This window comes from Anomaloglossus baeobatrachus, chromosome 9 (assembly GCF_048569485.1).
Source record: "Anomaloglossus baeobatrachus isolate aAnoBae1 chromosome 9, aAnoBae1.hap1, whole genome shotgun sequence".
NCBI lineage: Eukaryota > Metazoa > Chordata > Amphibia > Anura > Aromobatidae > Anomaloglossus > Anomaloglossus baeobatrachus.
In genome coordinates, this window is record NC_134361.1 from 59,847,076 (window position 1) to 59,919,164 (window position 72,089).

Here is a 72,089-nt window from a genome sequence, read left to right on the forward strand (position 1 = left end):
CGTGACACTTCCAGCCAGTCAAAAGTTCCGGGTACAAAATGGGGATCGGACTGAAGACGTCAGAGGATGAGTATAAAACAGGGGGCAGTGGGATTAGAGTAAAAGCAAACAAATGCTGGATTGGCGCACTAAATAAACATAACGTTGGTCATGTAATGGAGGCTTCTATAAAAATTTTGCCTAATCTTTTCTTGTCTCATCTTTCATATTTTCTGCTGTTTCAAGTTTGCAGATGATTTATTTATATCATCTATTCATGTTTTATGGTGGATAAATATAAAATAATGCTTCCATGCAAGCGACAGATGTAGCAGATCTTTTTTCCCTAATACGGCTGCTGTATGTCCATAGCTCCTCTGACTTTTGCTGAGTTAGCATCTGTCAGCTTAGTAATAAATGCAGTTACCAGAGAAACAGGTCTAAGTCTGGAATAACTTTTGCTCAGAAGTTAGATTTCCTTCGCTCTCGCTGTCCAAGAACAGTGATTTCTCTTTTCTGCAGGAAGTGCTCACACTGAGTTTGGGCTTTATAAGACACAATTTAAAGAAAACTCAGAAAGGACTAAAGTTCTCTAAACTTCACTGTCAGGACTTTTTGGTGTTAGGCAAGAAGCCAGATCTTTAGATCAGTTCTATAAAGTGTCTGTTGTTTGCTCTGGTGCACACACCTGCAAAGCTACACCGAGCAACCGGAGACTCCACAGGTGTAATATACCATGTATGCCGTACCTGCTCCCAAAATATCAAGAATTAGGACCTGTTCACCCTGCATTAGCCCTGCTTTCTGGGTTTTCACCTGAATCCCTCCAAAAATAGGAATCCGATGAACACCCAGTGTATCATAGACTGCAAAAACAGCATTCATATGATTTGTGTGTTTTTTGCCTCAAAAGGGTTAATCTTTTCAGATGTGCCCATAATGTGATTTGCTACCTTTCTGTGCCTGTCTGAAAACACAGACACTTTCCGAAAAAAAAGCTCAGAATTCATTTGAACTCATTGCATGGGAGTTCCCGTTTTATGGGTATTCAGGAAGAAAAGGGCTTTAGCGCCAGTATCAAATGCAGCCTATTCTTGGTGTAGATAGAGATAGAAATTCACAAAAAAAAGGACAAAAATTAAAAAAAAAATCACAGAAAAAGGCATACTTTTCTAACCAACACCAGGTCACAATATCAAAGCCCTACAGGATGCAGCTGTAACGCTGGGGCAAGGGAATACCCGGCGTGCGATGCAACACAGAGGGAAAACCAATGAAGATGTAAAGGAAGGCTCTGGCAATAGGGAGAGGTGATAGTGGTCACAACCTTACATTCACGTGTGGCTGATTCCTGGACTCCCTAACGTTCTTCCCCCAGCATGCCATCACGTGCCTAGACCCTTGCTGACCCTGAACTAAAGGCCCCATTACACGCAGCGACGTATCTAATGATATATCGCCGGGGTCACGGATTCCGTGCATCGTTAGCGACGTCGTTGTGTGTGACACCAACGAGCGGCCGTTAACGATGGAAAATACTCACCATATCGGCCATCGTTGACACGTCGTTCATTTTCAAAAAATTATTGATTGCTGAGGTCGCAGGTTGTTGTCGTTCCCGAGGCTGCTCACATCGCTATGTGTGACACCTCGGGAACAACGAACTACAGCTTACCTGCGGCCGCCGGCAATGAGGAAGGAAGGAGGTGGGCGGGATGTTACGGCGGCTCATCTCCGCCCCTCCGCTTCTATTGGGCGGCCACTTAGTGATGCCGCTGTGACGCTGCACAAACCGCCCCCTTAGAAAGGAGGCGGTTCGCCGGCCACAGCGACGTCACTAGGCAGGTAAGTCCGTGTGACGGCTCCAAACGATATAGTGCGCCACGGGCAGCGATTTGCCCATGATGCACAAACGAAGGGGGCAGGTACTTTCACCAGCGATATCGCTAGCGATATCGCTGCGTGTAAAGCCCCCTTAACTCTGACTAGTGTGTTAGCCAGCAGGGCACTAGTCCCTCTACTACAATAAAACAGCACAAGGAGTGAAAGAGAAACAGGTGGGGAAAGACACAACGAAAAGCACTCCTTGGTTTCTTCAGCAGTAAACTTCACAACTGCAACTGAAACGACACCACAGCTATGCAGAGACGAGCTCCTGCAATGTGGTCAGTATAAAGAATATCTGTCTCCAACATGGAGAAAAGCCAGGAGTGGGTATATATAGCAGCAGGGCGTAATGACAAAATGCAACATCTGTGATGAAGGCTAAAGCGGGCTTTACACGCTACGACATCGCTAGCAATTGCTAGCGATATCAAGCGTGTAAGCACCCGCCCCTGTCGTGGATGCGATATCGTGTGATCGCTGCCGCAGCGAACATTATCGCTACGGCAGCGTCACACACACTTACCTGGTCGTCGTCGTCGCTGTGACTGCCGAACAATCCCTCCCTCAAGGGGGAGGGACGTTCGGCATCACAGCGACGTCACCGCGACGTCACTAAGTGTCCAGCCAATCAAAACGGAGGGGCGGAGATGAGCAGGACGTAACATCCCGCCCACCTCCTTCCTTCCGCATTGTGGCCGGCGGCAGGTAAGGAGACTTTCCTCGCACCTGCAGTGTCACGCACAGTGATGTGTGCTGCCGCAAGAGCGACGAACCACATCGAAAATCAACCATTACCGATTTTTGGTTTTGGGACGACCTCTCCATGGTGAACGATTTTCACCATTTTTGAGGTCGCTTAAGGTCGCTGGTAAGTATCACACGCTGCGAAATCGTTAGTGACGCCGGATGTGCGTCACTAACAACGTGACCCCGACGATAAAACATTAACGATATCGTAGCGTGTAAAGCCTCCTTAAGAGTAATCTCAGCCAGCAGAGCTAAGTCCTAGTGAGTATGTGGGTGTGCGATCTGATGTGTGTGGGTGTGTGATCTGATGTGTGTGGGTGTGCGATGTGATGTGTGTGGGTGTGCGATATGTATAGAATCAGCATGATAGTGCCAGTATAGCACTGGCTTTAGGTTATATCAGGTTGATTCTATACATACCTTTAGCTGTCAGCTAGGATGTATAGGTTTTGAAACACAAGCAAGTAAAGTTTGTAAAATGAGCAGGTTTTTGAATAGCAGCAGCTGTCTCATCCAACAGAAAAATATTGTTGCTTCCTGGTATCAGCTATGGTGGCTGAGGCCCCGGCCCTTCTGGTCACATGGGTATGACATCAGCATAGGTCCTTTTAATCACTTAGTAAAATGATTCTATATTAGAATTAGCATAAATAACAAGAAGAGGACGGACAGGCAGGGGGGCGGGAATCACTATGAATGCCCACCCCAGCTATCAGCTGATCGGCAGCTGCTGCCACTCAAAAAGCTGCACATTTTACAAACTTTACTTGCTTGTGTTTCAAACCTATACATCCTAGCTGACAACTAAAGGTATGTAAAGAATCAGCCTGATAGTGCCGTATAGCACTGGCTTTAGGTTATATCAGGCTGATTCTATACATACCGTTAGTTGTCAGCTAGGATGTATAAGTTTTGAAACACAAGCAAGTAAAGTTTGCAAATGAGCAGCTTTTGGAGTAGCAGCAGCTGCCGATCAGCTAATAGCTGGGGTGGGTACTCATTGTGATTCCTGCCCCCTGCCTATCTGTCCTCCCCCTATTATTTATGCTAATTCTATTATAGAATCATTTTACTAAGTGACTAGAAGGACTTGTGCTGATGTCATACCCATGTGACCAGAAGGGGGGGAGCAATGTACTGTATATCTATATATGTATTTTTCCCATGTCTGCCATGATGGGTTTGATTCTTGTATCCAAACAGCTGTTGGTGCAGTTTTGCAGCTGAAGAGCCTCTTCTTGCCAACTCCAGCGGCCAAGGTTGATACACAGTACATATATCTGCGGTCCAGACAAATCGTGCTCCTTTCCAAGCGACAACACGTTATACAGACTGGATAATAGAGGAGGGCGCTGGAGCATTTGCCAGATCCACGCTTGGTGATTGCATAGAGATTTAGTTCCTTGAAACATTTGCCTTGCGCAGCACCCACATAAGGCTCCCCGGGAGGGAGGAGGACATTGGAGCCGTCCTCAATATGAGATCTATAAATTGAGGTGGAATGCCTGTGTCTGTTTCATTAAATATCTGCTCGGGCAGAGTTCATTGTTTAGTCAAGTCCTGAGTAATATCTCTCTGGCAGACGTCCTACACAGCGTGGCTCCTATTTATGTGCTACTTGCCAAATGGAATGTTTGGCCAACTTTCCACAAGTGTTCATTTACAGCAGTGGACGTGGGATTTCATTTCTTTTAATGTGAGCAATTAATACTATAAGTTTACCCTTTATTTATTTCTAATATTTTTTTATTTTAACTACACAGAGATTGGGGTGGGTGACAACAAATTGTTAAAAGCGTACAGGCTATTTTTTTGTTTTGGTGGGTTTTTTTGTTTACTTTTTCTAGTGACTACTCAGAGGTGACATGCCAACTTTAGGATTACCCAAGATATATGTTATGATGGGGCAGATTAAGGAGCTATTCTCGTCCAGGATCTTCAGGAGCGCACCGCTCCTTTGCCAGCCTGCTTGCCAGGTGGCATAATCTTCTGAAGATTGATGGTTGGAGCTGGTGGCAGAACTGCACCAGAAGACAGATAAAGGGCCCTGTGCAAGGACAATATAAGGGCCCCCTGCAGTCTAATAGTTCATCATAATGCACAACTCCATGTGCTATGAAAGTAGAGGTGGGCGCCTTTAGGGTATATGCCTACAATCAGTGTCCGCAGCGTTTTGGATGCAGCGTGTTTTCCCTGCGTCCAAAACATTGCGTTGTACAGTACAAGCATAGTGTATGGATTTATAGAAATCCATGCCTACTGTGCTTCTTTTTTACAGTGCATACTCATACTGACCAGCATAGTCGCTTTCCGAGCCTCAGTATATCTGTGACGCCCCAGGACTATCAGGTCGTCACAGGGTATTGCGCAAACTGTCCTTCTGCGTGGTATTCCAAGTCCCTCATGGTTCTGGGTCCCTAGCTAAATGGTGTTGCCTCCAACAGCAAATCAAATCCTAGATACACCCTTCACCACACCCACCAGACACACCAGTGGACGGCTTGAGTGGAATAGAGTCGCCCACCTGGGGGGTCAGGAGAGGGAGGGGAGGAGTGTAGTGAGTAGAGAGAGAGCGAGTGAGAGGAGGTCAGGAGCGGTGGCTCCTAGAGAAGCTGTCTAGGTTGCACATAGTGGTCTGGGCCTAGACTAGTCGGACACCGGTCACAGGGGATTGTGGCGAGGTGCCTTGACCTGTCGAGGAGGAGAGCCGGCAGCCGAGCACTATCACCGGTCTGGGACCGAAGGCCCGACAAGGTACACGGACCCTAGGGAGTAGCTTCAGGCAACCCGACAATTCACCTGAGGAGAACGGAGCCTTCATGATCCGTTCCCACCCGCTCCAGAATCGGGGCATTAGCGCAACGAGGGGGATAGGACTTTCCAATCCAAAACGGTCCAGAAAATCCCAAGCGTGAGCCCTGAGAGCAAGCTTCCACACTTAGCCATAGTGGGGAGCGGGGCCCAGCAAGTTCCACACTACTGGGCCACCACGTTGAAGTCAAACTTAGTGCCAGGAGGCAGGTCACGGATCACCAGGCAACACTATTGGGGACGGGACCTGGACAAGCTCCCCTCAGCAGCAGCGGCATCCAGAGAGTTGGTTTACCCGGTTGTCAGTGTCCACTTATTGACTGAGTGAGTACGAAAGTGACCCCTGCATCCCACGGCATTCCCCCCTCACCGAGTCCCGGGGCATTCCCCTACTCGTGGAGGGCTACGACACCTTGCTGCCCCACTCCATCACCCCGGGTACTCTCAACGGCAGCGACTGTACTCCCAAATTACCGTACACCACAGGTGGCGTCACAAACTATATATCAACTACCCTGTAAATACCCCCTTTCATTTGAGTTGCCGCGCGACCCCAGGTCCGGAGACCCTCGAGCCACAGCGAACCCGGATACGAGCAGCTCGGCTGCTCCCACGGGGGCGGCACATGTCAAATTATGCTGCGAAGCCGCAAGTGTTCTCGGCAGGAGAACACAGCGAAAATCTGATGCACCCAGAATCCTGATCTTGGGCACGAACGCTACGTTCTCCTGCAGTGAACACTCGTGTCCGGATCATGGGCACGTACCCTTATCCTTTGCATCTTTATGTGGCTGCACTGGTTGCACCAATCGTATTTCCACCCTTGGCAAGAAGAGCCGCCTTTACCCCTGCAGCATTGGGGAAGCACAATGCCAATGAAGCAGGACAGATCCAGAGATCCGGACAGCTTCAGAGCAGCAGTATCAAGTGTAGGTTCCTTCCCTAGAAAACCTTCCACTTTTGGTAGACCGTAGAGGAGGCCAGTAACCTGGGCAATGAGCCGCATGTAAGACAAATAACAATTCCTCCTTTTTTGAGACCATAGCCTGATTCCAGATCAGAGGATTACATGTCTGTCCTATTAAAGCAGCACTCCAGCGGTTTATTCTTTTAGCGCTTGAGTGATGCTTTTAATCTAAGTCCCCTATACTTATACTCAATCTTCATCTTTTACCGACAACGCTCCTGTCTCGTGGCGCCATCTTGTGACCGCAAGTTCGACTGTCCGGAACTTGCACCTTTACGCCCCCTCAACTAGTTTTTTGGGGACTTTACCTGCTTCTGATTAACAACACTCACTTTCTGAGTGAGTGCTGCTTGAACTCAGTCCGCGAAACATGTGCTTGTGCACTGACACTGCTAGTGCCTGAGCCCAGCTGAAGTGTCAGTGAGCACACAGTGTGGATGAGCCCACGTGTTAGTGCATTCACACTGACACTGCCAATGCCTGAGCCCGAGCCCAGCCATAGTGTCAGTGTGAACACACTGTGGACGAGCCCGCATGTTTGTGCATTCAGAGTGACACTGCCAATGCCTGAGCCCAGCCGCAGTGTCAGTGTGCACACCGTGTGGTCGGTTGTGTTCTCTTAATTGTATCCTCTCTGTCGACGCCGCTTGCTACAATTCCAGTGTATCTGTGGCGCCCCTGAGGCTTCAGTCGCCACAGGGTACTGAACCTCACTTAAGGTGCAGTATTCATCTCGGGTAAGGAGGGGGTTAATCACTGGTGTTTCCACATTCCACCTTACATACAGTTTAGGTGCCTTCTCACTGGGGACTGGACTAGGCTAGGCTGGGGGTGGCCATCACGAAGCATGGGATTTTCCCGGTCACTAGGACAACCACCTGGGGGGCGGGCACCATTTGGGGTAGAAGTAGGAGCAATCTGGACACTAGTGATGGGCAGTCCGGCTCTTTTTGGTGATCCGGTTCCCATGGCTCCGCTCACCAAAAAGAGTCGGATCTTTCAGATCGTTCACGGCTCCTTATTAAATATGTGTTCACCGCAGGTTAACACATATTTAAGATTATAGTAATGCCGTAAAACACCCGCGGCTAAGCCCTGCCCACTTACAAGTGCCCAATTAGATTGTTGAATAGGCGGAGTTTAGCCGCGGGTGGGTGGGGTTTCAGCGGCGAAAAGAGCCGTTTAGAGATTTTAGTGTTTCATACTGGTGATCCGGCTCCTATCGGTCACAGCTGGGAGCTGGATCTTTGTGTCGGATCGTTCAGGACCAACACATCACCACTGGACACAATCTTCAGTCAAGTCGGGACTTCAGTTCTGATGACACAATACCATTTTCTTCTCCTTTTTCTACACGGGGCCAAAGGCTTGGAGCAGGAAGCTCAGCACGGGTTCCTCACTTCTGAAGGGGCATCCCTTAGGAAAGGACACTTTCAAATACCGGTGGCTACCTCAAACTTACCCGGGATTGGCTAGAGCCCAACACGACGGAGACCGGCACCTTCTGGGCAACCCATGGACAATGAGTAAAGACCTGTAACCGCAACTACTGTGTCCGTCCCCTTCATTGCCGTCGCCCCGCGCTTCAGCGCTAACGGCCACTACTACCTCCATCATCCTCCCTGGGGCCTAGCTTCACCTATGAGAAGCTGAACTATCCTAGCTGCAATATCACCTGCCCCAGAGGACAGCGACCGCAGCGGCGGCTAATACCTGGCCGCGTACCGCAGGTGGCGTCACGAGACAACTCTCAACATCCTCCACCACCCATCCTCATCCCCTTTTATTGTACACCTTGGGGCCACCCGTGATATCCTGGACAGAACATCACTGGTCCGGCGACGAATACATTTAACCCCTGCCCCATGGGTGCTACATATCAGCTTAGCAAGCGGCAGTCGCAGAGAGAAGAATATGACCGCCCATGAAAAGATACAGTGCTAGTATGATTTCTTTAGGGACTAAGTCCCTGATAACACTGTACAGCTAATTTCTCATGCATTTTGGGGGTGACAGACTTAAAAACACTGTAATCAGATGTCTATAAAGCCTTGACGAGGTTAACATGTAACCAGACAGTTGGTAAGGGGAAGCTACAGAACGCCGGGCGTAGCTCCACAATGACATCTGCAGGCAGAGCTGCTCACCAAACCTTTTCTTTTCTCCTCTTGTTACTATACACATTCACAGAAGGAAGGAAACAGCAGGGGCTGCAGGTGCAGCCGGGCTCCCAGCGCTCAGGGGCTGCAAGTCCCCGCTCTCGGACTCATGGCTTTGTTTCAGATGTTTTTTATTTTTTTTAAGAAATGCTGAGGGCTACAAAGAAGATTAACGGCAGCCATTGTTATGCAATGAAGTAGAACTGATACATTTTAGATTTATAGTTCCTAAATATTTTGTTTAAATGTAAAATTGGTGATTTATTCAGGAAAAAATAATGGCATATTTTTCATCCATATTATATTCTGTATTTTTTTTTTCACTGTTCTAGAATTTTTCATTTTTTACTTTAACAATTAAGAAAATTAATAAAGTGGCCAAAAACAGTTTCCTTATATACAGCATTCTAACATGCTGTATATAAGAGCCCAGGCTGCTGTGAGAACAAAAACACTTTATAATACTCACCTAACGGTCGTGCGGTGCGCCATATGGGCGTCTACGTTCTCCGGTGCCGGCGCCGCCTCTTTTGGCCATCTTCGTCCTCTTTCTGAAGCCTGGGTGCATGACGGGTCTACGTTATATACACTCGCCAGTCCCGCGCAGGCGCACTACAATACTTTGATCTGAAGACCATAAAAACTTAATGTAAGGGGGTACTAACAATTATTGACCAAAAGAAAAAAAACCCTTAAAAATACATTTTATTAATTCCAATTTAAAACAATCCCCAGACAAACACACATAAACAGGACAGACAATCCCAAATTTGCCAAGGTCCAGTGGGACCCCTCTGTAAACCTAACAGATAGGAGCAGGCAAATAAGTGGGGGAAGTCAGAATGTCCCCATTGAACAATCAGTTAATGCTGTACCTTGATTATTCCAATGTTGTGAAGGAGTACCAGAGAAGGTAATAATGGTGCAACCAGGGTATGGCCCAGATTCCCTATAGTGGCCCTGCCTAACCGCGGAGGTTGGCACCCTAAACCTGGACGCTATGGCGCCCCCGCTCACCGATGACTCACCCTTCTTTCCCTCTGCTGATCTAATGTGCAGCTGATCTGGGAAAGGGGGAGTGTGGGGAGGTTGCACCAACAAGCTACTCAATCAAATGAGGACTCAAACACACATATCAATGATACAGTAAATATTCCGTCTTTTAGAGTGTTAAAGTGGACCAGATCAACAAAAGGGATCACTTTCAATAATAAAGTACCAAATTTGGATCCTAGGTGCTTAAAAATTCCACTTGCATAAAGTTATAATTGTCCAACAAATCTCTAGTTAGACAGATAGATACGGTGAAGTACATCAATGCCTCATTAGTATGTTACATACAACTTCTGTGTACCACCACTAATTCACAAGATGGATATAGTCCCCATGCTGACAATCAACAAAAAGATATAGGACTCTTTAAATAAGGTCACCAAAAAAGACCGTTTGGTCACAGAGCAGTCCTCTCTATAAGCTATTGGGGACCATCCAACAAGATATTTCGTGAGAAGGTGGGCACTTCACAGAAGGCAAGACATATAATAAACTTTCACAGAAGGCACATTAATATATACACCTCACAAGAGTGCAGTGGGGCACAGCTAGAATTAATCAGGTCCAGGTAACCATGCTAAAATTCATCAGATATAAACATAGTACTTAGCTTATCCTTGAAGTCCTATGAATGGTGTAAATACACCAGGGTCCAAATTGACACCTCAAAACCTTGCCCAACGCGTTTCCCCCCAATCAAGAGTCACATCGGGGTTCATCAGGGGCTCCCTATTAGGGTAAATAGCACTGGCTGCAGTCAGCCAAGTGTGCAACTTGGTATCCGTCACCGTCGTTCCAGGATATGTACAGGGCGTCAGTGTTTAAAAATGGCGCCAGACGCCACCCATCAACAGTGATCCCGGATGTGAAGTTACGCCCCCACCGTCATAGGCAGGGACGTAGGTGAGGACAATTATTTTTAAGGGTTTTTTTCTTTTGGTCAATACTTTGATCTGCCCTGCTCAGAACCTGAATGCCGGCGAGTGTGGATGACGTCGGACCAGACATGTATCGCGGCTAGAGATGAAGGAGGACAAAGATGGCCGAAAGAGGCGGTGCTGGCCCCGGAAAACGGAGACGCCCATATGGCCAACCGCGAGACCGTTAGGTAAGTATTATAACGAGTTTTTTATGTTCTACACAGCAGCCTGGGCTCTTATATACAGCATGTTAGAATTCTGTATATAACAGCCCACTGGTGGTGGCCGCCGCTTACAGGCCAAAAAAGTGGTGACAGGTTCCCTTTAAGATTGGGTCTTACAGATGGGGTCTGGGTGGCATTTGTTAAGCAGGCATGGGGAAAAGAAAATATGGAATATCAGAACAGTACAAGCTGGGTCCACGTGCCATCTTTTTGGCACCTTGTAGTCTAGTGCTGTTTAAGCCTATGGGTGCACGTTGAATATTTGGTGCAGAAATTTTCTGCACAAAATCTGCATCTTCCAGCAGAAAAACGCACCAAAAACACAATTTGTTTTTGCCAATGCGTTTTTCATAATTAAGTCAATGGCTGGAAGGGCTGGAAAACGCACAAACAACTGACATCTGGTTCGATGGGTGTCGCTGGTCTCAGAGTGGCACCTCCTCCATCTTGTGCAATTGCCGTCCTCCTGTCTAGCCCCGTGTGCATGATGCCTCCTGAGTCATTCAGAGAGGCCTCCATTGCGCTCCTGCGCATTCGCACTATGATCTACCCTGCTGAGGGGAGAGCAAAGTACTGTAATGAACAGACATGAGAAAAGGTCAAAGACCGCCCGCGCATGCACACCACAGTACTTTGATCTGCTCTCATCCGGACAGATCAAAGTGCGCATGTGCAGGAGCATTGTTTCAGCGTTAAAGGTTCCCTTTACCTCTGAAACGATGCAGCATTTCAGAGAGAAATATAGTTTAATAGCCGCTGGGGGCCGAGCCAAACAGCGGACTAGTTGGACAGGCAAATCTGTGGTGCCTTCTCCCCACCCATAGCTCTGGAGTGACAAAGGACTACCATGCTCAGGTGCTCAGTACTCGTAACTAATGATGAGCGGGCACTACCATGCTCAGATGCTCAGTACTCGTAACTAGTGATGAGCGAGCACTACCATGCTCAGATGCTCAGTACTCGTAACTAGTGATGAGCGAGCACTACCATGCTCAGATGCTCAGTACTCGTAACTAGTGATGAGCGAGCACTACCATGCTCAGATGCTCAGTACTCGTAACTAGTGATGAGCGGGCACTACCATGCTTGGGTGTTTGGTGCTCGTAACTAGTGATGAGCGGGCACTACCATGCTCAGATGCTCAGTACTCGTAACTAGTGATGAGCGAGCACTACCATGCTCAGATGCTCAGTACTCGTAACTAGTGATGAGGGAGCACTACCATGCTTGGGTGTTTGGTGCTCGTAACTAGTGATGAGCGAGCACTACCATGCTCAAGTGCTCAGTACTCGTAACTAGTGATGAGCGAGCACTACCATGCTCAGATGCTCAGTACTCGTAACTAGTGATGAGGGAGCACTACCATGCTTGGGTGTTTGGTGCTCGTAACTAGTGATGAGCGAGCACTACCATGCTCAGGTGCTCAGTACTCATAACTAGTGATAAGAGATACAGAGCACCCAAGCATGGTAGTGCTCTCTCTTCACTAGTTATGAGTACCGAGCACCTGAGCATGGTAGTGCTCGCTCATCACTAGTTACCAGTACTGAGCATCCGAGCATGGTAGTGCCCGCTCATCACTAGTTACCAGTACTGAGCATCCGAGCATGGTAGTGCCCGCTCATCACTAGTTACGAGTACAGGGCACCAGTGCATGGTAGTGCCCGCTCCTCACTAGTTACGAATGTCCAGCAACCAAGCATGGTAATGCCCAGTAGTCACCACACAGTTGGCATGTATATGGAGGCAGATGGACCGTTCTTCAAATCAACAGATCTGCAGAGCCTTCCATGGGCCCCGCTGCAGTGCTCCCAACAATGTCATATTATAGACTTATTCCCCTGTATATTAACTGTATACACTGCAGACATACTAGATTACCCTTGTACATTTGTGGGTTTACCCATATTTTTTTTTTCCCCCATCAAACAAGCACAAGTGCTAACTAAAGACCTCAAGGGCTTGTATATTATAGGGAGATGCATTACTATAGTATTTGCACTGGACAACTCCTAAGCCTCAGTAATACATAACCTAAAACAGTAAGACCCATTTATACCATCAGCTGCAAAAATCTATAAGAAACGCAAATGTGCACCAACAAAGCCGGGAGCGGGAAATGTGGAGCGAGATGTCGTCTTTGACGCTTTTTATATCCACATCTGTTTAACATCAAAGTACGAATGGGGGGGGGGGGGGGGGGGGGAGTTGCCTTCAAGTCACGGTAAACGTTTCCTGGCTCTGAAACAGCGAAGTCATTCCCGATTATGAGATTTTCATTTTACAGATCTGTGCAGAGATCAGCGGTATTGAGGCTCCGTATACAGAAAGGGAGAACAAATACAAAGTTTGGTTCAGAAATGAAAAGAATAAAAATCTCTCTCAATAACTGGATCACCCAAAAGTCTTGGTTTAAAGTCTATCCTCGAATAAGTAATAGAATCATTTAATCTGCGCATATTATACAGTGTGTCCACCCATATCCTGTCCACCGCCATTAACTTGAGAACGGCGGCAGCTATAAGCATAGAAGTGGTGTCTAGGTATAGTAAAATAGCCATGTGCTACGCAATGAAACCACCTATAGCGCCATCTGGTGGAAAACAACGGAGTTAGCATTTTTATCTCGAAAACGGAACGAGAGAGAAAGTGAATTACAAAGTTGTAGGGCATCATCAATTCAATACGAATCAACACCTTGCATACAGAAATGCTATGACATGACCACCCCCCCTTCAACATTGAATGCTGGTCACGCATATGGCGCTCATTTAACTTTGATGCTCAAAGTGGCCACCGTCAGCTGCAATGCACATCTGGATTCTGGACAGCATACTGTATCTTGCTGCACGCTGTGCAATATGGTAGGTGACACGTTTGCACAAGCATCTGTGATACGTCGTCGTAGGTCCTGCAATGTTGGTGGAGGGGTCGCATACTCCTTTCTGTGAGGTCACATCAAACAGCAGGAGTCCAATAGGGTGAAGTCAGGTGAGTGTGGAGGCCACTCCACACAGCCACCATACCCAATGACTTGTAGGAAGGTCTCCATGAGGTACCGCTTCACGTCCGCAGCCTTGAGTTTTACATGTTCTAATCATAGCATTTCTGTATGCAAGGTGTCGATTTGTATTTAATTGATGATGTCCTACAATTTTTTAATTCACTTTTTTTCCCTCTCTCTCTCTAAAATGCTAACTCCGTTGTTTTCTACCAGGTGGCGCTATAGGTGGTTTCAGTGCGTAGTGCATGGCTATTTTACTATACCTAGACACCACTTCTATGCCTATAGCTGCCGCCGTTCTAAAGTTAATGGCAGTGGACAGGATATGGGTGGACATTCTGTAGATTTGTTCAATATTAGTTTGGATTAGAAATATTCTACCGTTTTAGGCCGCTTTCACACTGCGCTCCTCTCCCCGTTCAGTGGTCCTCTCGGGGCTTCTGTTCGAAACCCCACAAAACAGGATTTAGACGTATGCGCCTATGGGGGCCACCGACTATAATGATGCAGATGGAGTCACTGTGTGCTCTGTCGTGCACCATTTTCGGGAGTATACGCCTTTTGGAGGCGGACACCCAGATGTAGTAGACTGTGTCTGGGTGTCCGCCCCCAGTAAGCCCATCTGCGTGTTTCATATGAAGGGTAGGCAGGAGACCAGACCTGTCTGTCAACTTTTCCCATGAGCGTAGCTTTCCAATTGGATGAAACTAGAGATTATAGACATGAAAGTTTTGCTTAAATATCTTTAATTCACACACATTAGCATTACTATTGCATTATGAAAACATTGGAAATACACAACATTTAGCCGATGACGAAGCAGTGTCAGTGCTTGACCGGATCTGTGACACTGTATACTCCAAAACCAATCATGCACAGTACAATGCTGAATTATCACCCCCCAAACCCCCCCCCCCCCCCCCTCTCCTTACAGGACAAGCCTTCACTGAAAAATAGCACATACATACATACATACATACATACATACATACACTTGCACAATGTTACAGCCACCATTATGGGTACAAGTTACATATATATATTAAAAAAAATTTAAATAAATAAATTTGGCACCACTAGCAGAAAGCTAATGTGATCAAGTGACGATTGCTTTCATAAAGCAGCAGCACATTAACGCAACCATGGCACGGTATGGTTTGTGTACCCAGTGAGGAGCTGGCTCACCAGATAAATGCACAAATAATGCAATAAGGCACTGCAGAGGTTAACTCTGGACACACAACTACTCGAAGGCTAGTTATACTAAAGGTTAGGACGTCTCATTTACATGACCCTAGTTTGTGACTCCCCGTTTTGTTTTTTGTTTTTTTGACAAGGTGGATAAAAGAACAAAAAAATTTAAAATAAAATTGCATAAAAAAAAAAAACACTTTTCTGCAATGGTATTTAATTTTTTTTTTTTTTTGCTTGTTCCATCTGAGCCACAAAAATATATATATATATATATATATATATATATATATATATTTATTTTCACATACATTTTTATTATTTTGTGGCTGAGATGGAACAAGCATAAAAATAAAAAAAATAAAACCACCACAAATAATGATGGTCCCAAAAAGCTTCCCCTTGAAAGGAAAGGGCAAGGGTTTAAATGATTCATGCAAAACTTTGTAGCCCCACAAGGGTTTTATGTGCTTGCCCAGTGAGAATTTGGTCCCATACCACTAGTCCTTACTGGGATAATTGGGCTATACCTCTATAGTAGGGAGTTTCATGGCACACACACCATTTTATTCTTTTTAATTTAATAAAAAAAAAATTAAAAAAAAACATAAAAAAGGGAAATCTGCATATATGACCTCATTCACATAGCAGTATTTCCCCCACTTGTAGTGCTTATAAATAAAAATAAAATAAAAAAAAAAATCGTTGAGATTCTCAGCCAGAAAAGGTGGAGTGTCATGCGTTTTTTTTTTCCCCACCTGGCATCTGTATGTCATGCGAGTGTTTTTTTGGTGTTGTTTTTCTTAATCCTCCCCCACCCCCCAAAAAAAAAAACAAAACAAAAAAAACAAAAAAAAACACAGAACAGAACCCTATTACACAAACACATAGCAGTTGCATGACGGATGCTAGGTGGGAGAGGGAAAAAAAAAAAGAAAAAAAAACAACATTTTTTTTAAAAAATACACACACACACACACACACACACACACACACACACACACACACACACACACACACACACACACACACACACACACACACACACACACACACACACACACACACTATCCTCATCTATCCCTTGCAGACTGTGAGCCCTCGCGGGCAGGGACCTCTCCTCCTGTACCTGTGGTTCTTGTACCGTTTATGATTATTCTACTTGTCCCTATTATGTACACCCCTTTCACATGTAAAGCGCCATGGAATTGATGGCACAAAAATAAAATAATAATAATATTATACACACCAACTTTTCTTGCTGAGAATCTCAGGAATTTTATATCCGCAGATAGGAGCACTTCCTTGAATGAAGGCTACTGCTATGTAATATAGTAGTACATGGCACACAACCATACAGCAGCCACGTTGTTTTATCAGTACCACATCCCCACGTTCCCGCCATGCCTACGATTACTATTAGCTCGGGTCACAGAGGCCACAATTTGCGCCTATAAATACTGATTAAAAAAAAAAAAAAGGGGGGGGGGGTCCACCCAAAAAAAATCATTAGCCCTCAGAGGCAACATATTACAGATCTATGTAATGGTCGTATTTTGGCCACATCCAAGAGCTTTGAGCTTGTTTCCACCGACTTTATTCATATTGAATATACAAGAACCATATTGCCCCTTTCCATTTGCCATGAGACTATGCCCAAACAAAGAAAAAAAAAAATATATCATTGTGGCAAGATGATCAAAGAAGAAAAGTACAGGCCATCCATTACCATTGTGCGCTTCTCATGTACAAAACAGCCTTAGAAAAAATAACACAGGTAAGTTCTACAGACGTCTTTCATACAAAGAACATTTACTGCAAGGAAAAAAAAAGGAAAAAAAAATACAGAAAAATTATAAATATAAATGGCAAGCAAAAAATATACAAAATTACACTTTGTATTAAATTCTATGTAATGGTGACAGAAGAAAATAATAGTGTATCCGATTTTGATACTGTATATATGCAATTACATATACAAAATGATATTGTACCATAAGCCTCACTAAGCTGTAGGTACCCGAGCAGGACAGTAGCGGTCATAAATCCAGACGCAACATACGAGCTAGCCTTTTATATACAGCGTTACCTACAGATAGCAAAATCCTACATCAAAAAAAAAAAAACACGCAACTAAAAAACTTGGGGTGGGAAGATTAGCAGCTTCTACTGATTATAGGACAGCTTTATCCAATATGTCTGTCTTTACCTTGTGTAACGAGTATTTTATTACACACGACATATGACTGAATATAAGTGCCTTAGCAGGTTTTTAAAGGGTCTAGCAGGATTAGAAAAAACATGGCCGCCTTCTTACAGAAACAGCGCCACCCCTGTCAGTGGGGAATGCTTGGTATTGCAGTCAGCATCGTAGTACAAGGCCCGACCGGCGGGTCTTATGCCCCGAGCTAAGGGCTGCACAGGCAAATATGTGGCAACTGGTTCACCACTGGTCAGACATGTGAACCTGGCCTAAGTTTGATGAGATCCTCCATGAATATCTAAACCCATAAATTTAAGAACTTGTCAAAGCTACTGGATTTCACCCCTCTTTTTCCTTCACTTTTGAGGTGGGCTACATAAATAGGCTTCCCTAATTATTAGATGCAGGTATATAGCCTGCCTAATTTCTGTTTAGAGTCTATAGCTCCACATTGCTAATAAAGCTGTATAAATCCTTTTTCTGCAAAATGAAGTTTCCTTTCCACAACATATCAGCTATTCTACATCTGTTTTCCAGGCCTCATTTATAAAAATGACAAAACAAAAGAAAAGCTGGTCCGTAGCAGCCAAAGCCCATCTTGCCTTTCTATGAAAAGAACTAAAGCCGTCCGGTGACCGGTTGCTTTGTGCATTGAGATCAGTTTTCCCCGTTAGATCAGTTTGATAAATGAGGCCTGTCTTTAAGTAGTGGTCAGAATTTTTATTGCACGGGTCTTGTACGATAATACTCTGCCAGTCGCAGCGGGGCAGAGTATTACCGCTCAGTATAGGAGACCCCAATCAATAAGAAAAGTGTGAGACAAGGGAGCGAGGTGATGGATTGCATAACTGCCCTTTGAGAATATAGGACAAGGGTTGCTAGAAAATTCCCACCTGTTACGATGGCCACCTTTACTGTAAATTAAATAACATTCTTAGTCTGCAATTTTACAATTTTTGCCAAAATAATAAATAAAAAAAAAAACATTGGAAAAAAAAAATGAAATAAAATACTTCAAAAATCTGGTTTTGGATAAATACCTGAAACAAACAGGCAAAAAACCAACATACTATTCTGTACACACATTACAACCCTCCACACAATGGTGCAAAAGTCCTGTAACAGTCCATCAGGCTGGAGGCAGAGCAGAATATACATACAAAACAAACAATATGACACAGGTTTTAAAAAGAAGACCAGAGTGTTTTTTTTCCGCCATAGTCTCTAAATATTGGTGGTTGTGGACAGGGTGGTCCGGTCTTGTGCCGCTCACTTGGGAGACATGTCATCCAGTGATATGAAGGAAGAGCAGGAGTTGGAGCAGGCGGCGGGAGAGTCGGTCACGCAGCCTTCCTTAGCGGCAGAGTCAGACGACGAACCGATACTGCTGCTGCTGTCAAGGTCCGAGGAAAGGCTGCAAAAGACACATCCAAAACACATAAGTATAAAAGCCTGCATTCCGCACCCCCACAAATAAATAAATAAATAAATTATTATATATATATATATATATATATATATATATATATATATATATATATATATATATATATATATATATATATATATATATTTTTTTTTTTTTTTTTACCTCAATACAGACAATATACCTTTTTTGTAAAAGCTCCAGGTGTCATAATAGAATTGGTGTGAAATGATCCATCAGCCTCTTAAACGACCTGTGCCCCAAGAATAACCTCCCACCCAGAGACATCCACAGCTTTTCTTTTGATGAGCCGTGGATGCTGGCAGGTAAAAGCTGGTCGCTTCCAGCAGCCATAAATTAGTAAAGAGGCAGGGGGACCATATATCAAGGATCAATTCAGACCAAATCTAGCTGCAGACATTGCAAAAAAAAACAAAACAAAACAAAAAACACAAACCCAGCACACACAATAACTTACCGGTAATGTGTTTTTTTTTCCAAACCCATGACTGCACTACGAATATAAGGGTGCCGTCATAGGGTGAGAGAAAAGAAGGGAATTTTGTTTACTTACCGTTAATTCCTTTTCTTCTAGCTCCTATTGGGAGACCCAGACAATTGGGTGTATAGCTTCTGCCTCCGGAGGCCGCACAAAGTATTACACTTTAAAAAGTGTAACCCCTCCCCTCTGCCTATACACCCTCCCGTGCATCACGGGCTCCTCAGTTTTGGTGCAAAAGCAGGAAGGAGGAAACTTATAAATTGGTCTAAGGTAAATTCAATCCGAAGGATGTTCGGAGAACTGAAAACCATGAACCAAAAGAACCATTCAACATGAACAACATGTGTACACAAAAGAACAACAGCCCGAAGGGAACAGGGGCGGGTGCTGGGTCTCCCAATAGGAGCTAGATGAAAAGGAATTTACGGTAAGTAAACAAAATTCCCTTCTTCTTTGTCGCTCCATTGGGAGACCCAGACAATTGGGACGTCCAAAAGCAGTCCCTGGGTGGGTAAAAGAATACCCCGATAAAAAGAGCCGACAACGGCCCTCCTCTTACAGGTGGGAACCGCCGCCTGAAGGACTCGCCTACCTAGACTGGCGTCTGCCGAAGCATAGGTATGCACCTGATAGTGTTTCGTGAAAGTGTGCAGACTAGACCAGGTAGCCGCCTGACACACCTGCTGAGCCGTAGCCCAGTGTCTCAATGCCCAAGACGCCCCTACGGCTCTGGTAGAATGGGCTTTCAGCCCTGAAGGAATCGGAAGCCCTGAAGAACGGTAGGCTTCAACAATCGGTTCCTTGATCCACCGAGCCAAGGTTGACTTGGAAGCCTGCGACCTCTTATGCTGGCCAGCGACAAGAACAAAGAGCACATCAGAACGGCGCAGTGGCGCCGTGCGAGACACGTAGATCCGGATTGCTCTCACTAGATCTAACAAATGCAAATCATTTTCACATTGGTGAATTGGATGAGGGCAAAAAGAAGGTAAGGAGATCTCCTGATTGAGATGAAAAAGGGGATACCACCTTAGGGAGAAATTCCGGGACAGGACGCAGAACCACCTTATCCTGGTGAAATACCAGGAAGGGGGCTTTGCATGACAACGCTGCAAGCTCTGACACTCTTTGGAGTGATGTAACTGCCACTAGAAATGCCACCTTCTGCGAAAGACGTGATAGAGAGACATCCCGCAGCGGCTCAAAGGTGGTCTCTGAAGAGCCCGTAGTACCCTGTTGAGATCCCAGGGTTCCAGCGGCCGCTTGTAAGGTGGGACTATGTGGCAAACTCCCTGCAGGAACGTGCGGACCTGCGGAAACCTGGCTAGACGCTTTTGAAAAAACACGGAAAGCGCCGATACTTGTCCCTTGAGAGAGCCGAGAGACAAACCCTTGTCCCTTCCGGATTGAAGGAAGGAATGAGACGTGGGTAAGGCAAACGGCCAGGGGGTAAACCCCTTATCAGGGCACCAGGCTAAGGAGATCCTCCAAGTCCTGTGATAGATCTTGGCTGACGTTGGTTTCCTGCCCTGTCTCATAGCGGTAATGACCTCTTGAGATAACCCTGAGGACGCTAGGAGCCGGGACTCAATGGCCACACAGTCAGGTTGAGGGCCGCAGAATTCAGATGGAAAAAATGGCCCTTGAGACAGCAAGTCTGGTCTGCCTGGGAGTGCCCACTGTTGACCCACCGTGAGGTGCCACAGGTCCGGGAACCACGACCTCCTCGGCCAGTCTGGAGCGACGAGGATGGCGTGGCGGCAGCCGGACCTGATCTTGCGCAACACTCTGGGCAGAATTGCCAGAGGAACGCCTTTAGGGCTAGATACACTGCCCTTATCTCCAGACCATTGATCTGAAGGGAGGACTCTGTCGGAGTCCAGGTTCCCTGAGCCTTGTGGTGGAGAACAACCGCTCCCCACCCTGACAGACTCGCGTCCGTCGTGACCACAGCCCAGGATGGGGGCAGGAAAGATTTTCCCTTCGACAGAGAAGAGGGAAGAAGCCACCACTGAAGAGAGGTCTTGGCTGCCAGAGAGAGACGTTCCTATCTAAGGATGTCGACCTCTTGTCCCATTTGCGGAGAATGTCCCATTGGAGTGGACGCAGATGAAACTGCGCAAAGGGAACTGCCATTGCTGCCACCATCTTCCCCAGGAAGTGCATGAGGCGCATGAAGGGGTGTGACTGGGCCCGAAAGAGAGATTGCACCCCTGTTTGCAGCGAACGCTGTTTGTCCAGCGGTAGCTTGACTATCGCTGAGAGAGTATGAAACTCCATCCCGAGGCAATTTAGTGATTGGGTCGGATTCCATTTTGACTTTGGGAAATTGCTGATCCACCCGAACCTCTGGAGAGTCTCCAGAGCAACGGTCAGACTGTGTTGACATGCCACCCGGGAGGGTGCCTTGACTAGGAGATCGTCTAAGTACGGGATCACCGAGTGGCCCTGAGAGTGTAGGACTGCCACAACGGATGCCTTGACCTTGGTGAAGACCCGTGGGGCTGTCGCCAGGCCGAAAGGCAGTGCCACAACTGAAGGTGTTCGTCCAATGGCGAAACGCAGGAAGCGTTGATGCTCTGGAGCGATCGGCACATGGAGATAGGCATCCCTGATGTCGATTGATGCTAGGAAGTCTCCTTGAGACATCGAAGCGATGACAGAGCGGAGGGATTCCATGCGAAACCGCCTGGTTCTCAAAAGTCTGTTGAGCAATTTGAGGTCCAAAACGGGACGGAATGAACCGTCCTTTTTTGTTGGCACCACGAACAGGTTGGAGTAAAAATCGCGACCACGTTCCTGAAGGGGAACGGGGATCACAACTCCTTCTGTCTTCAGAGTGTCCACCGCCTGAAAAAGTGCAACGGTTCGCTCGGGGGGCGGAGATGTTCTGAAAGAAACGAGTCGGAGGACAAGAGCTGAACTCTATCCTGTAACCGTGAGACAGAATGTCTCTCACCCATCGGTCTTGGACATGTGGCCACCAGGCGACGCAAAAGCGGGAGAGCCTGCCACCGACCGAGGATGCGGTTTGGGGAGGCCGAAAGTCATGAGGAGGCCGCCTTGGAGCCGGTGCCTCCGGCGGTCTTTGGACATGACTTAGACCGACATGCAGAAGAGTTTCTCTGGCTCTTCTGTGGCCTGTTGGACGAGGAGGAGTGGGATCTGGCTGAGGGCCGAAAGGACCGAAACCTCGCTTGAATTTATCGTTGCTGAGGTCTCTTTGGTTTTGGCTGGGGTAAGGACGAGTCCTTTCCCTTGGATCCAATTGCTCGCCCAACAATCGGTCGCCAGAAAAAGGCAAACCGGTCAAGAACTTCTTGGAAGCAGAGTCTGCCTTCCATTCGCGTAGCCATATGGCCCTGCTGACTGCCACCGAATTGGCGGATGCTACCGCTGTACGGCTAGTCGAGCGGAGCGGAGGTACGGGTGACCGCATTAATCTCAGACCGACAAGTTGAGATAGCCTGGAGTGCCCACACTGCTGCAAAGGCTGGGGCAAAGAACGCACCTATGGCTTCATAGATGGATTTCATCATGAGCTCTATTTGCCTGTCAGTGGCATCCTTGAGCGATGAACCATCTGCCACTGATACTACGGATCTAGCCGCCAGTCTAGAGACTGGAGGATCCACCTTGGGACATTGAGCCCAACCCTTAACTACGTCAGAGGGGAAGGGGTAACGTGTGTCATTAAGGCGTTTAGTAAAGCGCTTGTCCGGAAAAGCCCTGTGCTTCTGGACAGCATCTCTGAAATTAGAGTGATCGAAGAAAGCATTCAGAGTACGTTTGGGAAACCTAAACTGGTGCTTCTCCTGCTGTGAGGCCGACTCCTCTATAGGTGGAGTTGGGGGAGAAAGATCTAGCACCTGGTTGATGGACGCTATAAGGTCATTTACTATGGCGTCCCCTTCCGGTGTATCAAGATTGAGAGCAACGTCAGGATCAGAGTCCTGGGCTGCGACCTCCGCCTCATCCTCTAGAGAGTCCTCAAGCTGAGACCCCGAACAGTGTGATGAAGTCGGGGAAGATTCTAAGCGAGCCCGCTTAGCCGGTCTGGGACTGCGGTCCGTGCCGGAGTCCTCCACGTAATAACTAGAGGCCACCCCAGGAGCACGCTTCGTCGCAGACCGAGAGGGGCCTGGGGGCAATCCCGCAGTGCCCGGGGCCTGCGTAAGGGCCGGTCTGGACTGCAAGGCTTCTAGTATCTTAGCAGACCATTTGTCCATAGACTGAGCCATGGATTGTGACAGTGACTCAGAGTTTCTCAGCTAAAACTGCAAACTCTGTCCCTGCCACCTGGACGGGGAAAGCCGGCGATTCTACCTGGGCCGAGGGTACCACCAGTGCCCCAGGCTCCGGCTGAGCGAGTGCCACCGGGCCCGAGCATTGCTCACAATGAGGGTAGGTGGAACCTGCAGGTAGCATAGCCGCACAAGAGGTACAGGTTGCAAAATAACCCTGTGTCTTGGCACCCTTGCTCCTTGTGAACGACATGCTGTTGTCTCCCAGGAGAGTGATCCCTGAGGGATATATAGCCACAAGCTAACAGTACAGCCGAACCGAGAAAAAGTATACAAATATAATATATATATATATATACAAAGTTCGGCACTCTAGGGGGACCAGCACCGACCGCTCAAGCGGTGTGTGGCCACCAGATTCCCTGCCTCTGGCCTTCCAGGGCTGCAGCCAGAAGTCCTCCACCGGCAGAATGTGCTTAAAGAAGGGAATTTTGTTACTTACCGTAAATTCCTTTTCTTCTAGCTCTTATTGGGAGACCCAGACGATTGGGGTATAGCTACTGCCCTCTGGAGGCCACACAAAGCACTACATCAAAAGTGCAAGGCCCCTCCCCCTCTGGCTATACCCCCCCGTGGTATCACGGGTTCTCCAGTTTTAGTGCCAAAGCAAGAAGGAGGAAGCCAATAACTGGTTTAAACAAATTAACTCCGAATAACATCGGAGAACTGAAAAACCGTTCAACATGAACAACATGTGTACCCGCAAACAACAAAAAAACATCCCGAAGGACAACAGGGCGGGTGCTGGGTCTCCCAATAAGAGCTAGAAGAAAAGGAATTTACGGTAAGTAACAAAATTCCCTTCTTCTTCAGCGCTCTATTGGGAGACCCAGACGATTGGGACGTCCAAAAGCTGTCCCTGGGTGGGTAAAGAAATACCTCATGTTAGAGCTGCAAAACAGCCCTCCCCTACGGGGGTGTCACTGCCGCCTGCAGGACTCTTCTACCTAAGCTGGCATCCGCCGAAGCATAGGTATGCACCTGATAATGCTTGTGAAAATGTGTAGACTGGACCAGGTAGCTGCCTGGCACACCTGTTGAGCCGAAGCCTGGTGACGTAATGCCCAGGACGCACCCACGGCTCTGGTTGAGTGGGCTTTTAGCCCTGAAGGAACCGGAAGCCCCGCAGAACGGTAGGCCTCTAGAATTGGTTCTTTGATCCATCGAGCCAGGGTGGCTTTAGAAGCCTGCAACCCCTTGCGCGGACCAGCGACAAGGACAAAAAGTGCATCGGCACGGCGCATGGGCGCCGTGCGGGAAATGTAGATTCTGAGTGCTCTCACCAGATCTAGCAAACGTAAATCATTCTCATACCGGTGAACCGGATGAGTGCAAAAAGACGGTAAGGAGATATCCTGATTAAGATGAAACGAGGATACGACCTTAGGGAGAAACTCCGGAATGGGGCGCAGCACTACCTTGTCCTGGTGAAACACCAGGAAGGGAGCCTTGGATGACAGAGCTGCCAGCTCAGACACTCGCCGAAGCGATGTGATCGCAACGAGAAACGCCACCTTCTGTGACAGGCGAGAAAAAGAAACTTCCTTCAGAGGCTCGAAAGGCGGCTGCTGGAGAGCAACTAGAACCCTGTTCAGATCCCATGGATCTAACGGCCGCTTGTACGGGGGTACGATATGACAAACCCCCTGCGGGAACGTGCACACCTTAGAAAGACGTGCTAGACGCTTCTGAAAAAACACGGATAGTGCTGAGACTTGCCCTTTGAGGGAGTCGAGCGACAAGCCCTTTTCTGACTCCTATTGTAGGAAGGAAAGAAAAGTAGGCAATGCAAATGGCCAGGGAGACACTCCCTGAGTAGAGCACCAGAATAAGAAAATCTTCCACGTTCTGTGGTATATCTTAGCAGACGTGGGCTTCCTAGCCTGTCTCATGGTGGCAACGACCCCTTGGGATAATCCTGAAGACGCTAGGATCCAGGACACAAAAGCCACCCAGTCAGGTTCAGGGCCGCAGAATTCCGATGGAGAAAACGGCCCCTGGGACAGTAAGTCTGGTCGGTCTGGTAGTGACCACGGTCGGCCGACCGTGATATGCCACAGATCCGGGTACCACGATCTCCTCGGCCAGTCTGGTGCGACGAGTATGACGCGGCTGCAATCGGATCTGATTTTTGCGCAGTACTCTGGGCAAGAGTGCCAGAGGTGGAAACACATATGTGAGCCGGAACTGCGACCAATCTTGCACTAAGGCGTCTGCCGCCAGAGCTCTGTGATCGCGCGATCGTGCCATAAATGCCGGGACCTTGTTGGTGTGCCGAGACGCCATTAGGTCGACGTCCGGCACCCCCCAGCGGCAACAGATTTCCTGAAACACGTCCGAGTGAAGGGACCATTCCCCCGCGTCCATACCCTGGCGACTGAGGAAGTCTGCTTCCCAGTTTTCTACGCCCGGGATGTGAACTGCGGATATGGTGGATGCTGTGTCCTCCACCCACATGAGGATTCGCCGGACTTCCTGGAAGGCTTGCTGACTGCGCGCCCCTTCTTGGTGGTTGATGCATGCCACCGCTGTGGAGATGTCCGACTGGATTCGGATCTGCTCTCTTTCTAGCCACTTCTGGAAGGTCAATAGGGTAAGATACCCTGCCCCGATTTGAACATCGATCTGAAGGGTGGACTCCTGCTGAGTCCACGTCCCCTGAGCCATGTGGCGGAGACAAACTGCTCCCCACCCTGACAGACTCGTATCTGTCGTGACCAGTGCCCAGGATGGGGGCTATGGCCACTATAGCAGAGAGTCCTCGGCCGTCTGGGAAAGGGAGACTTCCCTGTCCAGGGAGGTTGACTGCCCGTCCCATTGGCGGAGAATGTCCCATTGCCGTTGGCGCAGATGAAACTGCGCAAAGAGAACTGCCTCGATGGCTGCCACCATCTTCCTTAGGAAGTGCATGAGGCGCCTTAAGGGGTGCGACTGGCCTTGAAGGAGAGACTGCACCTCTGTCTGCAGTGAACGCTGCTTGTTCAGCGGAAGCTTCACTATTGCTGATAGAGTATGAAACTCCATGCCGAGATACGTTAGTGATTGAGTCGGAGACAGATTTGACCTTGCCAAATTGAGGAACCACCCGAAAGTCTGGAGAGTCTCCAGCGTAACATTCAGGCTGCGTTGGCATGCCTCGAGGGAGGGTGCTTTGACGAGTAGATCGTCCAAGTATGGGATCACCGGGTGTCCCTGAAAGTGCAAGACTGCTACCACTGCTGCCATGACCTTGGTGAACACCCGTGGGGCTGTCGCCAGACTGAATGGCAGAGCTACGAACTGAAGATGTTCGTCTCCTATCACAAAACGTAGAAAAACGTTGGTGCTCCATAGCAATTGGCACGTGGGGATAGGCATCTTTGATGTCTATTGAGGGAAGGAAGTCTCCTCGAGACATTGAGGTAATGACGGATCGGAGGGATCCCATCCGGAACCGCCTGGAGTTCGCATGCTCGTTGAGCAGTGTCAGGCCCAGAACGGGACGGAAGGACCCGTCCTTTTTTGGAGCCACAAAAGATTGGAGTACAAACCCTCGCCCTCGTTCCTGAGGGGGGACAGGGATCACCACTCCTTCTGCTCTTAGAGCATCCACCGCCTGCAGCAGGGAAATGGAGTCGGAGGACGAGAATAGAACACTGTCCTGTGCACGTGAGCACAATGTCCGTCACCCACCGGTCTGAGACCTGTGGCAGCTAAATGTCGCCAAAGGCGGGGGTTCTGCCATCAACCGCGGATGCGGAGAGAGAGAGAGAGCTGAGAGTCCTGAGGAGACCGCCTTGGTAGCGGTTCCTCCGACTGCCTTCCTTGGGCGTGATTGAGCCCGGCCGGAATCTGAGCCCGTCTGAGGTTTAGCAGCCCTTTTGCCCGAGGACAATTGGGACCTACCGGAGCTTGGGAAGGACCGAAACCTCGACTGTACTTTTAGGACAGTATTAACAGGGTAAGTCGCAGTGCAGGCATTGCGGGTTACGGACGCCTCTGCGGTACAGATGTCCCTGTGCTCAAGGCCAGCTGCGCAAGAACAGCTGAAAAGGTTAGGTTGCCTATACGGCTGTGGATGCCGGAGCAACCGACACGCCGATAGCTTCCTAGACAGATTTCAACCAGAGTCCATCTGTCTGTGACTGGCATCTTTAAGTGAAGCCCCATCTCCAGTGCAACTATGTCTCTAGACGCAAGCCTGGAGATTGGAGAATCCACCTTTGGACCCTGGGTCCAGCGCAGACCGCGTCAGGGGAAAAGGGATAACGTGTATCCTTAAAAAACGTTTGGAGAAGACGCTTATCTGGTAAGCGTGATGTTCCTGGACTGCCTCTCTGAAGTCAGCGTGGCCAGAAAAATACTCAATATCTGTGTGAGATACTGAAAAGGGACTTCTCCTGTTCGTCTCCTATCTCCACTGGGGGAGCTGAGGGAGAAAGAACCAACCTTCCATTGATGGACGGTATAGGATCATTCCGTATGGCGTTACCACCCGGTGTATCCGGATCGATAGCTATGTCAGTATCAAAGCCCTGAAGAGCTGCCTTTTGGTCAAGTAGATTGCCCATGGCCTGTCTGGACTGCAAGTCTCTATATTATGACTACTCCGTCCCTGTCCATGGACAGTGTTGACAGATGGTTTCTTTGGCCACAACTAGTAGAGACCCAGGCAGACGAAGTGCTAGAGACCCCGGCAGACGACGTGCTACAGGGGAGCATGCACACAATGGGACGGTGTCATGAACAGCATCCCATGTAGTAAAAACAGCACTGAAAATCTGTGTTGCTGTTTTGCCGCTGCCGACTAGCTATCTAGAATTATATAGCCAAGAATGGTGACCGTACAGTGCAATGTATAGCATACAGGCATAAAGTACAAATGACCACTGCAGCACAAGCAATACAAGCAGCATAGAAGCCTGTGCCCTGGCACCCCTGCTCTTCTGCTGCTGTATACTAGTCATCTAGGGGAATATAGCCCAGAAGAGTGACCCTACAGTGCAATGTATAGCATACAAGCACAAGTACAAATGAACACTGCAGCACATGCAATACAAGCAGCATAGAAGCCTGTGCCTTGGCACCTCTGCTCTTCTGCTGCTGTAGACTGGTCATCTAGGGGAATATAGCCCAGAAGAGTGACCATACAGTGCAATGTATAGCATACAAGCACAAGTACAAATGCACACTGCAGCCCATGCAATACAAGCAGCATAGAAAAAAAAAAACCTGTGCCCCAGCACCCTTGGTTTTCTGCTGCTGTAGTCTAGCCATTCCAGGAGAATATAGCTAAGACTAGCGACTGTACAGTGCAATGTATAACACATAAACACAAATGAACACCTCAGTCGTGCAATACAAGCAGCCTAGAAAGCCTGTGCCTTAGCACACCTGCTTTCCTGCTGCTAATTTGTCGCTCCCCAAGCGGGCATATAGCGACCTGTGCAGTTAAAAACAACACATGTACACACTGCAGTTATCTGTGGTCAGCACTATGTGTGCCGCTTACCGCCCGCCTATAAGCGGGTGTGTGATCGCCACCGTCCTGCCTGGTCGAAAGTCCGACTTCAGTAATGGCTGCCGGCTTCTTCCCCAGCTCCTGTGAGGAGGGGCGGGCCGTGGGCGTGCCCCCAAGGCAGAGCGGGAATCCGGCGTCCGACAGTGTGCAGTGAGAGGGCTGGAGCATGTAAAAAGGCTCCAGCCCTCGGCGCTGCTGATTGCTCAGCGCCTGTCCCCTTCCCTGAGTGACAGGGAGGGGGCGGGAACGAAGCGGCACTAGGCCGCAGAAGCCGGGGACTGGATTTATAAGCGCCGCCGCCGTAAAAGCGCGGTCGGCGCCCAGTCCCCGGCGAACTACAAGTCCCAGCCGCGCCGCCGCTCCCGGAGCGTCCGGCGCGGTAGTTCCCAATACACAAAGTCACTCAGCAAAGCTGCAGTGACTGTAACCCATTACTGTCCCCGGCGCACTAGCACACCCAGCAAGTCTGGAGTGTGCTGTGCCTGTGTGTACGGGGACACAGAGTACCTGTAATGGTGCAGGGCCATGTCCCTGAACGGTACTCCAGCTCCGTATCCAACAGGTTCAAATGGGTCTGTGGATGGAGCCCGGCGTCAGAGCTTTGAGGCCGGCAGGATCCCACTTCCACAGAGCCCCTCAGGGGGATGTGGAAGGAAAGCAGCATGTGGGCTCCAGCCTCCGTACCAGCAATAGGTACCTCAACCTTACAACACCATCCAGGGGTGAGAAGGGAGCATGCTGGGGACACTATATGTGTCCTCTTTTCTTCCATCCGAAATAGTCAGCAGCTACTGCTGACTAAAATCTGTGGAGCTATGCATGGATGTCTGACCTCCTTCGCACACAAAGCTAAAACTGGAGAACCCGTGATACCACGGGGGGGTATAGCCAGAGGGGGAGGGGCCTTGCACTTTTGATGTAGTGCTTTGTGTGGCCTCCAGAGGGCAGTAGCTATACCCCAATCGTCTGGGTCTCCCAATAGAGCGCTGAAGAAACATGGCTGTCGGCGTTCACAGGGGAGGAGGGAGCCGTGGGCGTAACTAAAAAAGTGCGGGAAACTGGTGCCCCAGAGTGATTAGTGAGGGGGGAGGAGGACAGCTAAGTGTGCTCCAGCCCTCACTGTCGGCGTCAGACCGACCGTCCCGCCCTTACCCCTGACTGGCAGGCCCGGGGGCGGGAGTTTAAGGCACTAGGCCGCAAAAGCCGGGGACTAAAGTTAAAACCGCGGCCGGCAAGCAGGCGCGGTCGGCGCGGTAGTCCCGGTCTCATACCAACACCGCAGTCGCTGCAGCGTCTGAGGCCAAAGTGCTCCATGCACCGTCCCCAAGGGGACACAGAGTACCTGTAGATGCAGGGCCCTGTCCCTGATGATACTCAGTCTCCTGTCCGTCAGATTCCCCCAGGGGCTGCGGAGGGAGCCCGGTCCCAGTGCCTGGATGACCGGATAGGATCCCACTTCTCCCAGAGCCCCTAAGGGATGGGGAAGGAAAAACGGCATGTGGCTCCAGCCTCTGTACCCGCAATGGGTACCTCAACCTTAACAACACCGCCGACTCAGTGGGGTGAGAAGGGAGCATGCCGAGGGCCCTGTTATGGGCCCTCTTTTCTTCCATCCGATATAATCAGCAGCTGCTGCTGACTAAAATGGGAGCATGAGTGAATGTGTGCCTCCTTCAACACAAAGCATAAAAACTGAGGAGCCCGTGATGCACGGGGGGTGTATAGGCAGAGGGGAGGGGTTACACTTTTTAAAGTGTAATACTTTGTGTGGCCTCCGGAGGCAGTAGCTATACACCCAATTGTCTGGGTCTCCCAATGGAGCGACAAAGAAATTCCTATTGGCTTTAAAGGGAATCTGTCACCAGGTTTTAGCTCCCCCACCTGAGAGCAGCATGATTTAGAAACAGAGACCCCGATTCCAGCAAATGTCATGTACTGAGCCATCTGCTGTCATTTTGATAAAACCAATGTTTTCTCTGCTGCAGATCTAACAGTTATACAGAGCTCATGAATATGCTGGACTACCTCTAGCACGCCAAGTAGTCCTGTAATGATAATCTACTGCTGATTAAACAGTGATTTTATCAAAACCACACTAAGCAGCCTGGTAAGTGACACATCACTGGAATCAAGATCTCTGTCCCTACATGATGCTGCTCTCAGATTACAAGGACAGAGTCCCCTTTAAAGATATATATACATATATAAAAGCAAGAGTTACATTAGAGAAAAAAAAAAAAAAAAAGAAGAAGTAGGAATGGTGATCTTTCATGATAGTAGATACCAGTCTATAAATGGAGAGTTTTATGTCTTACAGCCCTTATGCCCTGTAGGGTGACATTTGCATAGAATCCACTCACTCTTCTATTTTTGGCTGGGGGCCTCAGTTCCCCCTACACCCCAAAAACCATGCTTCCATGTAGTCAGCGCTAGAGTTAGGGCATTTTTGAGTTTGATAAATTAAAAAAGGTGTATTCTCATCTCCAAGACCCTATCCCAATATCCAGTAGGAATATATTATTATTAGCAAATATTCCCAATTACAAATGCAGTATATTTTTCCTGATATAGCCATGTGTCTTACCTCATGTGCAGGACATTGCAGATTAGGTATCCATGCTTACAACCTCAAGCAATTGTCACTACGAGTGGATGTAACCATGGATACCTAAGCTGCAACGCCCTGCAGATGAGCTAAAAGACATCGCTAATCAGGAAAACTATACTATATAATTGAAGATATTTGCTAATATTATTACTACTACATATTGGGATAGGATCTTGGAGATGGGAATACCCCCTTAACTTGTTAAAAGCAATAAATAGCAGTGCAATTTCTATAACCATTCTACAGCACTATACCATTAAAAGGTTAGCAAAAGAAAAAAAAAAAAAAAAAAAGAAAAAATGGCCCTACTTACCAACTGTAGTCTGACAGATGGGTGATGTCAGGAGAAAGCATGGTGGTTGTGCCTTGAAACAGTCTCTTTGGTTGATTTTCTATTTCCATTTCAACTGGATGGAGGAAGAACGACAAAAAGGGAAAAAAAAAACCAAAACACTGATTTAAAAATCTATTTTTACATATCTGATGTTTCTGCAACAAGTTTGTTTTTTGCGAATATAACCTGGGTAAGAAATATTAGACATTTACAGCAAAAGGAGATGGTAAAGAGTTATTGTGAAATCCCCAATAATACAAATGACAGCCGTGTAGGAGTTATATACTACCACGCAGTCTGCACTTCACGACCGGCAGCCCTGATAACTCCTGATCAACTTTCTCTAGCATGACTCGGATACACCGATGTACTATGGAGCACAAGAGCAACGTCCGTCATGCACATATAGTCCTGTGTTCTTCAAGCTGTGGCTGTCAGGGGGATGATGGGAGTTGTAGTAGTTTAACAGCAAAGCCACACATTGGGGAACACAGTCTAAGATCACAATCGTATCTACTGCACAATCACACAATATAATACCTTTCCTCTTTATAGGGCCGAGGACGCTGGGACGTATACAATTAGGACTCTGACTTCTCCTGCTGGAGAAAAGAACATAAAGTTTGTAAAAAGAAAAGGGAATTTTGTTTACTTACCGTAAATTCCTTTTCTTCTAGCTCCAATTGGGAGACCCAGACAATTGGGTGTATAGCTTCTGCCTCCGGAGGCCACACAAAAGTATTACACTTAAAAGTGTAAAGCCCCTCCCCTCTGCCTATACACCCCCCCGTGCATCACGGGCTCCTCAATTTTGGTGCAGAAGCAGGAAGGAGGATACTTATAAATTGGTCTAAGGTAAATTCAATCCGAAGGATGTTCGGAGAACTGAAACCATGAACCAAAAGAACAATTCAACATGAACAACATGTGTACACAAAAGAACAACAGCCCGAAAGGAACAGGGGCGGGTGCTGGGTCTCCCAATAGGAGCTAGAAGAAAAGGAATTTACGGTAAGTAAAAATTCCCTTCTTCTTTGTTGCTCCATTGGGAGACCCAGACAATTGGGACGTCCAAAAGCAGTCCCTGGGTGGGTAAAAGAATACCTCGGTAAAAGGAGCCGTAAAACGGCCCCTTCCTACAGGTGGGCAACTGCCGCCTGAAGGACTCGCCTACCTAGGCTGGCATCTGCCGAAGCGTAGGTATGCACTTGATAGTGTTTCGTGAAAGTGTGCAGACTAGACCAGGTAGCCGCCTGACACACCTGCTGAGCCGTAGCCTGGTGCCGCAAAGCCCAGGACGCACCCACGGCTCTGGTAGAATGGGCCTTCAGCCCTGAAGGAACCGGAAGCCCAAAAGAACGGTAGGCTTCCAGAATTGGTTCCTTGATCCACCGAGCCAAGGTTGACTTAGAAGCCTGCGACCTTTTACGCTGGCCAGCGACAAGGACAAAGAGCGCATCCGAGCGGCGCAGGGGCGCCGTGCGAGAAATGTAGAGTCTGAGTGCTCTCACCAGATCCAACAAGTACAAATCCTTTTCACATTGGTGAACTGGATGAGGACAAAAAGAAGGTAAGGAGATATCCTGATTGAGATGAAAGGGAGATACCACCTTCGGGAGAAATTCCGGAACCGGACGCAGAACCACCTTGTCCTGGTGAAACACCAGGAAGGGGGCTTTGCATGACAGCGCTGCTAGCTCAGACACTCTCCGAAGTGATGTGACTGCCACTAGGAAGACCACCTTCTGCGAAAGGCGTGAAAGAGAAATATCCTTCATTGGCTCGAAGGGTGGTTTCTGAAGAGCCGTTAGCACCCTGTTCAGATCCCAGGGTTCTAGCGGACGCTTGTAAGGAGGGACTATGTGGCAAACCCCCTGCAGGAACGTGCGTACCTGTGGAAGCCTGGCTAGACGCTTTTGAAAAAACACAGAGCGCCGAGACTTGTCCCTTAAAGGGAGCCGAGAGACAAACCCTTTTCCATTCCGGATTGAAGGAAGGACAGAAAAGTGGGCAAGGCAAATGGCCAGGGAGTAAAACCCTGATCAGAGCACCAGGATAAGAATATCCTCCACGTCCTGTGGTAGATCTTGGCGGACGTTGGTTTCCTGGCCTGTCTCATAGTGGCAATGACCTCTTGAGATAACCCTGAAGACGCTAGGATCCAGGACTCAATGGCCACACAGTCAGGTTGAGGGCCGCAGAATTCAGATGGAAAAATGGCCCTTGAGACAGCAAGTCTGGTCGTGCCCACGGTTGGCCCACCGTGAGATGCCACAGATCCGGGTACCACGACCTCCTCGGCCAGTCTGGAGCGACGAGGATGGCGCGGCGGCAGTCGGACCTGATCTTGCGTAACACTCTGGGCAGCATTGCCAGAGGAGGAAACACATAAGGTAGTCGAAACTGCGACCAATCCTGAACTAATGCGTCCGCCGCCAGAGCTCTGTGATCTTGAGACCGTGCCATGAATGCCGGGACTTTGTTGTTGTGCCGAGACGCCATGAGATCGACGTCCGGCGTTCCCCAGCGGCAACAGATCTCTTGAAACACGTCCGGGTGAAGAGACCATTCCCCTGCGTCCATGCCCTGGCGACTGAGAAAGTCTGCTTCCCAGTTTTCTACGCCCGGGATGTGAACTGCGGAGATGGTGGAGGCTGTGGCTTCCACCCACAGCAGAATCCGCCGAACTTCCTGGAAGGCTTGCCGACTGCGTGTGCCGCCTTGGTGGTTGATGTATGCCACCGCCGTGGCGTTGTCCGACTGAATTCGGATCTGCCTGCCTTCCAGCCACGGCTGGAACGCTTTTAGGGCTAGATACACTGCCCTTATCTCCAGAACATTGATCTGAAGGGAGGACTCTGGCTGAGTCCAGGTACCCTGAGCCCTGTGGTGGAGAAAGACCGCTCCCCACCCTGACAGACTCGCGTCCGTCGTGACCACAGCCCAGGATGGGGGCAGGAAGGATTTCCCCTTCGACAGAGAAGTGGGAAGAAGCCACCACTGAAGGGAGGCCTTGGCTGCCCGAGAAAGGGAGACGTTCCTGTCGAGGGACGTCGACTTCCTGTCCCATTTGCGGAGAATGTCCCATTGAAGTGGACGCAGATGAAACTTCGCAAAAGGAACTGCCTCCATTGCTGCCACCATCTTCCCTAGGAAGTGCATGAGGCGCCTCAAGGGGTGCGACTGGGCTCGAAGGAGAGATTGCACCCCTGTTTGTAGTGAACGCTGTTTGTCCAGCGGAAGCTTCACTATCGCTGAGAGAGTATGAAACTCCATGCCGAGATATGTCAGTGATTGGGCCGGTGTCAATTTTGACTTTGGGAAATTGATGATCCACCCGAATCTCTGGAGAGTATCCAGAGCAATGTTCAGGCTGTGTTGGCATGCCACCCGAGAGGGGGCCTTGACAAGCAGATCGTCTAAGTAAGGGATCACCGAGTGTCCCTGAGAGTGTAGGACTGCTACCACCGTTGCCATGACCTTGGTGAAGACCCGTGGGGCTGTCGCCAGGCCGAAAGGCAGTGCCACGAACTGAAGGTGTTCGTCCCCGATGGCGAAACGCAGGAAGCGCTGATGCTCTGGTGCAATCGGCACGTGGAGATAAGCATCCCTGATGTCGATTGATGCTAGGAAGTCTCCTTGGGACATTGAGGCGATGACGGAGCGGAGAGATTCCATCCGGAACCGCCTGGTTTTCACGTGTCTGTTGAGCAGTTTTAGGTCCAGAACGGGACGGAAAGATCCGTCCTTTTTTGGCACCACAAACAAGTTGGAGTAAAAACCATGGCCCGATTGCTGAAGGGGAACAGGGATCACCACTCCTTCTGCCTTCAGAGTGCTCACTGCCTGAAGAAGAGCATCGGCTCGCTCGGGGGGTGGAGATGTTCTGAAGAAACGAGTCGGAGGACGAGAGCTGAACTCTATCCTGTAACCGTGAGACAGAATGTCTCTCACCCATCGGTCTTGGACATGTGGCAACCAGGCGTCGCAAAAGCGGGAGAGCCTGCCACCGACCGAGGATGCGGTTTGGGGAGGCCGAAAGTCATGAGGAGGCCGCTTTGGGAGCGGTTCCTCCGGCGGTCTTCTTAGGACGTGACTTAGACCGCCATGAATCGGAGTTCCTCTGACCCTTCTGTGGCCTGTTGGACGAGGAGAATTGAGATCTGGCTGAGGGCCGAAAGGACCGAAACCTCGATTGTACCTTCCGTTGTGGAGGTCTGTTTGGTTTGGACTGGGGTAAGGACGAGTCCTTTCCCTTGGATTGTTTAATGATTTCATCCAATCGCTCACCAAACAGGCGGTCGCCAGAAAATGGCAACCCGGTTAAGAACTTTTTGGAAGCAGAGTCTGCCTTCCATTCACGTAGTTACATGGCCCTGCGGACTGCCACCGAATTGGCGGATGCTACCGCCGTATGGCTCGCAGAGTCCAGGACAGCATTCATGGCGTAGGACGCAAACGCCGACGCCTGAGAGGTTAAGGACACAACCTGCGGAGTAGAGGCACGTGTGACTGCGTTAATCTCAGACTGACAAGCTGAGATAGCTTGGAGAGCCCATACGGCTGCGAATGCCGGAGCAAAGGACGCGCCAATAGCTTCATAGATGGATTTCATCAGGAGCTCTATCTGCCTGTCAGTGGCATCCTTGAGTGATGCACCATCTGCCACTGCAACTATGGATCTAGCCGCTAGTCTAGAGACTGGAGGATCCACCTTGGGACACTGAGCCCAACCCTTGACTACGTCAGGAGGGAAGGGATAACGTGTGTCATTAAGGCGCCTAGTAAAGCGCTTATCTGGAAAAGCTCGGTGTTTCTGGACTGTAACCCTGAAGTCGGAGTGATCAAGAAAACCACTCCGCGTACGTTTGGGAAACCTAAAATGGAATTTCTCCTGCTGAGAAGCTGACTCCTGAATCGGAGGAGCTGGAGGAGAAAGATCCAACACCTGATTGATGGACGCTATAAAGGTCGTTTACTATGGCGTCCCCTTCAGGTGTATCAAGGTTGAGAGCGGTGTCAGGATCAGAGTCCTGATCTGCCACCTCCGCTTCATCCTCCAGAGAGTCCTCATGCTGAGACCCTGAACAGTGAGATGAAGTCGAGGGAAGCTCCCAGCGAGCCCGCTTAGCCGGTCTGGGACTGCGGTCCGTGTCGGAGTCCTCACCGTGGGACCTATGAGTCGCCCCAGGAGCACTTTGCTGCTCCAACCGAGGGGGGCCTGGGGTCAATGATTCAACTGTGCCCGGGGCCTGTGTTACCGGTCTGGACTGCAAAGCTTCCAGTATCTTAGCAGACCATTTATCCATAGACTCAGACAGTTTGTCAGCGAATACTGCAAACTCTGTCCCTGTCACCTGGACAGTGGCAGCAGGTGGTTCCACCTGGGCCGGGGGTCCCACCAGTGGCAGAGGCTCCGGCTGAGTGAGTGTCACAGGGGCCGAACATTGCACACAATGAGGGTAGGTGGAACCTGCAGGAAGCATAGCCGCACATGAGGTACAGGTTGCAAAGTAAGCCTGTGCCTTGGCACCCTTGCTTTTTGCGGACGACATGCTGTTGTCTCCTCTTAGAGCAATCAGTGAGGGTATATAGCCAAAAGCAAATAGTGCGGCCGTACAGAGTAAATGTATACAATATAAGCATATAAGTATACACTTCGGCACCCAGGGGGGCCAGCACCTAGTAACAGGTGCGGCTTACTGACCGCCCGCAGCGGTTGTGTGACCACCAGATTCCCTGCCCGGGCCTCCCAGAGCTGTGGAGCTCGGTGTTGTCTCCCCTCTGCGATTCTCCAGCGTCTGAAGTGCTGATAGCAATGGCTGCCAGCGTTCTGAGAGGAGGAGGGGGCCGTGGGCGTGCCTCAGAAAGTGCGGGAATCTGGTGCCCCACGGTGCTCAGTGAGGGGGGAGGAGGATACGAAGTATGCTCCAGCCCTCAGCGCTGACGTCCAGTGCAGCGTCCCGCCCTTACCCCTGATTGGCAGGCCTGGGGGCGGGAGTATGCGGTACTAGGCCGCAAAAGCCGGGGAGTAAAGTTATAAGCGCGGCAGGCAAACAAGCGCGGTCAGCGCGGTAGTCCCGGCGCACCAACACACCCAGCAGCTGCTGCAGCGTCCATATCACAGGCGCTCTATGCGCCGTCCCCAAGGGGACACAGAGTACCTCAGAGTAGAAGGGCCTGTCCCTGACGATACCCGGCTCCTGTCCAGCAGATTCCCCCAGGGGCTGCGGAGGGAGCACGGTCCCAGTGCCTGGTGACCGGTTAGGATCCCACTTCACCCAGAGCCCCTAAGGGATGGGGAAGGAAAACAGCATGTGGCTCCTGCCTATGTACCCGCAATGGGTACCTCAACCTTAACAGCACCGCTGACCAGAGTGGGGTGAGAAGGGAGCATGCCGGGGGCCCTGTTATGGGCCCTCTTTTCTTCCATCCGATATAATCAGCAGCTGCTGCTGACTAAAATGGGAGCATGAGTGAATGTGTGCCTCCTTCAACACAAAGCATAAAACTGAGGAGCCAGTGATGCACGGGAGGGTGTATAGGCAGAGGGGAGGGGTTTACACTTTTAAGTGTAATACTTTGTGTGGCCTCCGGAGGCAGAAGCTATACACCCAATTGTCTGGGTCTCCCAATGGAGCGACAAAGAAATAAACCAAACTCATCTCTAATTAGAAGAATAATCTGAGGCTAGAATACACTTAAAGACGTTAGTGTAGACATTGAGACCACCACCAGACATTTATATTCAGCGACAGATTAGTGACTGTAAGGTGATTGTCCTCTAACATGCAGATTTTACACTGTAAAACAAAAACCATAGGCAGGACATTGCCACATGTAAATTGGGAATATTACATTGCAGGGGGACAGAGCGATAATAAAGTTGGTCACCCAATAAGAAAAATGGCAAACAAAAAAAAAAACAAAAAAAACGACTAAATATCCTCCAGAATTTAGAATACTCGCAGCAGGATAAAGCAGTGATGAACTGCTCCGGCCAAGAAAAACTAATGCACTAACAGGGTGCAACCAGACCCCCAATAGATGGAAGTATCACAGGTGCAGGAGGAGCAAATCACACACAACTCCAGAGTATGGAGGGGGTGATCGCTGGATGGTAAAATTGCACACTAGTGGCTTACATAGGGCTCTGTTCACAATTACAGGTGCATAGTAACCCAGTCAGCGGCCTATTACACGCCCATACTATTCGATCAGGCGGGCTGCCCGGTACTAGTGTGCACCATACAGGGAGGGCGGAGTCTCCAATATGCAAGTCCAAACATAAAAGGGGCCTGGCTGTACCTTAATAAACATGGGTCTCCCCAGGATGAGAATACCAGCCCCCAGCTGTCGGGCTTTATCCTGGTTGGGTATCAAAACTGTGGGGGGGGGTAACCGCAGGCAATTCTTTAAAAATAAAGAAATAATAATAAACAAAAAAGCCGCATGCGGTTCCTCTTATTTTGATACACAGCCAAGATAAGCGCACAGCTGGGGGCTGCAGCCGTATGCTTTATGTGTGCTGGATATCAATACGGGGAGACCCTATGTCAAATTTTATTTATTTTTATATCACAATAAGCACACACACAGCACTGGTGGGCAAGGAAAGGAGAGCATATGCAATGAAGGTAACAAATGGCCCCGGAAGCGAATGAGCAGCCAGGAAGCAGTTACAGCTGCGCCAGAGACTAAGTATAGCCTGCATGCTCCAATGCCCCTATCCCTTCTACCACCATTTTTAATCACCGGATTCTGGTCGCTATAGAAATATGGGGACCGGCGTCCAGCCAGATATCCGGGGATCAATTCTGGTCCGGAACCGGATTTTAATCCGGTTATGTCCGCCAGTCCCGGTTATCTGCGAGTCTGCCCATCACTAGTATTCTCTATACCCTAACAAGTAAATTTCCCAGTTGCTGTATTTCTGATACCCCACAAGATATATGCTACTTACGTGGTAAATCGCCTAGTAGGGCTGGGGATCGGGCTCGGAGGTAAGCCTTTATTGCTCACAAACATTTGCAGAGACGGAGAAAAACACTGCTGTTGGTAGAAAGAAATAATGATTTTAGGACTGATGTGTACATTATTAAACTTATAGGTCACAAGTTGTGCATAGGAAGATTTAGGCTAAGTGCATAAAGCAAATATTTGAAGCAATGAGGAGCCATCAGCCCTGATAATGCCTTAGGACTAGACTGCATGAATACATAGGCTTTTTTGTAGGACACATCAATATACACAAAGCCAAACGGAATCCTATAGCACCAAAACTATCCATCCCCTTTTTCTTCTTTTTTTTTTTATTTTTTTTTTTTTTTATTTGTTTTCCCCCTTTCCCGTGCTCCACTTTTTCTATTTCAAAAATTGAATGTTAATTTAACTTTAGATTGTAATTTGACTAATTGTTGTTAAGTTTTACTGTGTGAACAATTTGTTTTGTTTGAACCAAAATTTTAAAATAAAAAATATGTAAACAAAACTATCCATCACAAAAATGGCTGGACAACATAAGAAGTCAGCAAGCATTGACCATATACAATTAAACACCAAATATCTAAAATACCTTTCCGATTCCTCTGGTGGGCGAGGGAGCCGGTGACACTGGTACAAAATCAATACGCTTTGGAGAAGAATATTTATCCATTTTATCAAGATCATTATCACTCTGTAGAAGGAAAAAAGAAAACATAAGAAGTGTGTAACATCTGCTCCCACCAAGTTCTTCAGAGTAACTTAAAGTGTGCCATTTATTACAGGTGACTTCAGAATAAGCCCTCAAGTGTTGGGGAGAAGGAATAACACGATGTTGCCTCTAGCATTTTTGACTGCAGCCTTCATCTACAATTGTCTGAGGTTGTGGGTGGACACCAGCAGAGATGCCACACACAGAAGAGACCCAGCTGCCCCACAGTTCAGCACATCCCTACATACATACCGTAGTTACTTAGGTTGAAAAAGGCCCCAGTGCCATCTAGTTCAACCTTCCTCTGGCAATTCTAAATTGTCACTAAATCATTTATAACCGACACTGTTGTGTGTAGTGAGGAAATCATCCAGCCCTTTTTTAAAAAGCAGTCAGGCTATGTGCGCACGTTGCGTACAGTTCACTGCAGAAATTTCTGCAGCGATCTGAAGAGCACATGTGCGCTTTAAATCGCTGCAGAAATGTCCGTAGTGAAGCCGATTCCATGCGCTCTGCCTGCAGCTCCTCCCATAGACCGAGCAGGAGCTGCCGGAAAAGCGCACGGAAGAAGTGACATGTCACTTCTTTTTACGCAGCGCTTCGGCAGTAGCCAAAGCGCTGCGCTCTAAAACGCCACGTGCGCACGGCCCCTGCACAATCTCCATAGACTGTGCAGGGGACGCAGGACGCATGCAGTTACGCTGCGCTACAAAGCGCAGCGTAACTGCATGTATTTACGCAACGTGCGCACATAGCCTTATAGTATCTGCCATTACTACCTCTTGTGGTCGGCATTCCACAGTCTGACTGCTCTAACTGTAAAGAACCCTTCCTATTTAGCTGCCGGAATCACTTTTCTTCCTCTCGCAGTGTATGCCTCCTGGTCCTTAGTATTGTCTTTGGAAGAAATAAGTCATGTGCCAGTCCTTTATATTGACCACACACGTATTATACATATAAATGAGATCTCCTCTGAGACGTCTTTTTTTCTAAGCTAAACAAATCCAACTTTTTCAACCTCTCATCATATATGAGACCTTCCATCCCTTGTAATAGTCTAGTTGCTGCCTTTGAACTGACTCACTTTTGAATGTCCTTTTTAAAATGTGGAGCTCAAAACTGGATCCCATATTCCAGATGTGGCCTTCAAGCGATTTATATAGAGGGGTAACAATACATTGGGATCACTGGATCTAATGTCTCTTTTTTACTCCCTAAAATCTTGTTTGCTTTAGCAGCTGCTGCCTGACATTGAGTGCTGCTGCTCAGCTTATTTGTAATGAGAATACTGAAGTCCTTCTCCTGTTCTGTAGTCCCGAGCTTACTTTCATTTAATGTATATGCAGCTATAGGATTACTATGTCCTAGGTGCATTACTTTACATCAGAAGAGGCAGTATGGAAGACATTGTACTGAGCTATGCAGATGTGAATCCAGCACCGGGGCATGTTAAAACACCCACTAGAAAGCAGTGTCATTTTGTATAATTTTTTTTCTATATTAGGACTTATATTGCAGCTCAGGTTCATCCAGCCTTGTGCAGCAATACCATACACATCCAATAGACAAGACTAATACGACTTATGAAAAGACAGAGCCATACATACATACATACACATTATAATTATTTTTTGTTTTCATTTTTCTTTTTACAGAGAGTTTACTGTATTAGTAAAAAGTTTCTGTATTTTCATTAGTATCAGTCTTGTCTATTTGGTGTGTATGGTATAGTCGTGCAAGGCTGTTTACGTACAAAAATATATTTCCATAATATTTGATAAATCGTACCAGGCTGAAGCTTTCCTCCCAGGACAGGCTCATCTGCATCGCAGTCTGAATCTCTCTGGAAGAAAGGAGAAAATAAACAAAAAAGTATAAAATGATAATGAGCACCATATAGAATCTGCCGTGCTGATCTGTGATGTATGATTTTCCAGAATAACCACATTTGATTAAGTGACAAGGCTTACAACCTGGCAGAAAGAAACCGTATCTAAACTACTGGCCTCCAGCATGTAAAAGGACACTTTAGAATACATTAATCATGTAGCATCTGGGACCCCGTAAACATCTGGTTTACACCTAAAACAATCTGCCTTCCATATGTCCATGAAGCAGGAAAGAAGCAAGGATCCCAAGACACCTGTGCCAAGGACACAACTGGCACTTGTACCAAAAGGGGAAGTGCAGAAAGCATAGGCCGTGCCTAGTGTTGAGCGAGTAGTTAGCGAGTACTGTCCGCTACTTGCATATTCGTTATGAGTAGCGGGCGCAATGTAAGTCAATGGGAAATACCCGCTAAGTAGCGAGTAACCCAGAAGCCGTACTTTTGATGCGAGTAGCGAATAGTACAGCTTTCGGGTTACTCTCTAAGTAGCAAGTATTTCCCATTCACTTACATTGCGCCCGCTACTCGTAACCAATATGCAAGTAGCGGACAATATTTGTTAACAGTATAGCGAGTACGAATAGCTAACTACTCGCTCAACGCTAGCCGTGCCCCAAGTGCCTTATAGAGGCAGTATCTATAGCTAGATTACATGTAGCCTGCTAGAAAGTCCCATCATTGGCAATGGCTAAACTGACAAGATGATCTATCCATCTAATATAGCTAGAGGGGGCTAGCCTCTTTTTTTTTTTTGACACGTTTCTCACAAAAAAGAAGGGAATTTTGTTTACTTACCGTAAATTCCTTTTCTTCTAGCTCTAATTGGGAGACCCAGACAATTGGGTGTATAGCTACTGCCTCCGGAGGCCACACAAAGTATTACACTTAAAAGTGTAAGGCCCCTCCCCTACTGCCTATACACCCCCCGTGGGATCACGGGCTCCTCAGTTTTAGTGCAAAAGCAAGAAGGAGGAAAGCCAATAAACTGGTTTAAGCACATTCAATCCGAAGGAATATCGGAGAACTGAAACCATTCAACATGAACAACATGTGTATACAAAAAAACAGGGGCGGGTGCTGGGTCTCCCAATTAGAGCTAGAAGAAAAGGAATTTACGGTAAGTAAACAAAATTCCCTTCTTCTTTGTCGCTCTATTGGGAGACCCAGACAATTGGGATGTCCAAAAGCAATCCCTGGGTGGGTAAAATAATACCTCGTGATAGGGCCATAAAAACGGCCCTTTCCTACAGGTGAGCAATCGCCGCCTGAAGGACTTGTCTACCTAGGCTGGCGTCCGCCGAAGCATAGGTATGCACCTGATAATGCTTGGTAAAAGTGTGCAGACTCGACCAGGTAGCCGCCTGGCACACTTGCTGAGCCGTAGCCTGGTGCCGTAATGCCCAGGACGCACCCACGGCTCTGGTAGAATGGGCCTTCAGCCCTGATGGAACCGGAAGCCCCGCAGAACGGTAGCTTTCAAGAATTGGTTCCTTGATCCACCGAGCCAGGGTGGATTTGGAAGCCTGCAACCCTTTACGCTGGCCAGCGACAAGGACAAAGAGTGCATCCGAGCGGCGCAGAGGTGCCGTGCGGGAAATGTAGATTCTGAGTGCTCTCACCAGATCCAACAAATGCAAATCCTTTTCACATTGATGAACTGGACGAGGACACAAAGAAGGTAAGGAGATATCCTGATTGAGATGAAAGGGGGATACCACCTTAGGGAGAAACTCCGGAATCGGGCGCAGAACCACCTTGTCCTGGTGAAACACCAGGAAGGGAGATTTGCATGACAGCGCTGCTAGCTCGGACACTCTCCGAAGAGACGTGACCGCTACTAGAAAGGCCACTTTCTGTGAAAGGCGAGACAGAGAAACATCCCTCAAAGGCTCGAAAGGCGGCTTCTGGAGAGCAATTAGAACCCTGTTCAGATCCCAGGGTTCTAACGGCCGCTTGTAAGGAGGGACGATATGACAAACCCCTTGCAGGAACGTGCGTACCTGAGGAAGTCGTGCTAGGCGCTTCTGAAAAAATACAGATAGCGCAGAGACTTGTCCCTTAAGGGAGCCGAGCGACAAACCTTTTTCCAACCCGGATTGCAGGAAGGAAAGAAAAGGTAGGCAAAGCAAATGGCCAGGGAGAAACCTCCTGAGCAGAGCACCAAGTTAAGAATATCTTCCACGTCCTGTGGTAGATCTTGGCAGAGGACAGTTTCCTAGCCTGTCTCATGGTGGCAATGACCTCTTGAGATAGTCCTGAAGACGCTAGGATCCAGGACTCAATGGCCACACAGTCAGGCTCAGGGCCGCAGAATTCTGATGGAAAAACGGCCCTTGAGACAGCAAGTCTGGCCGATCTGGTATTGCCCACGGTTGTCCTACCGTGAGATGCCACAGATCTGGGTACCATGACCTCCTTGGCCAGTCTGGAGCGACGAGGATGGCGCGGCGGCAGTCGGACCTGATCTTGCGTAGCACTCTGGGCAACAGCGCCAGAGGTGGGAACACAGAAGGCAGTCGGAACTGCGACCAATCTTGAACTAAGGCGTCCGCCGCCAGAGCTCTGAGATCGTGAGACCGTGCCATGAAGGCCGGGACCTTGTTGTTGTGCCGGGACGCCATTAGGTCGACGTCCGGCCTCCCCCAGCGGCGACAAATTTCCTGAAACACGTCCCGGTGAAGAGACCATTCCCCTGCGTCCATACCCTGGCGACTGAGGAAGTCCGCTTCCCAGTTTTCTACGCCCGGGATGTGGACTGCGGATATGGTGGATGCCGTGTCTTCCACCCACGTCAGAATCCGCCGGACTTCCTGGAAGGCTTGCCGACTGCGTGTCCCTCCTTGGTGGTTGATGTATGCCACCGCTGTGGAGTTGTCCGACTGAATTCGGATCTGCTTGCCTTCTAGCCACTGCTGGAAGGCTTGTAGGGCAAGATACACTGCTCTGATTTCCAGAACATTGATCTGAAGGGTGGACTCTTGCTGAGTCCACGTACCTTGAGCCCTGTGGTGGAGAAAAACTGCTCCCCACCCTGATAGACTCGCGTCTGTTGTGACCACCGCCCAGGATGGGGGTAGGAAAGACTTTCCTATTGACAATGAGGTGGGAAGAAGCCACCACTGAAGAGAATCCTTGGCCGCCTGAGACAGGGAGACGTTCCTGTCCAGGGACTTCGACTTCCCGTCCCATTGGCGGAGAATGTCCCATTGTAATGGACGCAGATGAAACTGCGCGAAAGGGACTGCCTCCATTGCTGCTACCATCTTCCCCAGGAAGTGCATGAGGCGTCTCAAGGGATGCGACTGGCCCTGAAGGAGAGATTGCACCCCTGTCTGTAGTGAACGCTGTTTGTCCAGCGGAAGCATCACTATCGCTGATAGAGTATGAAACTCCATGCCAAGGTATGTTATCGATTGTGTTGGGGTCAGATTTGACTTTGAAAAGTTGATGATCCACCCGAAACTTTGGAGAGTCTCCAGCGCAACGTTCAGGCTGTGTTGGCATGCCTCTTGAGAGGGTGCCTTGACAAGTAGATCGTCCAAGTAAGGGATCACAGAGTGACCCTGAGAGTGCAGGACTGCTACTACTGCTGCCATGACCTTGGTGAAGACCCTTGGGGCTGTCGCCAGACCGAAAGGCAGGGCTACGAACTGAAGGTGTTCGTCTCCTATAACTAAGCGTAGAAAACGCTGGTGTTCTGGAGCAATCGGCACGTGGAGATAAGCATCTTTGATGTCTATTGATGCTAGGAAATCTCCTTGAGACATTGAGGCGATGACGGAGCGGAGGGATTCCATCCGGAACCGCCTGGTTTTCACATGCTTGTTGAGCAGTTTTAGGTCCAGAACAGGACGGAAAGACCCGTCCTTTTTTGGCACCACAAACAAGTTGGAGTAAAAACCGTGACCTTGCTCCTGAAAAGGAACAGAGATCACCACTCCTTCTGCCTTTAGAGAGCACACCGCCTGCAGAAGAGCATTGGCTCGGCCGGGAGGCGGAGAAGTTCTGAAGAATTGAGTTGGAGGACGAGAACTGAACTCTATCCTGTACCCGTGAGACAGAATGTCTCTCACCCAACGGTCTTTGACATGTGGCAGCCAAATGTCGCCAAAGCGGGAGAGCCTGCCACCGACCGAGGATGCGGAGAGAGGAGGCCGACAGTCATGAGGAAGCCGCTTTGGTAGCGGTTCCTCCGGCTGCTTTCTTTGGGCGTGACTGGGCCCGCCAAGAATCTGAGCTCCTCTGATCCTTTTGAGTCCTTTTGGACGAGGAGAATTGGGACCTGCCCGAGCCTCGAAAGGACCGAAACCTCGACTGTCCCTTCCTCTGTTGGGGTTTATTTGGTCTGGGCTGAGGTAAGGATGAATCCTTACCCTTGGACTGTTTAATGATTTCATCCAATCTCTCACCAAACAGTCTGTCACCAGAAAAAGGCAAACTGGTTAAGCACTTCTTGGAAGCAGAATCTGCCTTCCATTCCCTTAACCACAATGCTCTGCGTAAAACCACGGAGTTGGCGGACGCCGCTGCCGTACGGCTCGTAGAGTCCAGAACAGCATTAATCGCGTAAGACGCAAATGCAGACATTTGAGAGGTTAAGGACGCTACTTGCAGAACAGATGTACGTGTGACAGTGTCGATCTGCGCCAAACCAGTTGAAATAGCTTGGAGTGCCCATACGGCTGCGAATGCTGGAGCAAACGACGCGCCGATAGCTTCATAGATGGATTTCAACCAGAGCTCCATCTGTCTGTCAGTGGCATCTTTAAGTGAAGCCCCATCTTCCACTGCAACTATGGATCTAGCCGCAAGCCTGGAGATTGGGGGATCCACCTTTGGACACTGGGTCCAGCCTTTGACCACGTCAGGGGGAAAGGGATAACGTGTATCCTTAAGACGTTTGGAGAAACGCTTATCCGGATAAGCGTGGTGTTTCTGGACTGACTCTCTAAAGTCAGAGTGGTCCAGAAAAGTACTCAATTTACGCTTAGGATACCTGAAATGGAATTTCTCCTGCTGTGAAGCTGACTCCTCCACTGGAGGAGCTGTGGGAGAAATATCCAACATTTTATTGATGGACGCTATAAGATCATTCACCATTGCGTCCCCATCAGGTGTATCCAGATTGAGAGCGGTCTCAGGATCAGAATCCTGATCAGCAACCTCTGTCTCAGCAAACAGAGAGCCTTCCTGCTGGGACCCTGACCAGTGTGATGAAGTCGAGGGTCGCTCATAGCGAGCTCGCTTAGGCTGTCTGGGACTGTCGTCCGTGTCAGAGCCATCACCCCGGGATGCATGGGACCCCCCCGGAGCACGGATGTGTTCCAAAAGAGGGGAACCAGGGAGCCTTGAATCAACAGTGCCCATGGTCTGAGTTACCGGTCTGGACTGCAAAGTCTCAAGGATTTTAGACATAGTCACCGACAGTTTATCAGCAAAAACTGCAAACTCCGTCCCTGTCACCTGGACAGTGTTCACAGGTGGTTCTCCTTGGGCCACCTCTAGCAGAGGCCCCGACTGAGCAAGTGCTACAGGGGCCGAACATTGCACACAATGGGGGTCAGTGGCACCTGCCGGTAGAACAGCCTTACATGCGGTACAAGTAGCATAGAAAGCCTGTGTCTTGGCCCCTTTGCTTTTTGCGGACGACATGCTGTTGTCTAGCAATCTAGGAGGGTATATAGCCAAGAATAGCGACCGTACAATGCAATGTATAGCATACAAGCATAAAGTACAAATGAACACTGCGGCACTAGTGGGGTGAGCCCTCGAGGGCTGCTTACCGCCCGCTGAAAAGCGGGTGTGTGACCGCCAGAATCCCGTGCCTGGGTCTCCCAGAGCTCGTGTCCCTTCTCCACTCAGACTGCAAACAGGAATGGCTGCCGGCGTCCTGTGAAGAGGGGCGGGCCGTGGGCGTGCCCCAGACAAAGTGCGGGAAACTAGCGTCCCACTGTGCCTAGTGAGGGGGGTTGGAGTATGCTAAGCAGACTCCAGCCCTCAGCGCTGACGTTCTGACCAGCGTCCCGCCCTTCCCCTGACTTGCAGGCCTGGGGGCGGGAACGAAACGGAACTAGGCCGCAAAAGCCGGGGACTCGATTTATAAGCGCGGCCGTCGAGCACGGCCAGCGCGGAAGTTCCCCGGCGCACCACACGTCCCAGCCGCGCCGCAGTGTAAAAAACCGCCAGCCGCGGCCGGCGCGGCAGTTCCTAATACAGAAACTCACTCAGCAAAGCTGCAGTGAGTAAAGCACCAGCGCGCCGCGCTGCTGTCCCCGGCGCACTAACACACCCAGCAATGCTGGTGTGTGTGCGCGATCTGTACGGGGACCCAGAGTACCTGAATGTAGCAGGGCCCTGTCCCTGACGATACTCCGCTCCATGTCCAGCAGATTCCCAGGGGCTGTGGACGGAGCACGGTCTCCTGTGCTTGGAGACCGATAGGATCCCACTTCACCCAGAGCCCTAAGGGGATGGGGAAGGAAAGCAGCATGTCGGCTCCAGCCTCCGTACCCGCAATGGGTACCTCAACCTTAACAAACACCGCCAACAAAAGTGGGGTGAGAAGGGAGCATGCTGGGGGCCCTAGTATGGGCCCTCTTTTCTTCCATCCGACAAAGCCAGCAGCTGCTGCTGACTAAACAGTGGAGCTATGCGTGCATGTGTGCCTCCTTCGCACAAAGCATGAAAACTGAGGAGCCCGTGATCCCACGGGGGGTGTATAGGCAGTAGGGGAGGGGCCTTATACTTTTACGTGTAATACTTTGTGTGGCCTCCGGAGGCAGTAGCTATACACCCAATTGTCTGGGTCTCCCAATAGAGCGACAAAAAAAAAAATATATAATATATAATATATATATATATATATATATATATATATATATATATATAATTGCCTTATTCTGTCTGTCTGTCTGTCTTGCTCCAAAATTGTGTCCTTACGGTGTACACAAAGCTGATTGGCCGCTGGGCTCGCCATGGCCCCGCCCCCCCCCACGGATTGGCTGCTCGCCTCGGCTCCTCCCCCCGCACGGATTGGTCGCTCGCCTCGCCTCGGGTCTGCCCCCCCCCCCCCCGCATGGATTGGCCGCTCGCCCAGGCTCCGCCCCCCACACGGAATGGCTTCTCGCCCCGAGGTGAGCGCATCAAGGTCCTGCAGCGGCGGAACAGACACACACACCCCCCACACACACACCCCCCACACACACCCCACACACACACATACCCCACACACACACACACCCCACACACACACACACCCCACACACACCCCACACACACACACACCCCACACACACCCCACACACACACCCCCCCCACACACACACACACACACACACCCCACACACACCCCACACACACCCCACACACACACCCCCCCCACACACACCCCACACACACACCCCCCCCACACACACACACACCCCACACACACACACACACACACCACACACACACACCACACCACACACACCACACACACACACACCACACACACACACACCACACACCTCACACATCAGATCGCATCCACATACTCACAACATCCCGTGATATCGCTTGCTTCTCGGCGGCGATACTGTACAGTGATCTTCCAGGACCTGCCGGAGGATCACATGGCCAGAAGCATGTGGTATCTCCGGATGTTGTGAGTGTGTCAGCGCACATGTGCGATATCGTCAGTGTGTGTGTGTATGCGATCGAATGTGTGTGTGTGTATGCAATTGGATCTGTGAGTGTCGGCAGAGGAGCACAGCGTGCAGCACAGCTGCTGGGACCGCCCACCAGTGGGCACAGGGAGAAGTGGGGTGTGTGTGTGAGTGTATGCGATCAGATGTGTGCGTGTTTACTGTCTGATGTGTGACTGTGGAGCACGATGGGGGGTGCACCGCATGGGGGATGGAGCACGATGGGGGGTGCGCAGCATGGGGGATGGAGCACGATGGGGAGTGCGCAGCATGGGGGATGGAGCACGATGGGGGGTGCGCAGCATGGGGGATGGAGCACGATGGGGGGTGCGCAGCATGGGGGATGGAGCACGATGGGGGGTGCGCAGCATGGGGGATGGAGCACGATGGGGGGTGCGCAGCATGGGGGATGGAGCACGATGGGGGGTGCGCAGCATGGGGGATGGAGCACGATGGGGGGTGCGCAGCATGGGGGATGGAGCACGATGGGGGGTGCGCAGCATGGGGGATGGAGCACGATGGGGGGTGCGCAGCATGGGGGATGGAGCACGATGGGGGGTGCGCAGCATGGGGGATGGAGCACGATGGGGGGTGCGCAGCATGGGGGATGGAGCACGATGGGGAGTGCGCAGCATGGGGGATGGAGCACGATGGGGAGTGCGCAGCATGGGGGATGGAGCACGATGGGGAGTGCGCAGCATGGGGGATGGAGCACGATGGGGAGTGCGCAGCATGGGGGATGGAGCACGATGGGGAGTGCGCAGCATGGGGGATGGAGCACGATGGGGAGTGCGCAGCATGGGGGATGGAGCACGATGGGGAGTGCGCAGCATGGGGGATGGAGCACGATGGGGAGTGCGCAGCATGGGGGATGGAGCACGATGGGGAGTGCGCAGCATGGGGGATGGAGCACGATGGGGAGTGCGCAGCATGGAGGATGGAGCACAATGGGGAGTGGGGATGGAGCACGATGGGGGGTGCGCAGCATGGGGGATGGAGCACAATGGGGAGTGGGGATGGAGCAAGATGGGGGGGTGCACACCTCCCCCCAAAACAAACACACACACACACACACCGCCCTACACAGACACACACACACACACACACACACACACACACACACAGCCCTACACAGACACACACACACACACACCGCCCTACACAGACACACACACACACACACACACACACCGCCCTACACAGACACACACACACACACAAATGCCGCAGACACACAACACCCAACACACAAACACCGCGGCACACACAAATACACGCACATACCGCACACACACATTGCACAAAACATACCTCCCCCCAAAACACACACACAAACCGCGCAACACACATACACAACGATACAGACACACAGCGCTCCACAAATAACGACACACAAACAACACCGCTCTCACCCCCCGCTACACCCAGACAACACCCAGAACATGTACAGCCCCTACACAAACACTTGGTAACTACACACAACAACATCTATATATATCTATATCTATAACAAAAATCATACATTAACTACACAATACGTAAATTCTAGAATACCCGATGCGTAGAATCGGGCCACCTTCTAGTAAATATATATATATATTTTATACGTGAACTTTATATACGCAGCCTGAATGGTGGAGTGCCGTTACAATGAGCGCTGCCTAAACTATAGAAGCAGATATGTCCATAAAGATGGACCATCGATTTCAAAAGGATGCCTCATCCCCGTCACAAAATTCTCAGTAGGCATCCACAACCATTCACCAGTGGTCTGGGCAGCCAGACAACCCGCTAATCATATTCCACCTATCAACTAGGAAAGCGCGGTCCAAAAGGAAACTAGCTAAAAATATATCGTGCACACACTCACCGCTCACGTGCGGTCTCACGATCCATCAAGTCCACACCTTCCTCCTTTAAAAGCAAACAAAAAATACCGTTAGCTATTTTTATGAGTTTGCGTGGTCATAATTGTTTATATCCATAATATGTAATGAAACTCTAGAATATAATTTAATCAAAGTGTTACTTATATTTTAACTTTTCTGCTGCCATCCTTGTATGTGGTTAAGCTTAATAGAAAAATATTTTTACTACATACTGAGATACTGTTGTATTACATTATGTAGTATTGCAGGTTCAAAGTCCTCAAAAGGGCAAATAAATATAAAAGTTTAGAAAAATATTTAAAAAAAAAACACCCCACTCCAGAAAGAACCCCCCCCCCCCCCAAAAAAAAACGTCTTGTCAGGAAGAGGTTAACATAAAGGATGGCCTATTTGATTATGTATAACTAAGCATCCCATGTATTGACGCATTCATATAGCCAGAATTACGTAGCCGCCCGGCATATTCATCAAAATGTACGCTACTTGAAGGCATAAATTTTGATGCAAATGTGCCCCAGCTCCTGACTGGCATAATGTTTCTTGGAGTCGGAAGCCAAAACATATTAATCAAGCCTTAAAGGAATCAGGTTTTTGCTGCCCCATCTGAGAGCAGCATAATGTAGAGACAGAGACCCTGATTCCAGTGATGTGTCACTTATTGAGCAGTTTGTCGCAATTTTGATAAAAATCCACTGTTTTCTTTGCTGCAGACCTACCAGTTATTTGTTGTGGACGAGGATATAAACCTCCACATTCAATGATTGGGAGCCTTTTTCTAAAATGTACATAAAAAAACTGCCAGCCAATGGTGGGGTGGGGTTTTGCAGAGCTCATGCATAGGCTGGACTACCTGGCAGCACGCCAAGTAGTCCTGTAGTGAATCTCCTGCTGATTAATCAGTGATTTTACAAAACTACAGTAAGCAGCCCAGTAAGTGACACATTGCTGGAATCAGGGTCTCTGCCCCTACGTCACGCTCTCAGATTAGGTGGCAAACGCCTGATGACAGATTCCCGTAAAGTATATGTGACAATAGACATGGCAAACTGATACCATAGCTTGTAAAACAGGTTAAGGGGTTGTTTTTTTTCTATCCACTCCTAGAAATAACACCTCCATTAATATTATGCAATGGTCAACAATTCACTACTTTCTAACATTACTTACCCTTTTAATCTGATACAATCTGCTGCTCGGAATACGGATTGGAGAAGATGACGGGATCTGCAAGAAGAGAAGACATAAAATCATATTAAATAAGAACATGTACAGCTTTTAACAATTTCTTGTGCCAAACCTTTTTACATAAAAAGTTTACACCCCTATACACAAGACTGACATCACCTGAACCCACCAATATCACAGTGTTCAGACGTGTATGGGGGCTCCTGAAAGATGATTGTTGGAGGTAGAATTTTTTTTATTTTTTTTACATTGAAGTCTATGGAAAATGGATCCAAATACCCATCTGTTTTCCTTTCTTTTGAAAAAAAAGGATCTGTTTTTTGCTCACTGGATCATTCTAAAATGGAAGATAACATATGGCTATTTAACAGATCTGTTTTCCATAGACTAAAAAAAAAAAAAAAAAAAACCCAGATTCAGTTGAAAGTTTAAAAATGGACCAAAAAAAAATAAATAAATAAATAAAGTTGTCCTGCTCATCTTTTTTTTGCCAACAGATTGCTGCTGGATCTGTTCTAATGAATAATTTCGGACATGTGTTCCTTAGCCGAACAGATAAGACACTACCAGGAGTTTACCGATCTGTGGTCATTTAATGGTGCAAAATTGTGAAGTGTAAATACACGTATAGATACATATGAGGCTGTGGAGTGGCTCAGAAGACCAGCAGCCAGTCCGAAAGTCACAGTCCGTACACCGATGTCTGAATGGCCCAACTTCTATTTTTGACTAACATCTCTCTTGAATTTGTATCAAATGTAGCAAGCAATCACGTCTAAATATGGAAATGTTATAATGTGGATTTGCTTTCCTGTTTAAGGTTGTCCTCTTTAAGTGAATCGGTCAGGTCGTGCATGCAACCAGGACAAGGAATAGTTCTGGGTGCATATTGCTAATCCCTGCCTAACTGTCCCAGCCTATAGTAGAATAAAGAGATCTTTAGAAGAAGTATTTCTAAAGATACTTTATGATATGCTAATGAGGCCAGGGTCTAGTGCAAGAGCGTTATGTCCCTTGGCTAGTCCGCCCTCTTAGCATGTAAGCACATCCCCCTGTGGGCATGCAAACATGGTAAGAGGACAGAATGAGTGCAGGAAGTAACGCCCTTGTGACTAGTCCCTGCACTAATTAGCATATCATAAAGGATCTTTGTAAACACTTTTTTATTTAAAGATCTCTTTATCTATGCTACTAGATACAGGGACAGTTAAGCAGGGAATAGCAATATGCACCCAGAACTGCTCTTAGTTTTAGGTGCATATTACACCTGAGAGGATGACTTTAAAACAATTTTAAACAACATGTTGATTGATGGAGGTCCTGCCGCTGGTACAACAATCAATACAGGGATTTTGTAACCCTAATTGGGAACTTTCATCCCCATTACAAAAATGGAGCTACAGGATGGACACCCAATTACTGCTCAATTAATTCTCTATAGGGCTGCTTGAAAAGCCAGTGTGCAGGGCTCGGCAGCCGTATAGGGTATGAATGGTGCGCAGGTCAAGCGTGCACACTGCCACTCCATTTATAAACTGGAAAAAAAGGGCACAATTCAGCTAATCAGTGAAGGTCTCGCTAGACAGGCCTCGACAGATCAAGAAATAAATCCCTAATTTTTATTGGGCAACCCATTTAACCCCTTCACGACCATGGACGGATATATCCGTCATGGATCGTGTCCCGGTAAGCCCCGCCCCCTGCCGCGGGCAGGCGGCGTGGATCGGCACACATATCAGCTGTTTTCAGCAGCTGACATGTGTGCCTACATGTTCCAAGTGGAATCGCATTCCACCCGGAACATTAACCCCTTAGATCTCGCTGCCAAAGTCTGGCAGCGAGATCTATATGCGCGCGGCCATCTTTTTTACTTACCGCCGCCCCCTCCGGACGTCACGTGAGTGATCACGTGACGTTCGGTGGTTGCCATCGTAGCACAGGGTCATGTGATGACGCCTGGTGCTACGAAGTTTCACTTTCATTCTTCCTCGGCACAGAGCAGAGGAAGAAAGAAAGTGACTATTTCTGCTGTTTACAGCGGTATAGCTGTGATCAGCAGATAGCGATCAGCAATCGGATTGCTGATCGCTATAGCCCCCTAGGGGGACTAGTAAAATAAAATAAAAAAAGTAAAAAAAAAAAGTTTTAAAAAATTTAAAAAAAAAAACAAAAAACCTAAAAGGTCAAATCACCCCCCTTTCCCCCCATTGAAAATTAAAGGGTTAAAAAATAAATAAATATACACATATTTGGTATCGCCGCGTTCAGAAATGCCCGATCAAAATATAAAATCAATTAATCTGATTGGTAAACGGCGTAGTGGCAAAAAAATTCCAAACGCCAAAATTACGTTTTTTGGTCGCCGCAAGTTTTACGCAAAATGTAATAACAGGCGATCAAAACGTAGCATCTGCGCAAAAATGCTACCATTAGAAACATCAGCTTTAGACGCAAAAAATAAGCCGTAACTGAGCCATAGATCCCAAAAAATAAGAACGCTACGTGTTTCGGAAAATGGCGCAAAACGTGCGCCACTTTTATTGGACAAACTTGTGAATTTTTTTTAACCCCTTAGATACAAGTAAACCTATACAAGTTTGGTGTCTACAAACTCGCACCGACCTCAGGTATCATACCCACACATCAGTTTTACCATATAGTGAACACCGTGAATAAAACATCCCAAAAACTATTGTGCCATCACACTTTTTTTGCAATTTTTCCACACTTGGAATTTTTTTGCTGCTTTCCAGTACACCATATGGTAAAACTTATGGTTTCATTTAAAAGTACAACTTGTCCCGCAAAAAACAAGCCCTCATATGGCAAGATTGACGGAAAAATAAAAAAGTTACGGCTCTCGGAAGAAGGGGAGCAAAAAACAAAAACGCAAAAACGGAAAGTGCCCCGGGGCTGAAGGGGTTAATACAAAAAAAAAAGGATATATAAAATAAAATTTGTAATATCTATATATCTCTCATACTGTGGCCAATAGAAAGACACTTGTACACTTTTTTTTATTAATCAAAAACAAAAGCGTAAGGGTCAGGGGTGCACCTTGTCACAGTCAGATGGCTTTTATGCTTTTTTTGATAGAAAACAGTTTGCACCCTAACTTACATGTACTATTGCCTACAGCATGGTATATGCTCATTTTGAAAAGAAAAAATTTATATATATATATATATATATATATATATATATATATATATATATATATATATATATATATATATATATATATATATATATATATATATATATATATATATTTATGGGAAAACAAAAATTATATAGTTTTTTTTTTTATTATTTTTGTTGTCCCTTTTATTGGATATTATATGGATTGTCCCCTTATATCATATATAAATTTATTTTTAGATATTTTTTTTAATACAAAATAAAGGACATTAAAAAATAAATGTATATATTGAAATAGGACAATCCATGTAATAATCAATAAAAAGGGACAATAATAAAAAAAAAACCTATATTTTAATTTTTTATGTCCCTTCTTATTGGGCATTATATGGATTGTCCTCATATATAAATTTGTTTAGATATTTTTTTATTTTGTATTAAATGGGTTGTTTAGTTAACATACAAATACATACACACACAACATACATGTGTGTATGTTAACTAGACAACCCATTTAATACAAAATAAAAGGGATATCTAAAGAATAAATTTATATATAATATAAGAAGACAATCCATATCATACCCAATAAAAAGTGACATCAAAAATAAAATCTATAGGTTTTTTTAAATTATTCTGTTGTCCCTTTTAATTGGGTACTACATGGATTGTCATATACATACACATACTAATATATATATATATATAAACACACACACACACACACACAATTTATACATATTTCTGATATAAAATATCTGTAGCATTACAACTGACACCTTGGGTTGTTGTCCTGCAAAACATAATATAAAAAGTGGCACTGTGACTGCAGGGCCATGTGACTATGCCCCGCATACTTTTCACTTACCACACAATGGCGATTTACTACGGTGGTGCTGTTCCGGCGCACTCTGGAGCTATAAGGCTGAAATGCTTGAGTGTGATCACTATGAAAGAAAATAAAAAGTATTATATATTATACACATTTAATACAAGTTTCCTGTATAAATCTGTTCTATGCTGCAGAATACAATCTATTGTTCCCTGTTATCAGGCTGGGAGAGATTAACTGCAAATAATGATTGGAAAGTACAGTCAGATATCGCCCCCACGATTGCGGCTTTGTGTTCAGTTCCAAGTACATTCACGTAGGTGAACAAGATATGCAGCTTTCATACACCGACACACATACAAGCTGCTGACTATAGTTTTAAAAGGGGTTGTGGTTAGAAAATACTTTATGCAATTAGTTTCAGTTAAAGTGTAACACCAGTTGGGGGTTACAGGCTCTGTATTTTCCTCCATCTTCAACTTTGATATGAATCTGTTGTCATTATTTACAAGCTTAGAAAAAGACAAACTACTGTCAGAAATCAGAAGGAGCTCGCTGATGGGTTCTCAGTTAAGTCATTCTGCAGCTACAAACTGTGCAACACAGAGGCTACAAAGGGTTTCTAATGGAGCCCAAATGCAAAAATAATTTTTAACCCTAATTACACAAACATGGCTAATTGAAGGTCTTCCTCCTGCCTTCTCACCACACAGGTCAGCGCAGGAGGCTGATGATCTGCAAAGGGGAGAAAGCTCCTGCGGGCTCCAGATTTCTGTAGAATAGTAGGATTGGGCATACTGACATCCACCAGCCTGAGCCTTCATTACCCAGAATCTGCTGGACAACTCTGGGGTCCCTAATAAATGGGACAAACCTCCAACCAACTCGAATATTAGGAGGAGGGGTGTGCAGCTGCAGCTTATGCACATCTCTATTATGCAGGAGGCAGAAGTGACAACCTTTGAGCAGAGATGTATTTTACAAAGTTGCAACCATCCTGGACTCACTCCTTGTAGGAGAGAACCATTTTACAGGATTAATAAATACCCCAATAATAATGAGAGTGCCAGTGCCCTCCAAACTACAACTCCCAGCATGCCCGGGCTCCCGCACACTGTGGAGCTTTGTTGGGAATTGTAGTTTTGGAACAGCTGGAGGTGCAGAGTCTGCAGACAGGTCACAGCTGTTATACTGGCCCCGATATGTGCCCCGGGAGCGGCCCCCGCCTCACCTCAGCCCGTTAATGTGGGGGGCGCTGTTGGACCTCCTCAGGCCGCCGTCCCCCGGGATCTCCACCACGTCCAGCTCCATCTTCTCCTGAGCCATGATGTCAGCGCTGCTCCCGGATCTCCCCGGGATGTGCGGGTCCCTATCACCCTCAATGGCTCATTCCCGCCTCAGGCCGCAGTGACTCCGGGCTCCCGTGCTCTGTGCTCAGGGCTCCATGCTGCCGGGGCCGGAGACGAGCTGTCCGCCGCTTCCCCCCTCACCAGCTGCTGCCGAGTGCGAAGCCGAGACCCCGGACACCTCAGGCCCAGAACAACCAGCAGAGCCTGCAAGACACAGCAGACGCTGGAGCATGCGCAGTACTGCCGGAGTCCAGCCTGACTGAGGAGACTGCGCGCTGTACCGCCCTCACCTCACTGTATATATACCCTGCACTGTACACTGTACCGCCCTCACCTCACTATATACCCTGTACTGTACACTGTACCGCCCTCACCTCACTATATACCCTGTACTGTACACTGTACCGCCCTCACCTCACTGTATATATACCCTGCACTGTACACTGTACCGACCTCACCTCACTATATACCCTGCACTGTACACTGTACCGCCCTCACCTCACTGTATATATACCCTGCACTGTACACTGTACCGCCCTCACCTCACTATATACCCTGTACTGTACACTGTACCGCCCTCACCTCACTATATACCCTGTACTGTACACTGTACCGCCCTCACCTCACTATATACCCTGCACTGTACACTGTACCGCCCTCACCTCACTGTATATATACCCTGTACTGTACACTGTACCGACCTCACCTCACTATATACCCTGCACTGTACACTGTACCGACCTCACCTCACTATATACCCTGTACTGTACACTGTACCGCCCTCACCTCACTATATACCCTGTACTGTACCGCCCTCACCTCACTGTATATATACCCTGCACTGTACACTGTACCGCCCTCACCTCACTATATACCCTGTACTGTACACTGTGCCGCCCTCACTATATACCCTGTACTGTACACTGTACCGCCCTCACCTCACTGTATATATACCCTGCACTGTACACTGTACCGCCCTCACCTCACTATATACCCTGTACTGTACACTGTACCGCACTCACCTCACTATATACCTTGTACTGTACACTGTACCGCCCTCACCTCACTATATACCCTGTACTGTACACTGTACTGCCCTCACCTCACTGTATATATACCCTGCACTGTACACTGTACCGCCCTCACCTCACTATATACCCTGTACTGTACACTGTACCGCACTCACCTCACTATATACCTTGTACTGTACACTGTACCGCCCTCACCTCACTATATACCCTGTACTGTACACTGTACCGCCCTCACCTCACTATATACCCTGTACTGTACACTGTACCGCCCTCACCTCACTATATACCCTGTACTGTACACTGTACCGCCCTCACCTCAGTATATACCCCTGTACTGTACACTGCACCGACCCCACCTCACTATATACCCTGCACTGTACACTGTACCGCCCTCACCTCACTATATACCCTGTACTGTACACTGTACCGCCCTCACCTCACTATATACCCCTGTACTGTACACTGTACCGCCCTCACCTCACTATATACCCTGTACTGTACACTGTACCGCCCTCACCTCACTATATACCCTGTACTGTACACTGTACCGCCCTCACCTCACTATATACCCCTGTACTGTACACTGTACCGCCCTCACCTCACTATATACCCTGTACTGTACACTGTACCGCCCTCACCTCACTATATACCCTGTACTGTACACTGTACCGCCCTCACCTCAGTATATACCCCTGTACTGTACACTGTACCGCCCTCGCCTCACTATATACCCCTGTACTGTATACTATACCGCCGGCGTCTCACTATATGCCCTGTACTGTACACTATACCGCCCTCACCTCACTATATACCCCTGTACTGTACACTGTACCGCCCTCACCTCACTATATACCTTGTACTGTACACTGTACCGCCCTCACCTCACTATATACCCTGTACTGTACACTGTACCGCCCTCACCTCACTATATACCCCTGAACTGTACACTATCCCGCCCTCACCTCACTATATACCCTGTACTGTACACTGTACCGCCCTCACCTCACTATATACCCCTGTACTGTACACTGTACCGCCCTCACCTCACTATATACCCTGTACTGTACACTGTACCGCCCTCACCTCAGTATATACCCCTGTACTGTACACTGCACCGACCCCACCTCACTATATACCCCTGTACTGTACACTGTACCGCCCTCGCCTCACTATATACCCCTGTACTGTACACTATACCGCCGTCGTCTCACTATATGCCCTGTACTGTACACTATACCGCCCTCACCTCACTATATACCCCTGTACTGTTCACTGTACCGCCGTCGTCTCACTATATACCCTGTACTGTACACTATACCGCCGTCGTCTCACTATATACCCTGTACTGTACACTATACCGCCGTCGTCTCACTATATACCCCTGTACTGTACACTATACCGCCGTCGTCTCACTATATACCCTGTACTGTACACTATACCGCCCTCACCTCACTATATACCTTGTACTGTACACTGTACCGCCCTCACCTCACTATATACCCTGTACTGTACACTATACCGCCCTCGCCTCACTATATACCCTGTACTGTACACTGTACCACCCTCACCTCACTATATACCCTGTACTGTACACTGTACCGCCCTCGCCTCACTATATACCCTGTACTGTACACTGTGCCGCCCTCACTATATACCCCTGTACTGTACACTGTGCCGCCCTCACCTCACTATATACCCCTGTACTGTACACTGTACCGCCCTCACCTCACTATATACCCTGTACTGTACACTGTACCGCCCTCACCTCACTATATACCCTGTACTGTACACTGTACCGCCCTCACCTCATTATATACCCTGTACTGTACACTGCACCGACCCCACCTCACTATATACCCTGTACTGTACACTGTACCGCCCTCGCCTCAGTATATACCCTGCACTGTACACTGTACCGCCCTCACTATGTACTGTAAACTGTACCGCCCTCACTATATACCCCTGTACTGTACACTATACCGCCGTCGTCTCACTATATACCCTGTACTGCACACTATCCCGCCCTCACCTCACTATATACCCCTGTACTGTACACTGTACCGCCCTCACCTCACTATATACCCTGTACTGTACACTATACCGCCCTCGCCTCACTATATACCCTGTACTGTACACTGTACCGCCCTCGCCTCACTATATACCCTGTACTGTACACTGTGCCGCCCTCACTATATACCCCTGTACTGTACACTGTGCCGCCCTCACCTCACTATATACCCCTGTACTGTACACTGTACCACCCTCACCTCACTATATACCCCTGTACTGTACACTGTACAGCCCTCACCTCACTATATACCCCTGTACTGTACACTGTACCGCCCTCACCTCACTATATACCCTGTACTGTACACTGTACCGCCCTCACCTCACTATATACCCTGTACTGTACACTGTACCACCCTCACCTCACTATATACCCTGTACTGTACACTGTACCGCCCTCACCTCACTATATACCCTGTACTGTACACTGCACCGACCCCACCTCACTATATACCCCTGTACTGTACACTGTACCGCCCTCGCCTCACTATATACCCTGCACTGTACACTGTACCGCCCTCACTATGTACTGTAAACTGTACCGCCCTCACTATATACCCCTGTACTGTACACTATACCGCCCTCGCCTCACTATATACCCTGTACTGTACACTGTGCCGCCCTCACCTCACTATATACCCCTGTACTGTACACTGTACCGCCCTCACCTCACTATATACCCCTGTACTGTACACTGTACCGCCCTCACCTCACTATATACCCCTGTACTGTACACTGTACCGCCCTCACCTCACTATATACCCTGTACTGTACACTGTACCGCCCTCACCTCACTATATACCCTGTACTGTACACTGTACCGCCCTCACCTCACTATATACCCTGTACTGTACACTGCACCGACCCCACCTCACTATATACCCCTGTATTATACACTGTACCGCCCTCGCCTCACTATATACCCTGCACTGTACACTGTACCGCCCTCACTATGTACTGTACACTGTACCGCCCTCACTATATACCCTGTACTGTACACTGTACCGCCCTCACCTCACTATATACCCTGTACTGTACACTGCACCGACCCCACCTCACTATATACCCCTGTACTGTACACTATACCGCCGTCGTCTCACTATATACCCTGTACTGTACACTATACCGCCCTCACCTCACTATATACCCCTGTACTGTACACTGTACCGCCCTCACCTCACTATATACCCTGTACTGTACACTATACCGCCCTCGCCTCACTATATACCCTGTACTGTACACTGTACCGCCCTCGCCTCACTATATACCCTGTACTGTACACTGTGCCGCCCTCACTATATACCCCTGTACTGTACACTGTGCCACCCTCACCTCACTATATACCCCTGTACTGTACACTGTACCCGCCCTCACCTCACTATATACCCCTGTACTGTACACTGTACCGGCCTCACCTCACTATATACCCCTGTACTGTACACTGTACCGCCCTCACCTCACTATATACCCTGTACTGTACACTGTACCGCCCTCACCTCACTATATACCCCTGTAATGTACACTATACCGCCCTCGCCTCACTATATACCCTGTACTGTACACTGTACCGCCCTCACCTCACTATATACCCTATACTGTACACTATACCACCCTCGCCTCACTATATACCCCTGTACTGTACACTGTACCGCCCTCACCTCACTATATACCCCTGTACTGTACACTGTACCGCCCTCACTTCACTATATACCCCTGTACTGTACACTATACCGCCCTCGCCTCACTATATACCCTGTACTGTACACTGTACCGCCCTCACCTCACTATATACCCTATACTGTACACTGTGCCGCCCTCACTATATACCCCTGTACTGTACACTGTACCGCCCTCGCCTCACTATATACCCTGTACTGTACACTGTACCGCCCTCGCCTCACTATATACCCCTGTACTGTACACTGTACCGCCCTCGCCTCACTATATACCCTGTACTGTACACTGTGCCGCCCTCACTATATACCCCTGTACTGTACACTGTGCCACCCTCACCTCACTATATACCCCTGTACTGTACACTGTACCGCCCTCACCTCACTATATACCCCTGTACTGTACACTGTACCGCCCTCACCTCACTATATACCCCTGTAATGTACACTATACCGCCCTCGCCTCACTATATACCCTGTACTGTACACTGTACCGCCCTCACCTCACTATATACCCTATACTGTACACTATACCACCCTCGCCTCACTATATACCCCTGTACTGTACACTGTACCGCCCTCACCTCACTATATACCCCTGTACTGTACACTGTACCGCCCTCACTTCACTATATACCCCTGTACTGTACACTATACCGCCCTCGCCTCACTATATACCCTGTACTGTACACTGTACCGCCCTCACCTCACTATATACCCTATACTGTACACTGTGCCGCCCTCACTATATACCCCTGTACTGTACACTGTACCGCCCTCGCCTCACTATATACCCTGTACTGTACACTGTACCCGCCCTCGCCTCACTATATACCCCTGTACTGTACACTGTACCGCCCTCGCCTCACTATATACCCTGTACTGTACACTGTGCCGCCCTGCCCTCACTATATACCCCTGTACTGTACACTGTGCCACCCTCACCTCACTATATACCCCTGTACTGTACACTGTACCGCCCTCACCTCACTATATACCCCTGTACTGTACACTGTACCGCCCTCACCTCACTATATACCCCTGTAATGTACACTATACCGCCCTCGCCTCACTATATACCCTATACTGTACACTGTACCGCCCTCACCTCACTATATACCCTATACTGTACACTATACCACCCTCGCCTCACTATATACCCCTGTACTGTACACTGTACCGCCCTCACCTCACTATATACCCCTGTACTGTACACTGTACCGCCCTCACTTCACTATATACCCCTGTACTGTACACTATACCGCCCTCGCCTCACTATATACCCTGTACTGTACACTGTACCGCCCTCACCTCACTATATACCCTATACTGTACACTGTGTCGCCCTCACTATATACCCCTGCATTGTACACTGTACCGCCCTCGCCTCACTATATACCCTGTACTGTACACTGTACCGCCCTCGCCTCACTATATACCCCTGTACTGTACACTGTACCGCCCTCACCTCACTATATATCCCTGTACTGTACACTGTACCACCCTCACCTCACTATATACCCCTGTACTGTACACTGTACCACCCTCACCTCACTATATACCCCTGTACTGTACACTATACCGCCCTCGCCTCACTATATGCCCTGTACTGTACACTGTACCGCCCTCGCCTCACTATATACCCTGTACTGTACACTGTGCCGCCCTCACTATATACCCCTGTACTGTACACTATACCGCCCTCGCCTCACTATATACCCTGTACTGTACACTGCACCGACCCCACCTCACTATATACCCCTGTACTGTACACTATACCGCCGTCGTCTCACTATATACCCTGTACTGTACACTATACCGCCCTCACCTCACTATATACCCCTGTACTGTACACTGTACCGCCCTCACCTCACTATATACCCTGTACTGTACACTATACCGCCCTCGCCTCACTATATACCCTGTACTGTACACTGTACCGCCCTCGCCTCACTATATACCCTGTACTGTACACTGTGCCGCCCTCACTATATACCCCTGTACTGTACACTGTGCCACCCTCACCTCACTATATACCCCTGTACTGTACACTGTACCGCCCTCACCTCACTATATACCCCTGTACTGTACACTGTACCGCCCTCACCTCACTATATACCCCTGTACTGTACACTGTACCGCCCTCACCTCACTATATACCCTGTACTGTACACTGTACCGCCCTCACCTCACTATATACCCCTGTAATGTACACTATACCGCCCTCGCCTCACTATATACCCTGTACTGTACACTGTACCGCCCTCACCTCACTATATACCCTATACTGTACACTATACCACCCTCGCCTCACTATATACCCCTGTACTGTACACTGTACCGCCCTCACCTCACTATATACCCCTGTACTGTACACTGTACCGCCCTCACTTCACTATATACCCCTGTACTGTACACTATACCGCCCTCGCCTCACTATATACCCTGTACTGTACACTGTACCGCCCTCACCTCACTATATACCCTATACTGTACACTGTGTCGCCCTCACTATATACCCCTGTACTGTACACTGTACCGCCCTCGCCTCACTATATACCCTGTACTGTACACTGTACCGCCCTCGCCTCACTATATACCCCTGTACTGTACACTGTACCGCCCTCACCTCACTATATATCCCTGTACTGTACACTGTACCACCCTCACCTCACTATATACCCCTGTACTGTACACTGTACCACCCTCACCTCACTATATACCCCTGTACTGTACACTATACCGCCCTCGCCTCACTATATGCCCTGTACTGTACACTGTACCGCCCTCGCCTCACTATATACCCTGTACTGTACACTGTGCCGCCCTCACTATATACCCCTGTACTGTACACTATACCGCCCTCGCCTCACTATATACCCTGTACTGTACACTGTACCGCCCTCACCTCACTATATATGTGACGCCCTGGGCAAGCCAGAGGTCACAGGTCATCACACCACCACACCCTACACCCCAGTTAGGAACACCAAAGCTACCAAAATCCTTGTTGCCTTCCTCGAGGGGCTGATGTTCACACCAGGGGGTGGGCCAGGTGGTTGGCTCCGCCCACCGAGGAGTTCACAGCCCTGGAGGCAGGAAGAACCAGGCAGTTCAGTTAGGGAGGTGAAGGAGTAAACAGTGAAGTTGAGTTTAGGGGAGTGAAGCAGAAGGAAGCAGTAGTGGAGCTAAAGAGAAAAGCTGAAGTGACAGAAAAAGTGAGAGTAGTAAAGCTTGAAGTTGGTCCGGCTGTGTGCCCGGACAGTGTCAGCAAGGTCAGCAGACGGCGGTGATAGTCTGCAGGGGGACTGCTCGGAGGTTGCTGGAAGGACCGCGGACGGGTAGTGACCCGGCGGTCTGGAGCAGTATACGAAGAACAGTCAGCACCAGGGCAGGGACCTTTCGGATCCCGGCAAGGCTAGGAGTCGCCATAATTTGCCAAATCCGTCAGTGAAGGGGACGTCTGTCTCCCAACAACCAAGTCCCGATTGAAGGCAACAGTCCAACCGTAACAGAGAGACACCGCCACCGCCAGGGCACCAGTTTCTCAGGGCCAGCGCCTGCGGGCAAAATAGGGCTCCTCCGGCCCATATCCAAGCCGGGGAGCGGGTTACCGGTGGGAATCCATCGCAACCATTATCAACTTAGGTGCAGGACAGAGGGACCGTCACCGTCACCAACTGGGGAAAGCAAGTGCAGCCGTCCGTGGGAACCGTCTTTCCATTCGTGTGTTTTACCGAGAACTGTGTCATCGTCTCAGGCTGAGTGAGTACCACAGTGCCGCAAGGCACAGCGCTGCCCCCGCGTCCCTGCGCCCACCAAGCCCTGCATCTCCCACTTCATCACTGGGCCCCGGGATCACCAACCCCTACCCACGGAGGGGCAACACAACAACTGGCTGCTCCATTCCATCCCTCCCGGGATTCCCATACAGAGCAGCGGTGGTGTCAACAAATCACCACAACCGTGGGTGGCGTCACGGACAATAAACAATTCCCACACCCAAAACACCCCTTTCACTCACGGGCGAGGAGCGCCGCTCGAGTCCCCGGGATCCGGCTCATCGCTCGAGCCACCGAGCAGCGGCAGGCCGCAGCAGCCGCGGCAGCCGGACCCGAGTAGCAGAGGGAGAGCGCGGCATCCCCTCCTCCGCCCGCGACAACTTGGCGTCACCAACAGGATCTTACCGCTCTGCCGTTGGGTAGAGGTGCGCCTTGTGACCGCCGGAGGTATCCGGCTGAAAAATTTTGGAAGTCGCCATCTTTGGCACGAAAAGTTCCCGCTCGAGCGTCTTCTCGAGTAGCAAAGGCGCGAAGGCCAAAACCCCGCCCCAATAAAGGGGGGGCCGAAAAGAAGCTAAGGGGGACGCGATGGCGGCTGGCTGCATGTGAACGCAGCTATAAAAGCAGGGACGCCAGGACTCTGCAGACATCTTGTTCCTGGGAAAAGCCGTCAGCAGCATGTGGATGCCGTCCCGCGACACCGTAGCCCCTGCGCCTGGAACCGCGGCGTGGGTGGAGATCCGGACCGCGCAGCTCTACCAAAGGCTGCAGGTCAGGATGCAGCTCCTCATGGAGGAGTGGGAGACCGACATGGCGGACGTTATAGCAGCCGTGCGGAGACGCGAGGAGGAAGCGGAGGAAGGGAGGGTGAGTGACCCACGCCCCGATGCCCTTAAAGGGCCGGTCATCGCGGCTGCGGGACCCGGTCCAAGCCCTCTCCCCCCGCTGCCTCCCTCGCCACCCGTCTCGGAAGCCGTGACCCCGCCACTAGGCCTGCTACCACCGCAACCGGTAGCAATACCCAGCATCCCCGCCCAGGCGGGCCGACCTGTAGCCGGAGCCCGTAGTCGACCGGAGGTGATGCCCTGGAAGGCTCCGAAAACCGCACCGGAGGCGTCTCCAGAGAAAGTCCCCGAGCCGGAGCTGATGAACCGTTCCGAGCCGGAGGCCCAGCTGCGGAAAGCCCCTGTGCCCATCCCCCACACCTCGGCTGAGGTAGCGCCGGGTTGTCGCTGCAAGGTGGCGCCCAAGGCCAAGACACCGCGGGACTTGCCGCCCAGATCCCTGACAGTGGGCAACGTTCAGAATGTCCCGCGGGGCCCGACCCGTGCGCCGGAGCTCGCAGCAGCGCCGTATTGGGACAGGGAGCCGGTACCGCTGGGCCTGGAGATCGGTGAAAGAGAAAAGAAGAAAGCGGAATTGGTGGCCCATGCAATCCGGAAGAAGGAGAACCTCCGCCAGGCGACATTCCATGTCCGGGGACCGCTGTATGAAGGACAGGTGAGGCGGTTTGATGTCCGCCGGGGCTATGGGTTTATCTATGAACCGGGCCTGGAGGCCGAAGTGTTTATAGCCCGGCGGGATGTGAATGTCCACCTGCCCGAGGAGCACCCCGGCCGTAATCTGATGCCGGGTGACATTGTACAGTATACCCGGCACTGTGGAGAGAGGGGGTTGTTCGCCCTAGATGCCAAACAGAGGGGCAGCCAGGAGAGCCGAGTGGGTTCTGCACCCCCTCCCTCAGATGAAGCCGACGACTTGGAGTAGGGCAGCGGAGCACCGTTGTCCAGTTCCCGTTGGGACCACATGTGTGTTTGTTTGCAGTGTTTAAAAATTAAAAATGAAGTAATCAACTGATGGAGTAACCTGATTAACCGTGATTGAGAAAACCGGCCGTTGCCGGCACCGTTGTCCCCGTGGGGACCATTTAAAAAGTTGCATGGAGGACTTTCCATGGACAAGCCCGTGAACTTGCAGGGCAACCACAGACGTTAGTGGCTTGTAAATAAGTTGTTTTACCGTTACCGTTTCCGCAGTTACCGCCTCCGGAGAGGCAGGTTGGAGGGAGGGCCCTCAGCAGAGCAGACTGGGGCCCAGCCACCACAGGAACCGGTGGCTACCCTCTAGAGGGGAAGGACAGATCCCGCTCGGGTGACTTGGTGCAGGACTGGGGTCAAGGGGTGCTGCCTTGGCTTTAGGGGCAGCATCAGGGCCAGGTTACTTGGGTGGGAGAGAGCGGAGACCGTAACCGTAAACCGTTAGCAACGTTTAAGAAATGTGCCTCCCGTTGTGGGATGATGTCAAAAGTTGTATGTGTGTGATTCTTTTTACCTTTTCCAGAAAATAAAACCGGTGTTGGACGGGCAGCCCGCGGACGGTCTGCATTTTGCTAAGGGGGAATGTGACGCCCTTGGCAAGCCAGGGGTCACAGGTCATCACACCACCACACCCTACACCCCAGTTAGGAACACCAAAGCTACCAAAATCCTTGTTGCCTTCCTCCAGGGGCTGATGTTCACACCAGGGGGTGGGCCAGGCGGTTGGCTCCGCCCACCGAGGAGTTCACAGCCCTGGAGGCGGGAAGAACCAGGCAGTTCAGTTAGGGAGGTGTAGGAGTAAACAGTGAAGTTGAGTTTAGGGGAGTGAAGCAGAAGGAAGTAGTAGTGGCGCTAAAGAGAAAAGCTGAAGTGACAGAAAAAGTGAGAGTAGTAAAGCCTGAAGTTGGTCCGGCTGTGTGCCCCGGACAGTGACAGCAAGGTCAGCAGACGGCGGTGATAGTCTGCAGGGGGACTGCTCGGAGGTTGCTGGAAGGACCGCGGACGGGTGGTGACCCGGCGGTCTGGAGCAGTATACGAAGAACAGTCAGCACCAGGGCAGGGGCCTTTCGGATGCCGGCAAGGCTAGGAGTCGCCATAATTTGCCAAATCCGTCAGTGAAGGGGACGTCTGTCTCCCAACAACCAAGTCCCGATTGAAGGCAACAGTCCAACCGTAACAGAGAGACACCGTCATCGCCAGGGCACAAGTTTCTCAGGGCCAGCGCCTGCGGGCAAAGTAGGGCTCATCCGGCCCATATCCAAGCCGGGGAGCGGGTTACCGGTGGGAAACCATCGCAACCATTATCAACTTAGGTGCAGGACAGAGGGACCGTCACCGTCACCAACTGGGGAAAGCAAGTGCAGCCGTCCGTGGGAACCGTCTTTCCATTCGTGTGTTTTACCGAGAACTGTGTCATCGTCTCAGGCTGAGTGAGTACCACAGTGCCGCAAGGCACAGCGCTGCCCCCGCGTCCCTGCGCCCACCAAGCCCTGCATCTCCCACTTCATCACTGGGCCCCGGGATCACCAACCCCTACCCATGGAGGGGCAACACAACAACTGGCTGCTCCATACCATCACTCCCGGGATTCCCATACAGAGCAGCGGTGGTGTCAACAAATCATCACAACCGTGGGTGGCGTCACGGACAATAAACAATTCCCACACCCAAAACACCCCTTTCACTCACGGGCGAGGAGCGCCGCTCGAGTCCCCGGGATCCGGCTCATCGCTCGAGCCACCGAGCAGCGGCAGGCCGCAGCAGCCGGACCCGAGTAGCAGAGGGAGAGCGCGGCGTCCCCTCCTCCGCCCGCGACAACTACCCTATACTGTACACTGTGCCGCCCTCACTATATACCCCTGTACTGTACACTGTACCGCCCTCGCCTCACTATATACCCTGTACTGTACACTGTACCGCCCTCGCCTCACTATATACCCCTGTACTGTACACTATACCGCCCTCGCCTCACTATATACCCTGTACTGTACACTGTACCGCCCTCGCCTCACTATATACCCTGTACTGTACACTGTGCCGCCCTCACTATATACCCCTGTACTGTACACTGTGCCGCCCTCACCTCACTATATACCCCTGTACTGTACACTGTACCGCCCTCACCTCACTATATACCCCTGTACTGTACACTGTACCGCCCTCACCTCACTATATACCCCTGTACTGTACACTGTACCGCCCTCACCTCACTATATACAGTTAGGTCCAGAAATATTTGGACAGTGACACAATTTTAGCGAGTTGGGCTCTGCATGCCACCACATTGGATTTGAAATGAAACCTCTACAACAGAATTCAAGTGCAGATTGTAACGTTTAATTTGAAGGTTTGAACAAAAATATCTGATAGAAATTGTAGGAATTGTACACATTTCTTTACAAACACTCCACATTTTAGGAGGTCAAAAGTAATTGGACAAATAAACCAAACCCAAACAAAATATTTTTATTTTCAATATTTTGTTGCGGATCCTTTGGAGGCAATCACTGCCTTAAGTCTGGAACCCATGGACATCACCAAACGCTGGGTTTCCTCCTTCTTAATGCTTTGCCAGGCCTTTACAGCCGCAGCCTTCAGGTCTTGCTTGTTTGTGGGTCTTTCCGTCTTAAGTCTGGATTTGAGCAAGTGAAATGCATGCTCAATTGGGTTAAGATCTGGTGATTGACTTGGCCATTGCAGAATGTTCCACTTTTTTGCACTCATGAACTCCTGGGTAGCTTTGGCTGTATGCTTGGGGTCATTGTCCATCTGTACTATGAAGCGCCGTCCGATCAACTTTGCGGCATTTGGCTGAATCTGGGCTGAAAGTATATCCCGGTACACTTCAGAATTCATCCGGCTACTCTTGTCTGCTGTTATGTCATCAATAAACACAAGTGACCCAGTGCCAATGAAAGCCATGCATGCCCATGCCATCACGTTGCCTCCACCATGTTTTACAGAGGATGTGGTGTGCCTTGGATCATGTGCCATTCCCTTTCTTCTCCAAACTTTTTTCTTTCCATCATTCTGGTACAGGTTGATCTTTGTCTCATCTGTCCATAGAATACTTTTCCAGAACTGAGCTGGCTTCATGAGGTGTTTTTCAGCAAATTTAACTCTGGCCTGTCTATTTTTGGAATTGATGAATGGTTTGCATCTAGATGTGAACCCTTTGTATTTACTTTCATGGAGTCTTCTCTTTACTGTTGACTTAGAGACAGATACACCTACTT

The 72,089-nt window shown here is 49.2% G+C and overlaps 1 protein-coding gene and 1 non-coding gene across 3 annotated transcripts; both read right to left on the minus strand.

Moving 5' to 3' along the window:
• Window positions 1–14,674: 14,674 nt before the first annotated feature.
• Window positions 14,675–58,724, minus strand: LOC142251182 (PABIR family member 2-like). Of its 2 annotated transcripts, none has more exons than XM_075323735.1 (10): window positions 58,366–58,724; window positions 57,171–57,249; window positions 53,144–53,200; window positions 51,958–52,001; window positions 42,303–42,357; window positions 40,395–40,496; window positions 39,783–39,871; window positions 32,360–32,418; window positions 31,799–31,892; window positions 14,675–18,559 (listed from the first exon to the last, which is right to left on the minus strand). In XM_075323735.1, the coding sequence occupies exons 1-10, from the start codon at window positions 58,458–58,460 to the stop codon at window positions 18,415–18,417; spliced, it is 819 nt and encodes a 272-aa protein (XP_075179850.1). In that variant the 5' UTR covers window positions 58,461–58,724; the 3' UTR covers window positions 14,675–18,414. The 2 variants fall into 2 exon arrangements, with proteins under 2 accessions (XP_075179850.1, XP_075179849.1); XM_075323734.1 differs by having other exon boundaries at window positions 32,360–32,421.
• Window positions 32,087–32,222, minus strand: LOC142253850 (small nucleolar RNA U109). The gene has a single exon (XR_012726881.1). It is a non-coding gene; the product is annotated as a small nucleolar RNA U109 (small nucleolar RNA).
• Window positions 58,725–72,089: the final 13,365 nt, after the last annotated feature.

Excerpts from the sequence above, each read along its gene's own strand:
- LOC142251182 (XM_075323734.1), bottom strand. The coding sequence starts at position 58,460 with ATGGCTCAGGAGAAGATGGAGCTGGACGTGGTGGAGATCCCGGGGGAC. Across the intron at positions 53,201-57,170 it reads TAGTAAATCGCCATTGTGTG|ATCCCGTCATCTTCTCCAAT; the intron begins GTAAGTGAAAAG and ends CTCTTCTTGCAG. Across the intron at positions 42,358-51,957 it reads CGTGAGACCGCACGTGAGCG|AGAGATTCAGACTGCGATGC; the intron begins GTGAGTGTGTGC and ends CCTTTCTTCCAG.